We start from the raw sequence: 60,948 nt of genomic DNA, 5'->3' as shown, positions 1-60,948 counted from the left end.
ACGGACGGGTCCAGAGTGTCTGAGCCATGGTGACACATGGAAATGCACCAGGTGGGCCAGGGTCCCGCCCCAATTTGAAGGTGAAGTAGTGCTGCCCCAATACTTTGGCCACCCAATGCGAAGAGCCGACTCATTGGAAAAGACCCTGGTGCCGGGAAAGATTGAAGGCAAAAGGAGAAGAGAGTGGCAGAGCATGAGATGGTTAGATAGCATCACTGACTCAATGCACATGGATCTGAGCAAACCTGGGGAGATCAGGGAAGCCTGGAGTGCTGAAGTCCATGAGCTGGACACGACTCAGCCACTGAACAGTCAATTAATCAATAGTCCTACTCTTATACCCTTGGCCCCAGCCCCAGATTGTCGGCCTCTGTTCAGCTAGTCTCCCCAAACCCTTGTCCTCACGGTGTTCGTGCTTGGGATTTTCTGGGCTGATGCCTTTTGTCCACTGGTCACCGGAAAGATCCTTCCAAGATGAACACATTCTTAAATCTGTTCACAAAATACTCCCTTCATGTCTTTGCCTCATCAGAAACCTGGGTGGCTATTTTTATTTTTCTGGTCACATACACGAGGATTCCTTTTAATCCTTTTGATCTTAGAAACTGCTCTCTTCTGTATCTGTCTCCTATACTTCTGACCTATGGATCCTGCTGCTCATGGACTCTCCTCCCAGGATGTTCCAATGCAACTAACCTGAGCAAGCACATAGGCTTTACCCCTTCATCCTGTATCCTCTCCTGTGCCCACACTATAGCCTGGAAGTGAAACTTGATCCTTATCGCCCTACCCCCCACATCAAATCAGTCCCCAAGTTGTTATAATCTGTCCCCCTCCTCTACTATTGCCCCATCAATCCCATAACTGACTTAATGCGCAACTGCTGATTTTGCCTCACCATCTGTGTTATCTACTGCTATGTGACCAACTACCCGAAACTTAGTATTTGAGAACACAAATATATATTATCTCCCATAGTTTCTGAGGATTAGGAATCTGGGAGAAGCTTGGCTGGGTGGTTCTGAGGGTCATTTCCAAGGCTGCAGTAAAGCTGTCAGCTAGGGCTGTAGTCATCTCATGGCTTGATTAGGGCTGAAGGAGCTGCTTCCAGGCTCACCCATGTGGTTGTTGGGAGGCCTCCCTTCCCTTACGGCTGTTGGTTGGGGGCTTCAGTCACCCTCCCAATAGGTTGTCTGAGGGTCACAATTTGGCAACTGCCTTCCCCCAAAGGAAGTGGTGTGTGTGTGTGAGAGAGAGAGAGAGAGAGAGCATTCTAGATGGAAGTCACAGTCTTTTAAACAACATAATTAGAGAAAGATATAATTAGGGACTTCACTGGTGGTCCAGTGGTTAAGAATCCACCTGCCAATGCAGGCGACAGGGTTCAATCCTAGGTCCAGGAAGATCCTAACGCTGTGGAGCCACAGCTACTGGGCCTACACTCTAGAGCTGTGCTCTGAAACCAGAGAAGCCACTGCACCACGAGGTAGAGTGGGCCCTGCTCAGCACAATTAGAGAAAGCCTGAGTGCAGCAGTGAAGACCACTGCAGCCCCCCCAAATATATATTTATTATATTATGTATATAGATAAAATAAAATCTAAAAATTAAGTCCATTTCTTTTTTTAAATTGAAATATGGTTGATTTACAATACTGTGTTAGTTTCAGGTATACAGCAAAGTGATTCAGTTATATATATATATATATATATATATTCAGATTATTTTCTATTATGTATAGGTTACTACAAGATATTGAATATTGCTCCCTGTGTTACCTAGTAAATCTTTGTTGTGCTTTTATTTATTTTTTAAAATATTTTTTAAATTCAGTTTTTTTTTCACTGTGCTGAGTCTTCTTTGCTGAGGGGGTTTTCTCTGGTTATGGTGTTCAGGCTTCTCACTGTGGTGGTGTCTCTTGTTTTGGAGCATGGGCCCTAGGGTGGGTGGGGTTCAGTAGTTGGGGGTGTGGACACAGTAGTTGTGGTTCCCTGGCTTTAGAGCACAGGCTCAACAGTCGTGGCTCACGGGTTTAGTTGTTCTGTGGCATGTGGGATCTTCCATGACCAGGGATTGAACCTGTGTCTCTTGCACTGGCAAGTGGATTCTTTACCACTGAGCTACCAGGGAAGCCTGTGTTTTTATTTCTAATTAATGATTTTTTGCTTTTTTCCTTCCAGTTTTATTGAGGTATAATTCACATATAGCACTGAATAAGTTTAAGGTGTGCACCATAACAATTTGACTTACATGCATCATAAAATGATTATCATAGTTTAGTGAATATTCATCATCTCATACAGGTATAAAATTAAAGAAATATAAGAAACCCCATAATATTTTAGAACTGAATTTCCAGCATTTTCACTTTGGCCATATTCTATTGGTCATATAGACCAAACCTGGTATATGTAGGAGAGTGTGTGTGAACATCAAGACGTGAGGCCCAGGGGCCATCTTGGGAGCTGGCTACACAGCATCCATTTATCCTTTCTGTTGGGTAAAATGAACTCTTGCTTTTCCTTTGGGGAACCACCTCTCCCCCACAGTTAAGCTACAGTTTGAGTGGAGTTGCCTCACCCCCTTTTCTGGTGAGGGTCCCCATTTGTAGTGTTCAGTTCAGTTCAGTCGCTCAGTCATGTCTGACTCTTTGCGACCCCATGAATTGCAGCATGCCAGGCCTCCCTGTCCATCACCAACTCCCGGAGTTCACTCAGACTCACGTCCATCGAGTCCGTGATGCCATCCAGCCATCTCATCCTCGGTCGTCCCCTTCTCCCCCTGCCCTCAATCCCTCCCAGCATTAGAGTCTTTTCCAATGAGTCAACTCTTCTCATGAGGTGACCAACGTACTGGAGTTTCAGCTTTAGCATCATTCCTTCCAAAGAAATCCCAGGGCTGATCTCCTTCAGAATGGACTGGTTGGATCTCCTTGCAGTCCAAGGGACTCTCAAGAGTCTTCTCCAACACCACAGTTCAAAACCATCAATTCTTCGGCACTCAGCTTTCTTCACAGCCCAACTCTCACATCCATACATGACCACTGGAAAAACCATAGCCTTGACTAGACAGACTTTTGTTGGGAAAGTAATGTCTCTGCTTTTGAATATGCTATCTAGGTTGGTCATAACTTTTCTTCCAAGGAGTAAGTGGATCCTGTTTAATGAAGGTCTGTATCAGCATATTTGCTATGGACTGAATGTCTGCGTTCCTCTGAAATTCATATATCGAAACTCTAACCTCTGGTGCGATCATGGCGCTGTGCGCGGTATGGAGCGTGCGGGCCGTGGTCGGGAGCGTGCGGGCCGTGGTCGGCAGCCTGCGTGCCATCTCATGCCCTGCTCGCTGCAGCCCTGGGGACTGCGGGCGGATGCCGTCCAGGCGCTGTGCACCGGTCCTACTCTGCTGTCAGTGCAGAAATTCACAGAAAAACACGAATGGGTAACAACAGAAAATGGTGTCGGAACAGTGGGAATCAGCCATTTTGCACAGGAAGCTTTGGGAGATGTTGTCTACTGTAGTCTGCTTGAAGTTGGGACAAAGTTGAACAAACAAGAGGAGTTTGGTGCTTTGGAAAGTGTGAAAGCTGCTAGTGAACTCTATTCTCTTCTGTCAGAAGTAACTGAAATTAATAAAGCTCTAGCAGAAAATCCAGGACTTGTCAACAAGTCTTGTTATGAAGATGGTTGGCTGATCAAGGTGACATTCAGTAACCCTTCAGAGCTAGATGAACTGATGAGTGAAGAAGCATGAGAAATACATAAAACCTATTGAGGAGTGAAAATGGAACCGCTAAATAAACTACTCTGAAAAACTTAATCTAGCATAGTTGTTTTAAATTAGTGGTGGATAGATATTTAAAAAGCAACGTTTAGCAAAAGAAACTACTTGTAACAATGTTTCCTGAAGAAAATACCTCTTAACTTTCTAATGACTTCAGATAAACACTGCGCATCTTTTCCACAGCATCCTGTGATTTTTAGGCTAGGCTCCAGTTATAATAGTCAGAATTCCTGAAGTTATCTCTGGTAAAACTAATTACAAAAGATCAGGAAGAAGCTTCCCATTTCCTTCCACAACTCTTTATCTGAGAGTAAGCCATTTCTTTCGAACTGAACGACCTACTTCAGGGTACTTTGATTTATCACACAGACCAATGTCAAGCGTTCTTCACTGGATTGGTCCTGTGTGACTTGACTCTAATTATTGTACCAGGGGAGGAATCATTGCCAGGACTGGGACTGCTCTGGGGGACGGAGTCTCTCCCAGCCTGGGTCCTTTAACCTGGGGCTCTGCTGCAGTGCTTGCACGTGGACACACATCTCTTCCAGCAACAAAATACAAAGAAACTATAAGGGACTGAAAGTAATTGTGTGCATGGGCAGTTGGGGCAAATTATGGAAAACAAAATACAAGAAGAACAAAAAGACCAACTGCCACTTCTGAAGAGCCTGGAGCAAAAAACAGGATGTTGGGAGCAAGAGCACAGTACTTCCACGTGCCCCCTGCACTCAACACCACCGAAGGGGTGGGCCAACCACCTAAGCCGCCCCTTTGGTGGGACTCCTAGACCTGCCTCTACTCTCACCCCATAAGGAACAAGCTCACCCCACTCAGCAAGTGAGCAAGGGAACATGTTCATTCTTGCGCCCTCCTGCTGCAGCAGGGGCCCCAACAAAGCATGGCCTGAATTTCTATCAATTTCTATTGATTAAGAAGGCCAAGAACCTTAGTCGGTAACATGTGCGCCACACCACAATGGTTCATTAGGAATCTGTATTTGGAGAATTGGTATTCTGAGGCTTCCTTTTTTTATTTTTTTCCTGAGTGGTTAAACAACAAATATTTATTTTCTCACAGTTCCAGAGATTGGTCCCAGCAGTGGTCAGGTTCTGGTGAGAGCCCTCCTCCTGGCTTGCTAATGGGATTTCTTGCTATGTCCTCACATGGTGGAAAGAAAGCTGTGGTGTCCAGCCCTCTACTATAAAGGTACCATGTCTATAGGATCCCAGTGCTACCATTATGAGGTGGCTTTGCTCTGGATATCAGAGATGTAAAGAGCCCGCTACTTGGCCAGTCCCCAGTTCCTGACAGCTTGTTGGGTGGAGTAGGTGTAGAGGACAACCAACACTGGGAGGCAGCTCTTGGGAAGAAATGGCCCTTGTCCGGTTCTTTCTCCCTTTTATACATGCTATGGACTGTTTGACTTTGGGAGGTTCATCTTTTATATTTTACCTGCAAAGGATTTGGGGTCATGAAAAAGGACCTAAGCTTCTATCTTGCTGGGTTCCCTTGTTTCAGCTGTTTAAACTCCCCTGTGATTGTTGTCCCTTCTGACTTGAGAGGGCTGCCTGGATCACTCATTAGAGCTGAAAGGTGAGGAGTGCACCAGGCACTGGATTAAATACCTTACATGCGTTATCTCACCTAATCCTCATGATCATCTTATGAATTAACTACTATTATTGACCTATTTCTCACACATGAAAATTGAGGCTTAGAACGGCCCAGCACCATGCTGAAAGTCACGCATTCTCTCCTCTACAAATATGGTTGGAGGACCTGTGGTATGCCAGGCCCTATTTTATTCTCTGGAGCTTCCCATACTAAGTGTTGGGCCTGAAATTCCAACACTCATCTGATTCCAGCTCTGCACATTTCGCTGATGGACTCAACTGCTTCCCCTGTGGATGTCACCTGTAACACAGACCAGATGATTTGGTCCTTGATAGTAAGAGTTGATGCTGAATCCATTTACACCTTCTAGCTCACACCTTTGTAACACAGAGACAAAAATATAGCTGAAGTTAGTTGTCCATGATGTGAAATTTGCTCTCCTGATTTAAAAAAAAAATGCTATAGGTTTTTGAATTTCCCTTTGAGTGTGTCATTTAACTTTAGAAAGAAAATCCCTTAGATCCACAGACTTAGAAAAGGTGCCTGGGGCTGAATCAAGGTCCTACCATTTCCAGCGGTGTAATTTTGAGCTTTGGTTTCAACACATTAAAAAAAAAAAAAAAAGGATATGAACTGACATCAGAGAGTTGTACGAAGGCTGAATTGGCTGATCAATCCAAAGCCCCAAGCACTATGTGGTGCACAGTAAGGGAGAATGAATGGCAGCTTTCATTAAGGAGGCTGAAAATTGTAAAGAGGCTGCTGGATTTTGTAGCTGGATTGATGATGAACATTGAAAGCAGTTCAGTGGAAAGGTAGGGTGGAGGTCTGGCTGTAGGTGAATGAGAGCTTGAGAAAGTGGCATCTCAGAGTGTAAAAACTACCTGCTCTTGGACCTCTGCTGTTGGTCCAGTGATTAAGACTCCAAGCTTTCACTACAGGGGACATGGGTTTGATCCTTGGATGCAGAAATGACATTTCACAACCGAGATCCAGTATGCTTCAAGGTGTGGCCAAAAAACCAAACAGCAAGAAACTACTTGCGCTAAAGCTAAATATATTGGCTTAGGAGAGGTGAGATGGGGTAGCTTTAATGAGTGACACAGGTTGAGGTGGGTTTTTTTTGTAAATTGCCAGTTAGATAAAATCAGGGATGTAATGAAGGAAACATTCCAGTTATGCTGAAAGTCTCCCAAAGAGATGACTTTGATAGACTTTATTTTAATCGTATTTCTCTGCATCTTTTTTCCTTTACTATAGATTTGCTACTCGGCTATCTTAGGAAAAGGATTTCTTAGGAAAAGGAAAATTGCCAAGTCATTTTGTTGAAACATTACTATAGGAACAGGAACACTTGAGAAAAAAATGTTAATGTAAACCCAGTTCTACAAATATTGAGTCTTTTCTATGCTAGGCATTTCTGGAAAACAAAACATGAATAACACGTATCTTTTTTATGTCAGTGATGAAGGAATTATTGGGGTGTACACAGACTACCGCTGGATCACATAGAAGGGAGAGTAATTCTCATGAAATATGACTTTTTTTAATTGGAGAAGCTGGTCAGAAAATCTAGTAGGGAAACTTATTCAACAGTTTTCACAGAAAAAACTCACTGCAGAAGACAAATGGTTTAAAATATAGCAGATTAAGTCACTAGGCACTCAGTTCAGTTCAGTTGCTCAGTCGTGTCCAACTCTTTGCGACCCCATGAATCACAGCACGCCAGGCCTCCCTGTCCATCACCAACTCCCGGAGTTCACTCAGACTCACGTCCATCGAGTCAGTGATGCCATCCAGCCATCTCGTCCTCGGTCATCCCCTTCTCCTCCTGCCCCCAATCTCTCCCAGCATCAGGGTCTTTAACAATGAGTCAACTCTTCGCATGAGGTGGCCAAAGTACTGGAGTTTCAGCTTTAGCATCAGTCCTTCCAAAGAAATCCCAGGGCTGATCTCCTTCAGAATGGACTGGTTGGATCTCCTTGCAGTCCAAGGGACTCTCAAGAGTCTTCTCCAACACCACAGTTCAAAAGCATCAATTCTTCGGCATTCAGCTTTCTTCAGAGTCCAACTCTCACATCCATACATGACCACAGGAAAAACCATAGCCTTGACTAGATGGACCTTTGCTGGCAAAGTAATGTCTCTGCTTTTGAATATGCTATCTAGGTTGGTCATAACTTTCCTTCCAAGGAGTAAGCGTCTTTTAATTTCATGGCTGCAGTCACCATCTGCAGTGATTTTGGAGCCCAAAAAAATAAAGTCTGACATTGTTTCCACTGTTTCCCCATCTATTTCCCATGAAGTGATGGGACCAGATGCCATGATCTTCTACTCAAGACCAATTACCTTTGTAGAAGTCAGAAACTTTTTAACGTTAAATAAATCAAGATACTTTATTAAAAAATTAATCCTGAAGAAAATCACACCACTTCTGGGGGTGAGCAGCAACTTTTTAAATGGTGGATAGCACCATTATTTTTGTTTTTCACCCCAGAAAATATTTTCCAGATTACTCTTATTGCAGCAAAAATAATGTTTAGTGAGTGAAAACACAAGATGTTGCTTCCATATTTAACACAGAATGCAGAGAATAATTGCAGTTGAAAGACTGATTTCTTTTATAAAAAATATTACGCAGGAAGCTAAGGAGCAAGGGGTCAGAGATGGTCAGACATTTTTTGCCAAGCCCCAGTTTCTTTCACCCTGTACTCTTTCGGGTATTAAAAAAAAACTTCAGATGAAAAAGGTGACCATTTGCCTTAGGGTAGTTTTATGGGCGGGGTAATGATGAACCACAAGCTGGAATCAAGATTGCCAGGAGAAATATCAATAACCTCAGATATGCAGATGACACCACCCTTATTGCAGAAAGTGAAAGTTAAAGTGAAGTCGCTTAGTCGCACCGGACTCTTTGCGACCCCTTGGACTGTAGCCCACCAGGCTCCTGTGTCCATGGGATTCTCCAGGCAAGAATACTGGAGTGGGTTGCCATTTCCTTCTCCTGGGGATCTTCCCAACCCAGGGATCAAACCCAGGTCTCCTGCATTGCAGGCAGACGCTTTAACCTCTGAGCCACCAGGAAAGCCCAAAGTGAAGAGGAACTAAAAAGCCTGTTGATGAAAGTGAAAGTGGAGAGTGAAAAAGTTGGCTTAAAGCTCAACATTCAGAAAACGAAGATCATGGCATCCGGTCCCATCACTTCATGGGAAATAGATGGGGAAACAGTAGAAACAGTGTCAGACTTTATTTTTTTGGGCTCCAAAATCACTGCAGATGGTGACTGCAGCCATGAAATTAAAAGACGCTTACTCCTTGGAAGAAAAGCTATGACCCACCCAGATAGCATATTCAAAAGCAGAGACATTACTTTGCCAACAAAGGTCCATCTAGTCAAGACTATGGTTTTTCCAGTGGTCATGTATGGTTGCGAGAGTTGGACTCTGAAGAAAGCTGAGTGCCGAAGAACTGATGCTTTTGAACTGTGGTGTTGGAGAAGACTCTTGAGAGTCCCTTGGACTGCAAGGAGATCCAACCAGTCCATTCTGAAGGAGATCAGCCCTGGGATTTCTTTGGAAGGACTGATGCTAAAGCTGAAACTCCAGTACTTTGGCCACCTCATGCGAAGAGTTGACTCATTGTTAAAGACCCTGATGCTGGGAGAGATTGGGGGTAGGAGGAGAAGGGGACGACCGAGGATGAGATGGCTGGATGGCATCACTGACTCGATGGACGTGAGTCTGAGTGAACTCCGGGAGTTGGTGATGGACAGGGAGGCCTGGCGTGTTGCGATTCATGGGGTCGCAAAGAGTCGGACCCGACGGAGCTGGATGATGACCCGAACATCATTGCCTCGGAGGTGCGAACGTTGTGAGCCATAGCCTCCCAGCCCCGAGCACCTGACGGCCACACCCATACAATGTCCCGCCCATCAGCCCCGCCCACCTGGACTCAGGGTCACTTGGGCCAGCACGGTAAAGAGGCCCCGCCCTGTGGACACCTCTGTCCCCCGACCCAAGGGGTGTGGTCAAGGGCGGTCCCGGAAGTGACGCAGGGACGCGCCCTCCATTTTGTGGGACGCCAGAGCAGCTAAGTGCGTCAGTTGTGGAGAGACGTAGACGAGTTGTGTCCTGGTCTGCGGGGAGGCGGCCGGCTCTATCGCAGACTACGGACCTCTCTGGGTCTCAGCTGCCAAAGATCCTGTCCGGTAGGTGAGTGGCTCACTTTGAGGGAAAGGCTTCTCGGATCGAGGCTTCTTCATGGCCGCTCAGATCGCGAGTGGTCAGGGCTGCTCTCTGTGCGGAGGACGGCGTCCAATGAGCGCAGTTTATTCGAGGTGGGCGCTGGGGCACGTCTCCCTTTGGGTATTGTGTGAGGGGACCTGAAGGTGGAAGGGCGGTCCTGGGCAGGGTCGTTTTCACAGAGGGGTCGTGCGCCCCTCCCTGCCTTTTTATTTCACTGTCTGAACCCCGGGAGTAGTGGGCCGAGACCTTTGCTCGGGGTGTGGTCGGGGCTGTCCCAGGGTGGGTACAGTGATCCGGAGCGGTGGGGTCGGGAGAGCGGGAGGGAACGGGGGGTTTGGCACGCGCGGTTCTCCCCACCGTTGGCTCCGAGGCCGCCATTTTGTGGCTGCTCCGCGGCCACCCGCCGCCGTCTGCGCAGGCGCGGCCGTGGCGTCGCGAGATTCCGGCTTCCACCCGCTGTGACGCTCCCGGGACGCGCTTGCAGCCAGTCGCCATTGGGCTGGCCTTGCGGAGGGCGGGGTCGGCTCCGCCCGCACTTCTCGGCCTTTCCTAACTGCGGCAGATGGGAGGGGGCCAGAAGAGCCGGGGACAGTGTGCGGCTGCGCAGTTCCAGAGGCGGCAGTGGGCGTTGCGGTTGCTGCGGTCTGGGCCCAGGGAACGATCGTGTTGGGAGCCGAGTTTTAATTTTGTCTGCAAGGGACCCGGCCTAATAAGAGGCACTCTTGGCAATCTTGTTTATAACATCACCGGGTAAACATTTTATTTTATGCTGTTTATGTTTTTGGTCCCTTGACCAGGCATTCCTCTGACATTCATTGGTACTATCTCAATTGAATTTATTTCCTGACAGAAAGTACTAGCCGGACATGAGTGGCTGTCGAGTATTCATCGGGAGGCTAAATCCGGCGGCCAGGGAGAAAGACGTGGAAAGATTCTTCAAGGGGTATGGACGAATAAGAGATATTGATCTGAAAAGAGGCTTTGGTTTTGTGGTAAGTGTTTAGAACTGGTTGAATTTTCTATTGTTAGTGGGTAAAGATTGTTATAAGCAGTGCTTTTGAGTTTTTTGAGTCCCAATAGAGTATGTTTGGGAAATATGCATTCTTAAAGTAGTGAATTTTCTTAAAGGAGAAAAGAATTTCACTCCTGGCTGGAGAAATCATTTCCGGTCCCTTTTTGATTGGGCTTAATTTATATGCTGTTGTCATTAACATTCTCTTTCACAGGTATTTAGTGTTTTTAATGTGTTGTAGAATAGACTTTTAAAGCAGTGTTAAGCATTATATATATTTGTGTTTTAGGAATTTGAAGATCCCAGGGATGCGGATGATGCTGTATATGAACTTGATGGAAAAGAACTCTGCAGTGAAAGGTGATAATTTTATTTTTAGTTTTATGACTTAGCAGTCTAAAGATAAGCTAGGTATTGGGCTAGGTGTTTTTGTAAATAGATCTTTTATGTAGCTTAAAGTGGGTAATGAAGATTTTTCTTCCTTTCCTGTAGGGTTACAATTGAACATGCTAGGGCTCGATCTCGAGGTGGAAGAGGTAGAGGACGCTACTCAGACCGTTTTAGTAGTCGCAGACCCCGAAATGATAGACGGTATGTGATGAATGGTGGATGGCTGCTTTGCACAAGCATTACTGGAGGAGTCTTAATGTTCTAAAGTTGTTAGCAAAAGTGATTTTGCTGTATATGCATAATCAATTTTGTCATTCATGTGTTAGTCTACTGTTTCTAATAAGCGTGAGTCATAAAATAATGCAGAAACTGTTGGTGGAAGTCATTTGAATGACTTGTCATACCTGATTGCTTGAACTTGCCCACAACTGAACACAATAGGTGCACGTTGCTGCATTTCTTCCATTGTGAGTACTCATTTTCTTCCTCAGAAATGCTCCACCTGTAAGAACAGAAAATCGGCTTATAGTTGAGAATTTATCTTCAAGAGTCAGCTGGCAGGTTTGTTGAAACACAGTTTTGAGATATTTTGATGTGGTTTTTTAAATATTAGTGGGTAGTTAATGTTTTTATTAATGTTTTATTAAAAGTAGTTTTATCTTTAATGGACTTTTAATTGTAATTTTAAATTTTTAATTAAATGTAATTGGGGGATATTTCAAATTTTAATGCTAGTGATCAAATGTAAATGTTTTGAGGATATATTTTCTTGTTTTTAAAAATCAATTTTAACCAAATATTAAACCCTTTATTTGCCAGCCTATCTGTGTCGTTGGCCTTATGACGAGGAGTGCCTGTGGGTTATCCTAATCGTTGTCTTGGTCACTCTTGGTTGGGCCTGGTTGACTTTGCCAGTCAGCTCCTACAGTGATCAATTGGCCACCTCTAGATCTGTGTTTGCCGGTCTAGACGTAATCGGTGCACTTCTTGAAGTGCCAGGTTGCAGCGATCCCAGAGCGCTGATAACGTGATCTGATCCCTAAGTTGAGAGCTGTCTTCTGTAACGCTTCCGAATAAGAGGTCCTGGTCGAAAAGAGTTGAAAGATTCGAAATTAGGTGGTCGTTGGAATCCTGATCGCAGTAAAGTGGTCCTTGGTAACTACACAAGAGTAGAACCTGTCTGCATCCGCCAATAGTCTGCTAATAGGGAGGGCTGTGCGATTAAAGGCTTCCATCGATTGGGTAGTATCCTTCAAGTGGGTGGCGAAGAGCCAGTCGGGCATATGTCATGAAGGTTTCTCCGACCGATAAATGGTTTGCTGCTTGACTAGCCTAGGGAAATAATAATAAAGGTAAAGTAAACTTTTTTAATGACATATGGGGCACAAAATAACTGGTGTCTTGTAAATGTTCTGTTTTTAAATATAAAATTTCTACTTTAGTCTTTACTTTAAAAATATGTATTGTTTCTTTTGTTTTTTTTTGTTTGTTTTGTTTTTTCTTTTTGTATTGAGCTCAGTATAGACTAATACTACTTTAATGTTAAAATCTAAACTTCCTCTGGCATTTTGCTTAAAAGCAATATGCTATTTGCTTATTTCGTGCCCTGACATATATTATTTTAAAATTCTGATAGACTACAAGTGTGGTAAATACCATGTTTGTACTTTATCTAACATCTTCTCTTTCAGTAGTCTTGTTTTTATACATTGTGGTTGTTTGTGTGTCACGTTTCCTTTTCTCTGCTTAACTCGATCATCTTGTGTTAAGGATCTCAAAGATTTCATGAGACAAGCTGGGGAAGTAACCTTTGCGGATGCACATCGACCTAAATTAAATGAGGGGTGAGTATGTATTGGCATATGAGAGCCTTTTAAAATGTTCTGAAAGTTGTACTGTGAAGTTAGCTTTCTCAAAATTTGGACATCCTGAAATGCAGCAGTTCTCAATCAGGGTTGAATTTGCTTTTCAGGGTACATGTGGCAGTGTCTGGAGACATTTTGGTTGTCAGAATTGAGGTTACTGCTTGCATCTTGTGGGTAGAGGTCATGTTGTTCAGTCGCTAAGTCATGTCTGACTCTGCAACCCTAAGAACTGCAGCACACCAGATTTCCCTTCCCTTCGATGTCTTCCGCAGTTTGCTCATACTCATGTCCATTGAGTCCGTGATCTCATCCAACCATCTCATCCTCTATGATCTCCTCCTCTTGCCTCCAGTCTTTGCCAGCTTCAGGGTCTTTCCTAGTGAGTCAGCTCGTCGTATCAGGTGGCTAAAGTAGAGGTCAGAGATGTTATTGATCTTCCTGTAGTGGACAGGAAAGCTCCTCACTCCTATTGAATTATGTGGCTTAAGATGTCCACCGTTTGGAGGTTGAAGTTTCCTGTTCAATAATAGCGATAGTAAAATGAACGTTAAAAAGTAATTAAGCTAGACTGATAACGGTTTGTGAGATGATAAGAAGTATATGTAACTTTACAAATAGTGTATTTTTCCTTTGTAGGGTAGTTGAGTTTGCCTCTTATGGTGACTTAAAGAATGCTATTGAAAAACTTTCTGGAAAAGAAATAAATGGGAGAAAAATCAAATTAATTGAAGGCAGCAAAAGGCACAGGTATCTCTTAATATTTTTAAGTCATAGTTTTATTTAAGGGATTTGTGGGGGTCTGCTAGTTAGTTTATTTTTTTCTTTCCTTTCTAGTAGGTCACGAAGCAGGTCTCGTTCCCGTACTAGGAGTTCCTCGAGGTCTCGTAGCCGATCTCGTTCCCGGAGTCGCAAGTCTTACAGCCGGTCCAGGAGCCGGAGTCGGAGCCGGAGCAAGTCTCGTTCTGTTAGTAGGTCTCCTGTGCCTGAGAAGAGCCAGAAACGTGGTTCTTCAAGTAGATCTAAGTCTCCAGCATCTGTGGATCGCCAGAGGTCCCGGTCCCGGTCCCGGTCCCGGTCAAGGTCCAGATCAGTTGACAGTGGCAATTAAACTGTAAATAACTTGCCCTAGGGGCCTTTTTAAAAAAAAAAAAAAAATTCCCAAACCATACTTGCTAAAAATTCTGGTAAGTATGTGCTTTTCTGTGGGGTGGGATTTGGAGGGGGGTGGGTTGGGCTGGATATCTTTGTAGATGTGGACCACCAGGGGTTGTTGCAAACCAGTTGTATTAAATGTCTTTTGATAAGCCTTCTGCTCACATTTTTGTGAATGTCTGAAGTATATAGTTTGTGTATATTGACAGAGCTCTTTTATTACTAAAGCAAATTTAATTTTTTTGTACTAGAAAAATTTTGAACGTTTTAGTTCCTGGTTATTCAGATAGTTAATGCAAAATTAGTTTAATGTCTCAATTAAACTAATTAACAGCTTTGGACACTTAAAAGAGCTCTTAATTTGCTTGTACATAAAGGCTTAATATGAGTTTTCCTTGTTAGGGTTAAGGGTGTCCACCCACCCACCCTTTAACAGCTGTCTGGCAAAGACGTTAAGATAGCTGTTTGTTATTGATAATAAAAGGTTATAAAACTGCTTTTGTGTGTTTGTCTGAAGGAAGTATGGCTACCTACTTCTTCCCCATGCACTTTTGATGCATTTAAAATCCGTCATCAGGAATGCTGTAGCAGTGAGGTAGGTGTGTGTGTCCTAGACAAGTCCAACTCTTTGAGATTCCACGGACTGTAGCCTGCCAGTCTCCTCTCTCCATGGGATTTTCCAGTCAAGAATACTGGAGTGGGTAGCCACTCCCTCCTTCAGGGGAATCTTCTTGACCCAAGAATCCAGCCCACACATCTCTTATGTCTTCTACATTGTCATGTGGATTCTTTACCACTAAAGCCACCTGAGAAGCCACCTTAGTGAGGTATGGTGAGCTTTTTTTTTTTTAATTAGTACCTTTGACGTTTCCAGGCTAGTCAAAAGATTGATGGAGTGTGAAGTATTAAAAGCAAATGATGACTTAGTTTTTTATGACGGTTTTCCTTGTGTGTGACCCTACCTGATTTTGGCATCAGGTTACTTAGGTTTCCATAGCCAAGAGAGGGACAGTTTGGGAAGCAGATTGTAAAAGTTAATACTTCATGCCTAACTTAAAGGTTGTAAAACGATTTTGATGGTCTGAGATCATTCCATAAAACTTAAAAATAACTGCATGTAAATGCTTGAAGAGGCTTTCACATACATTTTATTAATAGTCCTGAGAAATGGGCGTGACAGTCTGTTGAAGGGAAAACAGTTGGTAGTCAAACTGCTTAAGGTTCTACATCCACCTCTATTAAATGTTAGAGTCCTATATCTAGGAAACTAGTTTTGTTGTTTCTTCTAGGAATATCTCAGACAAGTTTGATTGAATGCTAGTCAAGATAAATACTTGTTAAAATGAGTAACACGTAGTAGCTCTGTTAAGTTCCTTGCTGATGTAATGTCACTGAATCCTAAACCACTTAACTATTACATGTATTTGTATAGAAGTATTTATATATATGTATGTGTAATTTTATTTTTTAATACAAAATTTTCCAAGAGGAGAGCCAGGGCCTGGAACAACAAGTAAATGGTAGACTGGTATTAGAACCTTGGAAGTCTAGTTCCAGAACCCCAAAACTACACTTAACTGCCCCAGCCTTTCAGGGATTTTGAGGAAGGCAGAATTGGCAGCACTAGGAACAGGTTGGGCTTTCCCAGAGTGTGGCATTTGACAGTGGGAATCTGCATCAGCAGGCAGTGCATTTGAGAGTTCTTGGTAGGAAAGCTTTCCTGTGTTCAAGACTACAGAACTTAGGCCATGAAATTGTGAAGCTGATCACAATGCTTGGGAGAGTTTGTGTGGTGTACTTGTTGATTCACTTGAATGTGGGGCATTTTGTGGTTACCTCTGTGGGAAACCTAGGTTTTTTTTTTTTTATAGTGTATCTGAAGGGTGTACAGTTCAGCCAGAAGTTGCTGATGTCAGATGGAGAAGTGTGATTATTTTTCCCCTTAGACTGTTTAGATACAGTAACTGAGAAGGGCATGCTGTATGTACTTTGATGTTTTACCAGTGACTTCACCTCTGTCATTAAATACATAGTATCAGTGGCTTACCACTCTTAACAGGATAAAGCGCTGTCTTTAAACAATGGCAGAGATGACCAAGTTAATTTTGAAGTGATAAGTTGGCCTGAATTCCCAGATACAGAACATCAGAAATAATGAGTGTGGCTGTAATCCTAAGCAAAGTTTAGGACCAGGTTTTACAGTTAGTTGCTCAGTTGTGTCCAACTGCAGGTTTTGTGTGGTGTGATGTAACTTTTCTGCTGTGTGGTGAGGCATAAGGATCTTTGTTCTGGGACAGGGATTGAACCCCTGCCCCCTGCAGTGGAAGCGTGAAGTCCTACTAATCACTGGGCCACCAGGGGACTCCCTGTAATTATTTTTCTATATATAGTGGGTCCATGAACAATGCAGGTTTGATCTGTGTGGGTCTGCTTATATACAGACTTTGAATAAATACCTGTTGCTGTATTACATGGTCCATGGTTGGTTGAATCAGTTGATGTGGAATCTCAGATACAGAGAGCTGACTAAATTATACTCGAATTTTCAGCAACATGGAGATTGGCTATTTAGGGTTCAGCTTGGTCCTCTAAGGGAAATTTGAGTGTAATATATCTTAAGTTCAGCCATACTTTACTCAAAAAGCTGAACTTAATTGTTCTTCCTAACCAGGTCTCCTAGATGATGTCAGCCAGATATGAGAGAAAACAGTTTGAACAGATAAGTAAACATAGGTAAAATGTAAGGTTGATAGGTGGCAGATAACTTTACAATTTTTTTTTTTAAAACAAATTAGTGTTTTTAAGAGGTGGTTAATGACCCAAGTTGGTGTTCTGTTGGGAGTAGTGATAGTTGTGGACATTGCCAAATGAATGCCAAGATATTTACTTGCCTAGGTTTCCATTTGTACTTAATTAAGGGATATGAAATTCACAAGGAACTTAGGTATAGTCAGGTGTTTTCAAGTGTTTTTATTTGTTAATCTTTGACTTAATGTGTCTATGTGTGTGTATGTGTTTGCCTATGAGCAGTATGGAAAATGTGTAAATTTCATTGGGAAAAATTTGAAATTTAAGAATTTCAGTTACTCAGAAGTTAGCAATCACTAATTTTGGCAATACTTTACTGTCAATTTTAAATTTGAACATGACGTGAAAACTACTGATACCTAATGAACTGATGGGGTAGATTATTAGATTAGAGAAATTATTCTCTTGGTATTTATACTTCTCCTTGCTTTTTTGTTTTAAAGCTCTCTTCCAGAATTGTGTTCTCCAGAATGTCCTTTCATTTCAGTATGGTTGTGAGTTTGTCTTAGCCAGTTGGTGTCATGTTCTCAGTAGCTTTGTTGCCAGTGATGTCGAAAGGGAAAGAATGGGATCTAGATTTTTGTAAATCTTAAGGTTAGAAATGACTTCTGAAGTCTCTACTAATCCTACACTACTCTGAGCATCTTATTTCCCTTTTGGGTCACAAAACTGGGAATGGGATTTGGATATTTGATTTTAGGGTGAAAGCCCATTTATTGACCAACTCAGAAATTGCTTTTTTATGCCTATTAGGCACTGTTCTGGGGATGCAAAGGCAGTTTTGGTGCCTGCCTTTGTAGGGCTATCCTTGAATAAGTCTTTCATTTTTTAAAACAGATATCAAGTCCTGAGCTGAGGACAGGTTAGCCTTGTGGGGTAGACTCCCACTTGTTCTCCATGCAAGCCTTAATGATTCTGATAGTTTATGCTGGAAATGCTGGAGAAAGGCTAAGAACACCGCAGGTGGTTCCTCTTTCTGCTCTCTTCAGTTTGCCACGTTGAGTTGCTCAATTGCCTTCTGACCAGAATCCAACTCTTTGGGGAAGGCTGAAGTAAACCCAACATTACACTCCTCCCCTTTGTAAGTGCCATTTCCCAGAGCTGTTGGGAGGGTTTCTTCAGTTGCATCAACTTTGTAGGTCATTTTTGTGTTATCTGTAAAGTTGCAAAGGGTCATGGGTTAGGACGAACAAAAGAGTGATTAAAAAACTTCTGTCTGGGGGATAATATCAACTTACCCTTAGGGTATGCTATATTTTTTTCTCATCTCTTGACCACCTCTCTCCCCATGACTTAGTCAAACTGAGGAAAAATTAGGTTTCCCCTCAACAACTCTAATGATAATACTAGAAACAAAAGGTCTAATAAAGAGCGCTAAGGTCTAGAGAACACTGACTCTGCTTCACTCCATCTCTGTCATCTTAGTACAAGTGGTACAGTTGGGGAGTTGAGTTCATGTAAGCAGTGCTTGACTTGCATTTGGGGAGCCAGTAGGGGCAGGGAGCACAGCGCTGTAAGTGGGAAGTCTTCCCAGAGGGTTTCCATACGCCTGTTGTGGTGTTGGGTTTACTTCTGCGTACATGGTGGTAGCAAGGAGATATGCTTAGGGTTCACTCTTCCGTTTTCCCATCTTTCTAGAAGGGTGTGAGTCCAAAGCACAAAAACTGACAGATCCTTAAACTAGAACACCACTTGGGCCCAGACAGTATGTGAGATGAGTAATTTTCACTTGGTTTTCTCACAAGGATCTTCCTACATACATTGATGTCTAGAGCCAGAGGCTGTAGAAAATGGCCTCTTGGCATTTCAGCCGTTTCTGGTACTAAAACCGCAAGCCTGGGGATCTGGAATTTTTTTTTGTTAAGAGGGTGGAAATCTTGAATGGTAACAAATAGCTTGAGTTGCTCTTGGAGAAGTATCAGACTGCATACTTACCCATAGTTCTGTAGTTTTCAAGCAGAGCTGAGTATAAAAATGGTTCATAAGTAATGATCAGTTATTTATTGGTTCCTTTTTGGCTGCTTGATAACCAAGATTACATCTTTTAAGTTACTGTAAGTCTTCATTTGTTACTGTAAGATAAATTCTACCAGGGTAAGTTGTATCTTCTAGGGTGTGAATCAGTCTCTGGGTCTTGAGGAGGTCTTCAAGACATCCTCAAGTTCATGGGAAGTTGAGTCGGTTAAGAATGAGTGGTTAAGATGAATATTCTACTAATGTTTAGAGTTATAAAATACTGAAATATGTTGCCAGATGAGATTGAGTTTTCTGGGTTTGAAAAAAGATACTGAAGAAAAACGAATATTTGATGTTTACTTTGAGGAAAGGAGTCAGTGTGCTTTCTTGAAGTTTGTATCTTGAAGAGAATGAATACTCTTGAGCATCTTAAAAAAGATGCTGTAGGCTAGGAATTTGTGAATCCAGTAGTAATTAGATTAAATCTAGATTAATGTGAATCCAGTAGTAATGATTAAATCTAGATTAATAGTTGACTTTTTGTTACTGTGTAACCAGAGTTGAAATCCTCATTTTTTGATTTTGGTTTATTAGACTACATTGCTTTCATGTTTTCCCTCATAAAGCAATGCCAGTGGTGCTGGGGCTCTGACCTGGTTTCATGGCTTGAGAACCTACACTTAACACAGAATCTTACTGATGCCATAACCATGTAATGCTTAAGACAGTTCTGTCTGATTAATCCTAAATCCTGCATGGTCTTCCCCAGTTAAAGCAGCCCAAATCCCACCATGAGGCAAAGTCCACAGCTTACTCTCCCAGTGAAAATGAGATGTACTTATTATCGGTAGTTTGATTCTTTGGAATTCCTTCCTGCACATTGGTGCTGTGTGGTTCCTAATGACTTTATGGGTTACAGCCCCTCCTGAAAGGTCCTTGCCAGAGACAGTTGCTGGCGAAATCATGTCCCAGGTGAGAGTAGAGCTCAAAGGGGAATGATTCAGTACTTACCGCTGGAATGCTTGCATTTCTCATAGCACCTAAAGATGGCAACAAGGAGAAGCCCTTCTCCAACCTGGAAAATCATATAGAGGAGAGGAAAGAAGAAAAGTGGTCCGATGACTTCAGGGGGGAAGGTCACATTGAGGATGGTGGAGCAGAGTTGAATATTTTGGCATCCAGTCTCCATGCTGACAGTGCGTTTGGATCTGTGTTGATTAAAAAACAACCAAATGCCTTCAGAGAAGGGACGTAAGGGTGCAACTTCACTTGCTCATCTTTCTCCCAAATACTTTATAAGAGAGACTGACAGTCCAACACAGAAAGATGGAACTGAGCCATGTGCACAGGGTTTTGAGAAAAGTCAAATCGACGCATCTCTTAGGTCGCTCATCCAGCCTTGTGGAAGATGGTGACTAGTAGGTCCATGTTGGGGAGTTTTTAATGAGGGAATTTTTGATTAGCTTAGAAATCTACAGTTTGTCACTTGTGGGATTACCAAAATGAATTTTGGAGAAAATGTCTGCTTCCGGGGAGAAAAGATGTGAGCCAGTTTCATTCATTGGCACATGTTGGTTACATATAGGACAATTAGGATTTCAGTATAAAGTAAAAAATTGTCTAAATGTCTGGGAACCTTGTCCTGTGGTCCTATCTCTGGCTTGGATGTCTTCAAAACAACTGAAAGTTTGGTTCCATGATCTGCCTTTAGAACACATTCTCTTGCTTTACACTTACGGGCTAAAGAATGTACTGTTACATTTATTTATTTTGTACTGTTATATTTAATACAACATTTTATTTACTGAATTGCAGTTAGTGATTAAAATAGTTCTTTGCTAAAAAATTGTGAGCACTGTCTCTGCACATTTATTATAAAGTTGCCACCCCAGGGTGGTGTGTTACAACTAAAACCTAGACAGAAAAGGAGGCAGAGGGGAAGGGATCCGTTTCCTCATCCAGGCTTGTCATGAAGACATGGAGCTACTCCGCTGCCCTTTACTACCAGGGAGTTGGGCAGGTGGTGGCATCTAGGCTCTGCTAGGGAGCATTTCGCCATGAACTGTTCCTCTTTGCATGATTAGATACCTTTGGATTTTGTTTCTTTGTGTTATTCATCCAGTACCTTTCCTCCCCACTGTTCCTCAGTCCAAATTTCCTTGTTCCGTTTTTGCATTTGAATATATTGCTTAAAAATTATCTTCCCCAGGTTGTGGATCTTTATCCTGAGAGGTGTGGGACAGTGGGACCTAAAATAATACCTACCGTCCATTGAGGCAAAAAAGAGCAGAGAGAAGGTAGCCTAGCAGGAAGCCGATGAAAGGCATCAGGGAGGAGGTGGCCAGCAAGTGTGGTGTCATGACAAACAAGATGCTCTTGCCCACGTTGAGGGCCGAGAGCACTACAACAGCCACACTGCACAAAAGCAGGAGGATGATCCCTCCCTGCAAAGAAGGACGAGAAGAAAAGGCAGTTAGAAGGCTGTGGGGATACGGAGGAGCACAGAGGGCTAGGGAAACACTGGTGGATATGGAAGGTGGAAAACGTTTTAATAAACATATTTGAAGTGGAAGGGAATATGCAAGACCTTTATCATCATCTTGGATTTCTTATCTGTAGCTGGACAGCTTCCTGGAGGTCATAGATCTGATTACCATGTTACTGAAAGCTCAGCCAGGCATAGTTTCTGATAGACATCTCTGAGTAGTGGGTTTTCAGTGAAGTGCTGTGACTCTGAAGGATGAGACTATTCAGCCCTCTGGCAAAGTGGATATTGTAAATGAAAGTTCTCTTTACACATCCCAACAATACTTCGGATGCTCTGGATATTTTGAAACTGAGTAGAAGCTGTTCTTAGAACCTGTCATACTTGTTTCAAATATCTCTTTTATGGGTAGGGACTTCATCTATTTTAGGATGAATCTGATTTCTGGAAGTTGCCAAAAGTCATTTGAAGCAACGCTGGTTAAAGCAGGTAATGAAGTCAGATAATGTGGTTTTAGAGCTAAATGATGTATAGGGATGAGTGCTTTTCTTGAGTGACATGCAAATTGGGATGATAGGAAAGTTCCTAAAAGGAGTTTCAAATAGCTCAGGTAATAATGGCATCTTTAGAAACAGTGCAGGTCCACCCTACCCCAGGTAAGAGCTGTGAAAGCAGCTGTCATCAGGAACAATGGTATGTTTTTATTTTAAAATTATGATTTTATAGTTGGATCTTAACACACCACTTAGAATTTTCAGTAGGCAATTTATCATGAAATTAGAATGTTAAGAATTTTCTCTACTAACGAGGATTCAGGGTTTCAAAGTGTGTTATATGTCTGCATTTTAGAGAGTGACATCTAAACTGATGAAATACTTGCATAAACTTAAGCTCTCATCTTCTGAGTTGAGGTGTTTAGTCACTAACTTGTGTCCAACTCTTTGCAACCCCATGGACTGTAACCACCAGCCTCCTCTGTCCATGGGATTTCCCAGGCAAGAATACTGGAGTGGGTTGCCATTTCCTTCTCCGGGCGATCTTCCTGACCCAGGGATTGAACCCTCATCTCCTGCGCTGACAGGCGGATTCTTTACCACCAAGCCATCAGGGAAGCCTCGTCTTCTCAGTAAAAGTGTGTGCAGCAAACTTTGCTTGAACTTACTGTGTTCTGTAATGATTATGGTTCCATTTCCAGCTCATTTCACACCTGTGTTTGGTATTTCCTAAGGCTCAGACGGTAAAAGCGTCTGCCTACAATGGGGGAGGACCCAGGTTCGATCCCTGGGTCGGGAAGATCCGCTGGAGAAGGAAATGGCACCCCACCCCAGTACTCTTGCCTGGAATATCCCATGGACGGAGGTGCCTGGTAGGCTACAGTCCATAGGGTCGCAAAGAGTTGGACACGACTGAGTGACTTTGCTTTCACTTTAATGCGATTTTTTAAAAAAATGTAAAATATGTAGAACACAAAAGTTGCCATTTTAACCATTTTTGAGTATAATTCAGTGGCATTAATTACATTCACAGTGTTGTCCTAGTGACAGTTTAACATTTATTTACATTGCTCTAATTGCAACTGCGCAGTTCAGCCTGTGTTTCTAAACCATGTTGCAACTGATAATCATATAAAACAACACCTGTACTGTTGGTGGTCCTGTCCCAGGATAGGAAGGAATCTCACTAGTAACAGCGTGCTTTAAGTTTTATCGAGAGACTGACAGGGAAGCCTGGAGTGCTGCAGTCCATGGGGTTGCAAGAAGTCGAACACAACTGAGTGACTGAACAACAAAAGTTAACTGATTAACTGCTTAGTTCACCCTTGGGTTTTGAGTTAATTTCTCCTTTTGGATTTTTGCCTCTTGGGTTTGTCCTCTACCTGATGTCCAGATTTTGTTCTGAAGAGTGTAATGAAGAATGTACAAGGATTGTCTGTGAATCCGGAAGCCCTCTTTCTCTGCGTGAGCATTAAGCCCTCATTCTCATTCTCCCATTCTTGGGGCCTTTAGAGTGGCGGTGAGCATAGACATGGATGTGACCCAGGCGTGAAAACTGGCTTAGCCCTCCTCAGGTGTGTAAACTGGTGAGTCATTCAGCTTTTTGAATGAGGTTGACAGCACAGCACCTAGCATCTTAGAACGACTGACTGCGTTGTAGCTTGTAGGGAAGGGAGTGGAGCTTAACATCCCGGCTTCTTGTCACTCTCTGATCTGCCCATGACCTCTTGCTGAGAAGAGAGGCCGCAGTCATCGTCGTTTCATAGGTCACCATGTTTTCTGTCACCTGCATTGCCCTGTCAGTGCTGACTGAAGCTGTGATGAGTGTGTGTCCATTGATGGGCAGCCAGCTCAGCTTGCCAGTGATCCAGGAGATAACCTGGCCTAACTCTTCGCATGTAGGTGACCTGGTAGGTGAGTGACCCAGTGAGGAAGTCAGTCCTCTCATTTAGGGAGTTTGTAGAGTTACAGAGAGGGGGAGGCAAGAGCAGAGACAAGTGTGAAAATTTGGACACGGAGGCCTGCAGGCTGCAGAAGTCACAAGGTGGCATAAACTGAGACAAAGGAGAGTCAGGTCATTGATCAGTAGCAGCAGGTGTGGGGAAAGCGTAGGTAGCGTAGTTGAGCCAGTGTCAGGGTGGGATCCTTATTATAGTGAGAATAGTGAGGCTTATGTTAAGAGTGACACCTGGCCTGTGTCATGCTCAGGCTCACCAACTTTGTCACCACATAGGCTTGAATGAACTCCTGCATGGGTGAGTTACAGTATTACTTGAATCACCTTTCCAAATGGTGAAAGTGTTAGTTGCTCAGTTGTGTCTGACTCTTTGTGACCCCCTGTAGCCTGCCAGTCTCCTCTGTTCATGGAATCTCCAGGCAAGAATACTGGAGTGGGTTGCCAATTCCTTCTCCAGGGGGATCTTCCAGACCCAGGTCTCCCACATTGCAGGCAGATGCTTTACCATCTGAGCTACCAGGGAAGCCCAAATAGGACATCCTTAAAATTGTATCTTGGTGTGTCTGAATGTGACCTCTCACTAGGGAATGCAACTGGTTGAGCAGTTGATGTGATTTTTATGTGGTTCTTTGTTACTGGCTCCTGTCTTTCCAGTCCAGGCGTATCTCAGCCCTTTTAATGTTCTCTGGGGTCATTTGCTGTAGAATTGAGTCATGGATGTATAACAAAACAGGAATGAGAGACATTCCCTGGGCCTCTGTTATTCTGTATATAAAATGGGAATAAGGCAGGAGACTACTTCATCTTGAAGCCCTCTCTAGCTTTAAGATCTGAGATTCTTTTTTCCATCCTCAGAACACTTTTGTAAAAAAATTGAAGTGTACTTGATATACAATGTTGTGTTAATTTCTGCTGTACAGCAAAGTGACTCAGATATATTTCACATTCTTTTACATTTCATCACAGGATATTGAATATAGTTCACTGTGCTATGCAGTAGGCCCTTGTCCATCCATTACGTATATATTAGTTTACTAACCCCAAACCGCCATTCCATCCCTTCTCTGCTGCCCCTCTCCCTCTTGGCAACAAGTCTGTTCTCTATGTCTGTGAGTCTGTTTCTGTTTCACAGTTAAGTTCATTCATGTCATATTTTAGATTCCACGTATAAGTGATATTTTACAGTATTTGTTATTCTCAGAAGAATACTTAGATCAGGAGACATGTTCTTATATCAGTTGCTTTTGGGGTTCTAGTCTCTGGTTTCACCTATAAAGTGGAGGAGGGCAGAGTTGCTTTAAGTGATACCAGGGGTCATTTCACATTTTTATCTTCTGTGATATATATTTTCTTTTGTTCCTACATTCCACAAGCTCTTTAGTAAGTGAGATGATAGGTTCATGTTTCTGGTTTTCTGTTTTTCTACTAATGTGTAGGAGAGACAGGATTTGTCCTTTATTCCTTTGTTTATTCTCAGGCATTAGATGTGAGTGTTGAGAATTCAGTGTTAACACACAGCCTTGGGATCTTGCTTCTTGCAGGTGGGTGGGGAATAAAAATGAGTGGTATTTTTAATACAGTACGATCAGTGCTAGAAGGATGTTGGGTGATAAGGGAGCAAATAGGACACACATTCTCTCCAAGCTTGTGGGTTAAGAACAGCTTCCTAGAGGAGGTGCTAATTGTGTTGAGACTTGAAGGACGTGTCCAGTGAAAGGTGGTGGTGAAGGAGGTGGGATTTTGGAGAGAGGAGTATTCCACGCAGAGGGAAGGGCATGTGCAAAGAAAAGAGCTGACCCTGGAGAGGTTGGTTGAGACCAAATCAAGAAAGGACTGAGGAGCCTCATGACTCCTGGGGTAGAATAAGGAACCAATGAGGGGCTTTAAGAGTCTGAGTGACATGATAGTTTGTTCTTTCCAGACTCAGGTTAAAATTAGGTAAGGGAACCAGGTTAGAAGACTGAGTAGCTCAGTGAGCAAGGAGAGTGGCCTGAGTGAAGACAGTGGATGCAGGGATGGAGAGACATGGGCTCAAGCAAGAGACGGCAGAACTGGCAATCGGTGATCAGTGTGGGTGGGGAGGGAGGGAGGACGTGGAGAGTGACTTTCTGGTTTCTGGCTTAGGCAGTTGGGCACATTAAATGGTTCAGTGAGATGATCACATAGGAGGGAAGAGCAAGTTTGAGGAAATGGTTTAAATTTAAAACATACTGAGTTTTACATGCCTGAGACATATTCAGTAGAAAGATTTGGTAGTTAATACATGGATGCTGGAGTCAGGAGAGACGTGAGAGCTGAAGATACTGTTCTGGTGGTCATCAGCTTGTAGATGGCTGTTGAGTTGGGCCAGATCTCATGGTGGGAAGGTCCCGGGCTTAGGTAAGAAAAGCAGAAACCTTGGGCTGAATGCAGAGAAGTAACCTTTGCCAGAGGAACTCAAAAGGGAGTTTGAGAAGAAATGCCAGAGAGGTGGTAGGAAAGCAGGTGCCCTGTCACTGAAGCTGAGGAGAAAGATTTCTGAGGTGGAGGCAGTGATCAGCCATATCAAAAACTGCTAAAAGAGGAGTTGAGTCAAGTCTGTTGGATTTGGTGAAGGAAGTGGAGCAGGTGGTCATCAACATGTGAGTGGATGGGAGACCGAGGAGTAGACACTGATCGATGAGGGTGGTCACTGGAGAACAGCCCTGGGGGCTGGGTGGGCGTGGAAGGTAGGTGGGGGCAATGGGTGTCTCCTGGGACATGGCTAGGAAGGGGAGGAAAGACAGGTGTTGGCTGAAACAGGAAGTACAGTCCAGTGACTACTTACTAAAAAAAGGAGAGATGTAAACCAGAACCCATGTTGATTGGGAAGAATTAATATGGTGTCATTCTAGAAATGAGAGTGAGGAGGAGGCTGTGGGGATAGAGGATATGATGAATAAAAGGAGATTACTGAGAAGCAAGGGTGAAAGCAGAAGATGCCATCCAGAGCAGAGTGGGGTGATCAGCCATTTGGCAGGGGACTTCACATCTTCCAACAGGTCGGGAGGGGAACTGGCCGTGGTGTTAGGACTGCACCAGGGCAAGGGCAAAAATCTACCTTTGACGATGGTACTGTGAAAATTGAAAGACCCTGGAAACCCGACCAAACCTCTGTTCCAGGCCTAAAGCTGCTGCCAAGCCTTGCGCTTCCAAGTAGTGTACCTTGTAGACCGGCTCAAAAGGCCTATGAGCAGGAACAAAAACAGGCCTTCAGGAAGCAGAGTTTATACTGAGGACAAAGTTGGCACTTGTATCCCAGGGATGAGCAGTGAACCAGAGGAGAGACTGATGGGGACTGAGCTCCAAGGTCATAAGAGTTGGCAGAGGGAACTCTTAAGGGTCTGTTTTTTCCAAAGGCAAGACAGTGGCATGATGCCCTCATAGCATTCCCCCACACCCTTTGGGACCAACTCTCCACTTTCCTCCCATCCCATTCCCAAAGTGCTAGGAGTGTGCCTACCAGCTCTCTGGTCTCTTTCCTTCCACCTTCTCATCTAGTCAAGCCATGTCTGCCTTTGGTCTCCCTCTGAACTCCTCTATTCAGGCATTTCCTTAGGCTTACCCAAATCTGACCCTTTCTTCATGGTTTGGCTCAGGACTACCCCTCCTTCCATCCTCCAGAGAAACCTTTCTTGACTACCTGGCCCTGACTGACCTTACCTTCTTGCATTCTGCCAATGCCTGACTATACACTGCTGGGTCTTGTTTATCGTGTGTACTGATTTTCTGCGAGTAAACTCTTTGAGGACAGTGAATCCTTAGAGAGTAGCATAAAATTTAACATCTAGTAGGTACATGATAAAAGCTTAATTATCAAAATGATTGTATGTTGTGTGTAGTGTTTTCCTTTTTTTCCTGCCAACGCTTCAGAAATACTCTGATGTGCATTACCATCTGATGAAGTAGGTTGTATCAATAGCAGACTTTTTTTTTTAAACAAGGAAAGAAAACTGACACAGAAAAAGCCCAAATGACTTGGTTCAAGCCATTCACTGCTATGATGGTGGGGTTCTCACTCCCTGCCCAGACCCCCAGGTTCTTACCTTGGTGACGTAGGGTACGTATTGTGGCCGTTTGGATTTGAGGATGATGCCTATGGTGCAAGGGATGAGAATCAGGAACAGTGATATCACGATGCCGCCGTAGGGCACCTTGTCCTTCAGGGACCCGTCGTAGATGCCCCTGGAGTAAAGGTACAGGAGGAGGGGCATCATGCCCAGGGCAAAGAAGGTGGAGCAGGTGGTCATCACGATGCTGAGAGGGAGACAGGAAAAATGCAGAGAGAGAGCGTGCTCATTAATTCAGGCATACCTCATTTCATTGCAGTTCACAGTTGTGTTTTTACAAAATGAGCGTTCATGGCAATCCTGCATCAAGCAAGTCTGTTGGTGCTGTTTTTCCAACAGCATTTGCTCATTTAGTGTCTCGTCATGTTTTAGTAAGTCTCGCAGTATTTCACGCTTTTTCATTGTATTTGTTACAGTGATTTTTGATATTGTAATTGTTTAGGGGCACTGCGAGTCACGCTCATGTAAGATGTCGAACTTCAAGGATATAAATATTGTGTGTGTTTTGACTGCTCCCCCTTTTCTGTCTCCTCGAGCCTCCTTGTTCCTTGAGACACAATACTGAAATTAGGCCAATTACGAACCCTACACTGGTCTCTTAAGTGTTCACGTGAAAGGTAGAGTCAGATGTCTCTTATGTTGTTAAGTTAAAAGGTAGAAATGTTTACTCTTAGGAAATTCTGTGGAAATCCCAGGCAGGCTGAAGGCCAGGCCTCTTGCACCAAACAGCCACGTTGTAAGTGCAAGGGAAAAGTTCTTGAAGAAAATTATAAGTGCTACCCTAGTGAACTCACAAATGAGAAGAAAGCAAAACAGCCTTATGGAGAAAGTTGTAGTGATCTAAAGAGACAATCAAACCAGCCACAAAAGTCCCTTAAGCCAAAGCTTGATCCAGATCAAGGCCTGAACTCTCTTCAGTTCTAGGAAGGCTGAGAGAGGTGAGGAATCTGCAGGAGAAACATGCATGTTTCTTGACATATGCATGTATATGCAAGTGCAGGGTGAAGCAGCAAGTTCTCATGTAGAAGCTGCAAGTTATCCAGAAGGTCTTCCTAAGATCATCAATGAAGATGGCCATGCTAAACAGATTTTCAGTGCAGGTGAAACGAAAGAAGATGAATCTACAGCTCCCATAGATAGTAACTCCTCTGATGGATCTGTGCAAAGTTAACAGAAAATCTTCAGGAAAGGATTCACTATTCTAGATGGCCATTCATGATTCCTGAAAGAGGTCAAAATATCAATGTTACAGGAGTTTAAAAGAAGCTAATTGCAACCCTCGTGGATGACTTTGAGCAATTCAAGACTAGTGGAGGAAACAATTACAGATGTGACTGGTGAAAATAGCAAGAGAACTAGAAGTGGAGCCTGAAAATGTGACTGAATTGCTGCAACTCATGGTAAAACTTGAATGGATAAGGAGTTGCTTCTTACAGATGAGCAAAGAAAGTGGTTTCTTGGGGTGGAATCTACAACTTGTGAAGATGCAGTGAAGATTGTTGGAATGACAACAGAGCATTTAGAATTTTATGTAAACTTAGTTGATAAAGCAGTGGCAGGGTTTGAAATGATTGACTTCAATTTTGATAGAAGTCCTACTGTGCATAAAATGCCATCAAACAGCGAAATCATTCTTGAAGAAAGAGAAGGGAAGAGTCAATCAATGAGGCAAACTTCACTGTCTTATTTTAAGAAATTGCCACAGCCACCCTCACCTTCAGGAGCCACCATCCTGATCAGTCAGTAGCTGTCAACATTGAGGCAACACCCTCTACTGGCAGAAACATTACAACTTGCTGAAGGCTCAGATGATGGTTAGCATTTTTTAGCAATAAAGTATTTTAAAATTAAGGTATGTATATTTTTTTAGACACAATGCTATTGCACCTTTAATAAGTTACAGTATAGTTTAAACATAACATGTATATGCACCAGGAAACCGAAAAATCCACATGACTTACAATATTGTGATATCCTGCTTTATGGTGGTGGTCGGAAAATGGACTTGCAGTATCCCCAGGGCATGTCTGTACTATTTGTGGTGTGCCTGCTATGTGCCAGGCATGGCCTGAAGAATCTTACATGCGTTGCTTTGTTTCCTCTTCCCAGTAGTTGGAGGAGGTAAGCATATCATCTTTTTACTGATGAGGAGGAAGCTGGGGACTTGAAGGGTTGTGACTTGCCTAGGATCACAAAGGTGGGAAGGCTGAGGCAGGATTTGAACCCACGTGCCTGTACACTTCACTGTGAAAGGAGCCATTTTGATCTCCTCCATAATAGAACTCTTTGCTCTCTATACTTGTACATATGCACAGCCCATTTTGAAAAAAGCTGTGCGATCCCATCACTGACTGTAGCCCATTGGATCGTAGAATAACACCTGACCTACAGTGGCTAAGTGCCTGCCTTTAGAGCCTAGGGCATGGCTGGACATAGTGGTTCTGTGACTAAAATAACAAAGATCAAGCACATCAAGAACATTTTCTCTCAGGGAGTTTGAATGCGTGCACAATTATAGAGCACTTGGTCTTTGAGAGTGGGTGGCATGGGAGGGATTTCAGGCAAAAACCAAAAAACATGCAAAGAAAAAGCAGTAAACAGAGGTTATGATTAAGTGTGAAAGTCACTCAGTCTTATCTGACTCTTTGCAACCCATAGTCCATGGAATTCTCCAGGCCAGAATACTGGAGTGGGTAGCCTTCCTTCTCCAGGGGATCTTCCCAACCCAGAGATTGAACCCAGGTCTCCTGCATTGCAGGTGGATTCTTTACCAGCTGAGCCACAAGGGAAGCCCATATGATTAAGAGGACTGTGTAAAAAAAAAGAAAAAAGTTAATTGAAGGAGCGCAATAGTGGAGTATTAGAGAAGGCAGCAATAGTTACCCACTGTTAAGTGACAAGATAATCTGGTCATCAGACCTGTTTTATATCTTGAATAATATTCTAGTCCCCAACACTTGAGGACTTCTTAGGTGGTGCTAGTGGTAAAGAACCTGCCTGCCAATAAAGGAGATGTAAGAGATGTGGGTTTGATCCCTAGGTTGGGAAGATGCCCTGGAGGGTGTGGCAGCCCACTCCAGTATTCTTGCCTGGACATTCCCATGGAGCCTGGCAGGCTACATTCTGGTCTGAAGCAGCATGCACCCGTACACACACCCAGCATTGATAATCTCATGTCCTTTGTGTTTTGGCTTATCTTTAACATTATTTAAGATAAATTGAGTGTGAGTTTCAGATCTTGAATAATAATGTATCTTCCCAATTCTCATTTGTATCCTAACTGTCCTATTGCTCTCTGCATTTGGAATCTCATCCTTGTTAATCTCAGAACACTGTAAGAAGAGGCCCTTCAGGAAGACCAACAGAGAGAGGAAGCTGCTAGGAACATTCTTGGATTTGTAGACATTTACTCTACAATATATGTTTTGGCTTCCATTCTAGTGAGAAGGTTGGGGATGCGGGGTTGATAGGACCCCAGGAAAGCTGTATGAAGTGTGTGTTCCTCCTCTCCATAGCCCTATTCACTATTGACACTTATTCATTGTTTTTATAGAGATCAAATAAGACTCAAATGACCATCAACTACATCCTAGTCCAAAGGGTCTGGAGTATAGCCATCAAGAACATAACTGGTGGATGTATCACAAGGAGTCAGAAGCTGAGGAGAGACCCTCAAAAGATACTGTGGACTGAATAATGGGAACCTCCCCACAACATACTCATGAACACCTAGAACACTTAAGCACACACTCCAGCTTGTAAGAAACTGAGGGAGGTTTCCAGGCACTACAAACAAAGAATGTTGAGCAATTAGTAGGTAGGCTTGTGCTGAAGCTGCAGCATGTGGAGTAGGTGGTAGGGTGTTAGTCTTGGTAATCTGGTGTTTAGGTTTTAATACCCAAGGGAGGGGCCAGAATTGAGACTTTAAGCCTATGAAAAAAAGGAGAGGTGAAACAAATGTTTACTCAGTAATCAATACCCCAAAAGGACTATTGGAAAAATAGAATATCTAATTCTCTTATGGGTTGAAAATGAAATCATAATGGAAAAAATGAATAGAAGAATATAGTATTTTAAAATATGGGGAGATGACAGAGGATGAGATGGTTGGATGGCATCACCAACTTGGACATGAGTTTGAGCAAGCTCTGGGAGTTGGTGATGGACAGGAAAGGCTGATGTGCTGCAATCCATGGGGTCGCAAAGAGTTTGACATGACTGAGCAACTGAATTGACTTTGGATTAGACAATGATTTCTTAGATGTGATACCTAAATCACAGGAAACCAAAGGAAAAACAGGTAACTTTGACTTCAAAACTTAAAAACCTGCTTCAAAGGATACTCAAAATAAGTCTCCCACATAATGGGAGAAAATATTTGCAAATCATGTAAGTGTCCAGTGTCCAGAATATATAGAGAACTCTTATAATTCAACAGCTAAAAAACTCCAAATAACTCAATTTTAAAATGGGCAAAGGACTTGAATAGGCATTTCTCCAAAGATACACAGTTGGACAACAAGCACATGAAAAGATGCTCAACACCGTTAGTTATAAAAGAAATACAAATTAAAATTGATAATGAAATGATAAAGTGGTAATAAGATACCACTTCACGTCCCCTAGTAGAGCTAAACAATAAAAATGATGGATAAGTCTCGGTGAGAATGTGGAGAAACTGGAATCCTCTTAAGTTTTTGATGGGCATGTTAAAATGGTATAACTGCTCTGGAAAAGTTTTGACAGCTCTAAAAAAGTTAAACAGAGTTATCTACTGCTTCTTGGTATATACCCATAAGGAAAGCATATGTTTACACAAGTACATACAAGTGTTCATAGCAACATTAGTTACAGCTGAAAAGTGGAAAATAAAATATTGATGGATAAGCAAATTGTGGTATATTCATGTAATTGAATATTCTTCAGCCATAAAAAGCAATGAAGTACCACTATATATCAACTATCACATAGATGAATCTTGAAAACATGGCAAGAGAAGGAATCAAAAACAAAAGGATAGGTATTATATGATTCCATTTACATGAAATCTATAGGGACAGAAAATAGATCTGTGGTTGCTGGGGGCTGGAGAGAGAGAATGGGGAGTGACTGCTAATGTGTTTAAGTTTCTTTGGGGGATGATTAAAATGTCCTGGAATTAGTGGTGATAGTTGTACATTGTGAATATACTATAAACTACTGACTTGTACACTTTAAAAAGGTGAATTTTATGGTGTGTGAATTGTATCTTAAAAAAATTAAAAATCTAGAGGACAAATATATTCATCCTTAGGAAAATTTATAGCTTGAAATGTTTATAAAGGAAAAGAAGAAACATAATTAATATAATTATGTAAAATATAATTAATAATTTATATAATTAATGAGCTAAGCATTTTATTCAAGAGTTGGAAAGAGAAACTAAACCTAATGAAAGAAAGAGAAAATATTAAAGATGAGAGAATAAGCAATATAGTTTAATTGAGGATCAATTACACCAAGAGCAAGTTCTTTACAAAGTCCGATAATATAAATACTTGTGGCAAGACTAGCCAAGAAAGAGGAGAATGGGCACAAATTGATGTTAGCATGAATGCAAAAAGAAATATAATTTCTGATACAGTAGAGATTTTAGAGGACCATAGAAGAAAGCAAGGCTAGTCTTATATTTTCATTTTTGTATTCAGACTGAATGGACAATTTCCTGGGAAATATCTACAAAAACAAAATGAAGTTGAAAACCTGAATCAATTTAGACTCACTAAAGACATTTAATAAACACTTTGAAACCTATTATCCAAACCTCACATTAATGTATATGATTTTACAGTAGAGTTCTGCTAAACATTCAAAGTATAAATCGTCTCAGTCTCATACAGAGTAAAGAAAGGGGAAACATGCCCCAAATTATATATGATTAGTATGATTTTAAAACCAAAGGTAAAAAAGTCAACAATACGAGAAAGAAAAATTAGGGACCATTCTCATTTATGAACACAGAAGCAAAAGTCACAAATAAAATGTTACCTAGTGAATCTAGCCATGCCTTTATAAAATAATACAATGAACAAAATGGGTTTATCCCAGCATATAAAAATGGTTTAATATTAGGCAATCTACTGATATGTATCACTGCATTATTGGATTAAAGAAAAAAATGGTATCATAGATGTAGGAAAGTGTCATTCAACAAAATCCAGTGTTCATGCATGGCAAAAATCAGCACACTAGCAACAGAATGGATTCCCTTAAGCTGGAAAGGGTTATCTGTCAAAAAACCTACAGGAAATAGAAAACCTAATGGTGAAAAATTAGAGGAATAAAGGAAGGATACCTGTTCTCATCACATCACCTGCTATAAATTATAGTCTGTACGTCTTTGCTAGCATTGCAAAACAAGAGATAGGGAAACTATGTAGATGGGAAAGGAAGAAACTAAAATATGCCGATGATAGAACTGTCCACAGAGGAAATTCAAGTGAATTTCTATTATAACTAGTAGATAGAATCCATGAAATTCTGAATACATTAGCAATAAAAAATCAATTAAAAATTATACTATGAACAGTTATTAGTAAATGAATTTTTAATTATATGGAAGAACTTCCTAATATGAAATGATTGAATAAAAGGAAACCTGTACCAGTTTTGTGGATGGGAAGATTCAGTATTGATTTATAAATTTAATGCAAACTTAACCAAACTTTCAGAAATAACTTGTCGACTTGAGAGTTAGTCTCAGAATTCAAATGAATGAGTAAAGGGTCAAAAATAATTAACATAATTTCCAAGAATAACAAGGTAGGGCAACTTCTTTCAATTATCAAGATTTATCATGGAGTTGAAATTAAGAAAATGTGATACGGATGCAAGAGTAGCCACATAGAATAGAAGAGAGATCTCAGACATAAACCCATGCTTATTTGAGCATCTGATCATCAAGAGGTGGTGTTACAAGTTGCTGGAAAAAAATTAACTGATCCTAGGAATTTTTTCTGTTCATGTGGAAAAGATACAATTAGATCACAGAATACATATTAATAAATTAAAGATCTTCATGTGAGATGCAAAGCTTTAAAACTTCTCAAACAGGTGAATGTATATATGACCTTGAAGGCAGTTAAGTGTTTCTTAGGTAATCCCCCAAATATAAAATGTCAAGGAAAAATATTAATACAGTTGGTTAAATTATAATACGCACTGTTTTATATCATTATCAAAACGTAAGGATAAGCCCCAAACTGGAAGTAGACTGTTGAAATATGTAAAAACAACAAATGACTACCAATTAATAAGAAGGAAGCAACCCCATCCCATAGAAAAATAGGCAAAGGGCATTATTTTCAGAAAGGACACCCGAATGGCCAACGAGATTTGAATAGGTGCTAGACCTCCCGTGAAAGTGAAAGTTGCTCAGTTGTGTCCGATTCTGCGACTCCATGGACTTCCATGGAATTCTCCAGGCCAGATACTGGAGTGGGTAGCCTTTCCCTTCTCCAGGGAATTTTCCTGACTCAGGAATCGAACCCGGGTCTCCCGCATTGTAGGTGAATTCTTTACCAGCTGAGCTACCAGGGAAGCCTATGATGAATTAAATTTAAAACCACCATGACATTTCACTTTGACCAGATAGCAAAATTGAAAAATCTGACAATTCCGAATACAGATGACGACACGGAGAAACAGGGATCTTCATACACTGCCCTGGGAAGTGAGAAGTAGAACAACTACTCTGGATAGATGTTAGATGAAGACGTGCGAGCCTCAAGACCCAGCAGTCCTGCGCTTGTGTATGCTCTCACATGTGAGGATAGGGGCAGCAGGCAGAAGACTTGCTTAAACAGGAAATCCGCACGAATGTCTGACGACAGGACAATGCAAGCAAACTATGGTGGTTGCGGTTTAGACGCTAAGCCATGTCCGACTCTTGCAACCCCGCGGGCTGTAGCCTGCCAGGGTCCTCTGTCCATAGAATTTTCCAGGCAAGAATACTGGAGTGGGTTGCCATTTCCTTCTCCAGGGGATCTTCCTGACCGCGGATTGAACCCGGGTCTCCTGCACTCCAGGCAGATTCTTAACTGACTGAGCTACCAGGGAAGCCTGGTACAAACTATACTGCAGTTCAAATGCACAAAATCGCTCTTTTATTTTTAAACCTATCATCTCAAAGAAAGCAAGCTGTCAAATGATATGGGTAGTATGGTACAGTTCATATAAAGTATAAAAACATACAAATGCAGGAGTGTATCTTGCTGATGGATATATACATATATAGTAATAGCATAAAATATAAAAGGGTTTGTGGAAGTGCTGAAAGTCAAATCCTGGGAGGTGCTCCCGTGAACGTAGGGAGAGGGGAATGAGATTGGGAAGGGCAATCGGTGGACTACAGCGCTAGCTATTGATCTCTGCCTGGGAGAAAGGCCACACACGAAACTTGTGGGCTTGTTTTGATGACCTTGAACAGGGGTCATGCTTACTTTGGCTTGGCATGTCGGGAGCTTTGGAGTTTGCTCTGGGACTTGGTGTGCCTTATGTACTGGGGTGTGTGTGTGGGAGCCGTGCTCCCAGACCTCGTGATACCTCCTCCACACTTGCAAGGGCTGGGCTCTTGGCCTAAATTTCTGGTATCTGTAACGGTTGTGATCCTGTTACCCTGAAGGGCAGTGTTGGAAGGACAGTCCTGTTGTAGCTCTGAAACGAACCTGTCGTGTGGTAGCATTGTGAATCTGGGTTGCAGGCGGATTCTTGACCAGCTAAGCTGCCAGGGAAGCTGGCAACCCTTCTGCAACAGAATTAAGATATGGTCCAGGTTTCTCTCTACAGGACCCAGAGTCTGCTATGGACCTTGTTTAGGGGTCCAGGGACCAGGGGGAATGAGGACATTTCTTTTTTTTTTTTTAACCTTCCTGCTTAAATTCTCAGAGCACTCCACACAGCCTGCTTTGGGGCAACTGTATATACCCTGCTTGAGGGACAGGTTTTAAGCTCCTGTTAACAAAGGCATTGGCAGCAGAAGCTGAGGGAGCTGTGAGGGAACCGGTCAGCCTCTGGTGAAGTGGGAGACTTCGGGGAACCTGAGTAGCTTCTGTCTCCTCCTGCCTTGTCTTTCGTGGTGGGGAGAGCTGTGAGAATCCTTGGGTTCTCTCCACAGCCATTGGCTCTGCTGTAGGCTGGATGAGGGGTCGGGGGGGAGCAGGTGAAACTGAGGGGTGGCATAGGTGGTCGTCAAAGGGGCCCAGTTCTCCCTGGCCCTCTCTCCTCTGTCCCACAGGGAGGGAAATTTCTCTTGCCTGTGGGTCCACTGTCTTTTTTGAAGCATGACTCGGCATCCTGGAGGAAAGAGCTGCTGTGCCTGGCTGCCTTGAAGGTCCACCCGGTGGGGGGGCGCCCAGCCTTCTGGAATATGCCTTCTCCCCCTTCCACCCACGAGGGTCTCCCTCAGCCTCACTCCAACCCTGAAGCAGAATGACTGGCAAGAGAGACCCTGGGACTGGCTCCAGACACAGCTTGCCCACAGATTCTCAGGAAGCCTCTAGCAAGTCTCTGGACTTCAGCTTCCTCACGTGTAAAGTGGAATTGGTCTCAACATTCCTTTCTAGTCCAGATGGGAATAGCATGGTATTGTACACAGGCTTCAAACCCGTAGCCTCTGGGTGGCATCTGGGCCTCTGACATGTACAGTTTGGCTTGCACAGTGTTTTAAAAAATTTGAAATCATTGCCAACAATTAAAAATTTGGAGATTTCACCTTCAAAGGGAGATTCTGTCTTCTGAAAAGCAGGAAGCTATGCCAGCCATGAGTTCCTAATCCGACAACATCCACGGCAGAGATGGATGGCATATGCCCTGTGCAGGGAGGCCCACGCCTCAGAGGCTGGCGGTCACCCTCTGGCCACACCAGGCATTGAAGATATTTGAGTGAAAGCACAGGCTTTGGAGTCCCCAGACCTCAGATAAATGTATTAACCTCTCAGTTTCCTTGTCTCTAGAATGGAGCTCCTTATAGCACCTCCTCATGGAAGCCGTATCAGGATCCCATGTAGAGTCTTTGGCCCATTGTCAGGCTGTCTTTTATTATCAGCACCATTATTGTTACTATAATACCTGTAACAAGTTGTTCCAGGTGAACTCAATCTGGAATTTGAATTTTCTGGCAGCTTGTGATGGTGGAGGGTGAATGGGGTCAAAGGCCTGGTTTCATGTGTATGGGAGGTTGGTCTGTGGGAAGGGGCTTTATGGCAGAAGGTAGCTGTCCTGCAAAGTATTATCTCTTGAGGGGCCTAGGTGGAAGTGACAGCTCTCACCCAGGTGCCCAGACCAGGAGCCTGAGCAAGAGAGCATGAGTCACTGGAGGCGCCACTGGTGGAGGCCTAGAGCCTCTGAAAAGCAGGCATTGCCAAAGGGACCTGATTGGCACCCATTGGCTCAAGAGATTAGGACATCTGGTCACTCACACTTAGAGACTCCCCTACTATGCTTTACACTGCCTCCCACCTCCCCATGCAGCTCTGCTGATACAGAGCCATAAGGCCCTGAGTACCCTGCCAGGCTCCTCTGTCCATGGGGATTCTTCAGGCAAGAATACTGGAGTGGGTTGCCATGCTCTCCTCCAGGAGATCTTCCCAACCTAGGGATCAAACCCAGGTCTCCCGCATTGCAGGTGGATTCTTTACCAGCTGAGCCACCAGGCAAGCTTGCAACCCTTCTACATCAGAATTAAGATATGGCTCTACATCAGAATTAAGATATGGTTCAGGTTTCTCTGTACGGGACACAGAGGCTGCATTGGGCCTGGTCTAGATCAGGTCAGGGGCTTGTTTTGCTGCAGGAAGGACCTGGATCAGATAAGGAGAAGAACTTCCTCACAGTGAGGTGGCTGAATACTGGACATGTTCCCATGAGAGACTGTACAAGCCAGGCTCTCTCTCCATCAAACACCTCAGTGAGGGTTGAATTATATGGGTAGAGAGTCCAGAGCTTCTCAGGCGGCAGGTCCAGGTAACCCCCCATGATCACTATCATTTTTTCATTTGAGAATCGGCTCCAGCATCACTTGGCATCACCAGGAAGAGGATTCCCTACTTGGCTGGTTTCCTTAGTGCAGTTCAGTCAGGGGCAGGGTAGTGACAGGCACAAGCAGATGGGCTGTCTTGGATTTACTGCCCTGCCTGGCATGGAACAGCCTCTCCACTGAGGACTGAACCATAGGAGACAGGCTTGAGACGGGCAGTTAAGTAAGAACCAGAGCTCTTGTGCTGGTGAGTTTTCTTCAGCCAGCAGAAGCTGCTGCTGAAGCTGGAGCTGGTCTGACGTGGCCTTGCCCTGGGAAGCATTCCAGACGAGTCCCACCTCTTTGGAAGGACAGATATTCCGCCACCCCCTGCAGGATTCTGCCCTCACTGACTTCTGCTGTAATGATTTGGGTGTGGGGATGCTGCTGTTGCCTCCTCCCAGTTTGGCTGAGGTGAGGCTTGTCCTGACGTGGGACCCTGACCTGGTGCTGGGGGACTCCAGGATCTACCTGGCTGTGTCTTTGCATTGAAGGGTTCTTGCCTCTGATGGGTGGAGAGGGGAGGTTCAGAGAGGACAGCCCACTTGCACAGACAGTTAGTTGGGGGGATCTTTGGCAATTCCTTCCTGCTCTGCAGGAACTGGAGGTTCTGAGCCGCCTTGATCTCCTTGGAGATCTTTGGGACTAATCTGCACTCCCTTTCGTATCTCTGGCCTTGAAGCAGAATTCTGCCCACCCTGGCTGATGGGTGAAAGTTCACCAGAGGTCCCTTTGCTTTAAATTAGTACAGTATTCCTTCAAGACAGTCCTTGCGCCCCATTTGCGACAACCCTAGGAGTAGGGGCGGGATCTCTCCAGGATGTCCCTGGACCAGCTGAGCCCCGTTGGCTTGGAGCCTAAGCCAAGATATACCCCAGCCCTGCCCCCAGCCCAGTGTTAGCTTTTGACCATAAATGGCTGACACCCCCTGCCCTTGCAGCCTCCCAGCCCCCATTCACTCCCCTCCCGGCTCTTCGCCTTGACTGCAATCTCCCCAAGTCGCTCCCTCCTCACCCCCAGTCCTACCTCAGGTTCATGTCCCCCTTTATGGCCAAGGTGAAGATGTTGGAGAGGTTCCCCCCTGGCGAGCAGCCGCAGATCAGGATGGCTAGGGCCTCGACGTTGTTCAGCTGGAAGAACTTGCCCAGTCCAAAGGCAGTGAGGGGCATGATGCCAAACTGCGCCACCAGGGCGACGGCCAGCCCCTTGGGCCTCCAGAAGTGCGCCTTGATCTTGCTGAACTCCATGGTGCAGCCCAGCGAGAGCATGATGGTTAACAGCATGATCACCAGAATGATGCTCAGCGCCCGGTCGGTGGGCCGCTTGCCGAAGTTGTGCGGGAGGGAGAAGTTGAATGGGGAAGACTCATTGAAGGCCTCCATCCTCCTGGAAGGCAGCGGTGGAAGAAAGGCTGAAGACCCTGTGCACCCCTGGTTGGTCTACTGACTCCCTGCCCTGCCAACTCCCTGCCCTGCCCAGTCCTTGCTGGGTGCCTTCCTCAATCACTTCCCAGGGCAAAATGTAGATCTGAGCAAATAGAAGGATTATGCAACTGGCTGTTCTTTCTCTGGCTTTGGCCGCAAAAGAGAGAGAGTGTGCCCAGAGCCTTTTCTGTAGGGCTGTTCTTGCCCCTCCTGAATTCCTCAGCCTCTTCTGCCTTCCCGGATGCCACTCACACCTCTTCTCACCTCCTGGCTGCTTCTGGAACAAGAGGCCTTATATTTCTTCTCCACATCCCCCCACCGCTCCCCCACTCCCACCTCTGAGCACGCCCACAGGCACTGTGTCCTGAGGACCGATCTGGGTCCAGCCCCTCTTTCTCTGCTCCGTCCCAGAGGCCACAGTTTCTCATTCAGGGGAAGGTGCCTCCCCTTGTCCAGACCCAAGGAAGTAACAAGAGTTGAATTTTACCTTTCCTTCTTGGAAAGGAGGTTGTGGGACAGAGGACAGGTGAATTACTGGCTTCTAGATGTGTCCATGACCCTTCTCCTGGAAGAGGAGAAGTGCCTGTGTCCTTCCCACTCAGGCTGGGAAACTCTTGTCTTATCCCCAAACCTGGCCACACAAGTTCTGGGGGAGGAACATGCCCCCAAGCAGGCTTACCACCAGGGAGGAGCCTGATGGGATGACCCAGGGGCTCAAAGGAAGCCTGGGGGCACTTTGCCCAAAGGGCTGCTCTGAGGGAACCCTGGCTGGGGAGATGTATTGCAGTCAACAGCCCGAGGAGCCCTGCTGCTTGGGAGACCTGCCTAGAAGGAAGCAGGAATGCAGGTTTTTCCTGATTTCCTGACTGCTCTACTTTTGCTCTGTACCTATCCGGGAGCCAGGTTCTGGGTGATGGTGGCAGTGGACAGAGGCAGGCACACCTGCTGGTCTCTCTCCTCCCATCGCAGCCTTGGAAAGTCAAGCATCTTCAGCGAGGGACAAGGAGCAGCATCAAAAGAATTGCCTCTAGCTTGGGCTGGAATCCAAGGGGCCTATATGGGATCTCATGTCTTCATCTTTGCTGACACACAAGATAAGGAATTCAGTGTAAGGCTCCAGAGGATAGGACAGGGACCAGAATGTGAAGCACTCTGTAGGGAAGGTGGAGATAGATTTTGTCTTGATATGAGGAACCACCCAAAAATTCCAGCTCTCCACTAATGGCCCCAGGGCCTCCTGAATCCTGCATAGATAAGGGTTGAGGGATAGGATCTGCACATTGTGTGCTCAAGAAGGCTGCTCTCTGGAGTTTTGCAGGTCACAGAGCTACACACTATGACCTCAGTGACATGAAATCGAAGTTCTTTTCCCTCTGAGAGTCTCTGACACTAATGATTTCCTGGTGCTTGAGTTGGTCTGGCCTCAAGGAAAGGGACAGGACAAGTGGGAATGTTTAGATGCTCATTGGGTGGGTGGGGCGTGGACTGAATGTGCCTGGAGAGTCGGCGTAGGCCCAAAAAAGGCTGCTTTCGTTCTCTAAAGCTGGTCAGAAGAGACCCCTAACGGAATGCTAGGGGAGAATTACTGATCATCAACTGAGTGCTAGGCACTGTGGGAGCATTAAAAACTATATAATCCATGTTCCTGCCCTCAGGAGACTTGCCGTCCATATGACAATTCACAATGCAAAGCAAAGAGTAATCAAGGGCGGAGTCCAGGCTGTGCACTGCATGATGCTAGGGACGCCACACACTCGGACACCCTGTGCCACCACAGGTGTTTACACATCTGCCTTATGCCCGGGGAGGTGAGGAGTAATCAATCAGTATCTGTTAAAAGGGTTTCATGCTGTCTGGTTGACAGCATGGCGGCAGGGACGGCTGAGGTGGCGGCGGCCTTGGTGGATATAGGCTCAGCCGGGCAATTTGAGGAACTGCTGTGCTTCAGAGCCAAGTCCCTCCTTGTGGTCCATTTCTGGGCACCATGGACTCCACGGTGCATCAGATGACCGGTGTGATGGCAGAACTAGCAGAGAGAATTCCCAGGTTTCAATCATGAAGAAATATTTCCAAGGAGTTTTAGTGCAGTGAAGGTTTTCAGACTTCAGATGCCCTTGATATTCTGGGGAATGCTTTGGTTTTACTAGTATTCCTGGTCTGGCCTCAGGCAGTTTTGCCTGCCACCATTGCCTTTGTTTTATTAAGAGTTCATCTTCTGGGAGCTCTTTAGAGGGGAGGCACATGTAGTGATCCTCCTGGCTTCATCAGGAGTTTCAAGAACATCATTTACTTCCCAGAAGAGTTTTCAGTGAGGGACCCTACTGGAAACCAGCAGGAATATGAGACGAGATCGGCTTTTAGGAACAAAGAGGAATTTGATTTTGTGAGTCAGGATGCTACTTGTTTTGTTCTGGCTTAAGACTGTTATCTTGCTTCAACTTAGTACTGCCTGTTTTTTGATTTGTATTACTTGATGATTAGAATCCAGTAGTGCCAGGTTGGGGATCTTCACTGAGCCTGGCCCAGTGGCCAGTGTTCACCAGATGTTAGTCGAAAGAGTGACTGTGATGCGTGCCTTTGTCATCACCTTTCTGCTCTTGGTCTGAGTGTGGAATTGTACGAAAGAATATGGCACAGACGTTTCTTAGACTTTAGAAAGAGTCTCTTTTAAATACCTGTCTCTGAATGCTTTACCTTCTCTTTGTTCTTTTTTCATTTTTATTGGACAGTTGGGGCTTCTCAGGTGGTGCAGTGGTGAAGAATCTGGAGATTCTTCATCAAGAGGTGCAAGAGACACAGTTTCAGTCCCTGGGTTGGGAGGATCCCCTGGAGGAGGAAATGGCAACCCATTCCAGTATTCTTGCTGGTAAAATTCCATGAACAGAGAAGCCTGGTGGGCTAGTGTCCAGGGGTCACAAACAGTTGGACATGACTGAGCTACTGAGCATATACATTGGACAGTTGACACTGATTTTAAAATGTATATAGTTTTTCACATTAAAAAATGAAAAGAATTTAAAATATTGCTTCAAAAGAGCATCCTAAAGAAAGAAGAATTAAGGTAGTAAAAGAGCACCCCAAAATATATGAGATGAAAAGTATAAACGAAAGTCAGATAACCACCTCAAACTGTATTATTGTCGTTTATTTGGATAGAAACACCAGATTGGTTAAAGTTATAGATAAAGATAGTATTTCAAGCCCAGTGGAAATCTTTCACCCTTGGAAAAATACGTGCATGTATATTTAAAAACCCTTTAACAATGTAACTTTTCAATACATTTCCTGTAGGTAAAAATGTGAATTCCCCATCCTGGAATGTGAAGTCAAGTGGGCCTTAGAAAGCATCACTACGAACAAAGCTAGTGGAGGTGATGGAATTCCAGTTGAGCTACTTCAAATCCTGAAAGATGATGCTGTGAAAGTGCTGCACTCAATATGCCAGCAAATTTGGAAAACTCAGCAGTGGCCACAGGACTGGAAAGGGTCAGTTTTCATTCGAATCCCAAAGAAAGGAAATGCCAAAGAATGCTCAAACTACCACACAATTGCACTCATCTCACATGCTAGTAAAGTAATGCTCAAAATTCTCCAAGCCAGGCTTCAGCAATACGTGAACTGTGAACTTCCAGATGTTCAAGCTGGTTTTAGAAAAGGCAGAGGAACCAGAGATCAAATTGCCAACATCTGCTGGATCATCGAAAAAGCAAGAGAATTCCAGAAAAACATCTATTTCTGCTTTATTGACTATGCCAAAGCCTTTGACTGTGTGGATCACAATAAACTGTGGAAAATTCTGAAAGAGATAAGAATACCAGACCACCTGACCTGCCTCTCGAGAAACATGTATGCAGGTCAGGAAGCAACAGTTAGAACTGGACATGGAACAACAGATTGGTTCCAAATAGGAAAAGGAGTACATCAAGGCTGTATATTGTCACCCTGCTTATTTAACTTCTATGCAGAGTACATCATGAGAAACGCTGGGCTGAAAGAAGCACAAGCTGGAATCAAGATTGCCGGGAGAAATATCAATCACCTCAGATATGCAGATGACACCATCCTTATGGCAGAAAGTGAAGAGGCACTAAAAAGCCTCTTGATGAAAGTAAAAGAGGAGAGTGAAAATGTTGGCTTAAAGCTCAACATTCAGAAAACGAAGATAATGGCATCTGGTCCCATCACTTCATGGGAAATAGATGGGGAAACAGTGGAAGCAGTGTCAGACTTTATTTTTTGGGTTCCAAAATCACTGCAGATGGTGATTGCAGCCATGAAATTAAAAGATGCTTACTCCCTGGAAGGAAAGTTATGACCAACCTAGACAGCATATTAAAAAGCAGAGACATTACTTTGCCAACAAAGGTCCATCTAGTCAAGGCTATGGTTTTTCCAATAGTCATGTATGGATGTGAGAGTTGGACTATAAAGAAAGCTGAGTACCAAAGAATTGATGCTTTTGAACTGTGGTGTTGGAGAAGACTCTTGAGAGTCCCTTGGACTGTGATCCAACCAGTCCATCCTAAAGGAGATCAGTCCTGGGTGTTCACTGGAAGGGCTGATGTTGAGGCTGAAACTCCAGTACTCTGGCCACCTGATGCGAAGAGCTGACTTATTGGAAAAGACCCTGATTCTGGGAAAGATTGGGGGCAGGAGGAGAAGGGGATGACAGAGGATGAGATGGTTGGATTGCATCACCAACTCAATGGACATGGGTTTGGGTAGCCTCCGGGAATTGGTGATGGACAGGGAGGCCTGGAGTGCTGCAGTTCATGGGGTCACAAAGAATCGGACACGACTGAGAGACTGAACTGAACTGAAAGTGGATACTAAGCCATTTAATTTCTGTCGACTCTTTGTCCTTTCCCCTTTTCAGAAAACCAAAGTTCTACCTCCTACTGTGAATCTTTTCCTTTTGAAAACACATCTTCTTGCTCTCACCTCGCTTCCTTCCTGACTCTTCCCTTATCCATTTGGTTTGTTCCTTTGCAAAGAATGGAAAAATCTCTTCTAGGAAGCTGACAGTCTTCATCCTTTTCTCCTAATCTCCTCTGCACCTACTCTAATGCCATAAAATTTGGAAGGCAGGCAGGTGTATTTTGTGTTACATTAATGATAACTGGCAGCTATTAAGCACATGCTATGTGACAGACACGGTGGTTTCAGTTACATTTCTTACTCAGTCCTCACAAGAGCCTCACGACATAGGTACTATTACTATTATTTTACAGATTAGGAAAGTAAGGTTCAGAGAGGGTACGCAATCTGCCCAGTTTGCACTGCTATTGATTGGTGGAACTGATATTCACACGCAGGTCTGAGAGCCTGGGTATGGACACCCAGCCTGGCTCTGTGCCCCTGGCCGTGATGCTGAGTCGTTTTGTTATGTTCCTTCTTCTTCCCCATCCGACCTTCTACTCACCCTGCTTTTAAGACCTGGAAGCTTTGACTGGAAAAGTCCTTGTAATTACATGTTTCTTCCCAAATTGGACTGGACTGGTTTTTTTCATGGACTGGATATACCAAGCGACACCACATCCAAATGCTTTAATAAGGATAGTAGTAGTTGAGGGAATTTAATTAAAGGGCACTGCAGCTTCAGCTGTAGCAAAATGAATTGTTTTCCTGTATTCTGAAATGTCATAAAAAGTCTTCAATCAGCTATTGCCCTTAACTCCCAAATTCTACTTATAGAAAATGATCCTACAGGAATATTTGAGTGTGAGGTTATACATACAAGGATTTTCACTGCAGCACTGTTGGTAGCAGTGAAATGTTGGGAACAATCTTGTTGCAGTTGTTTCATCGTGAAGTTGTGTCCGACTCTTTTGTGACCCCATGGACTGTGGCCCTCCAAGCTCCTCTGTCCATGGGATTTCCCAGGCAGGAATACTGGGAATGGTTTGCTATTTCCTTGTCCAGAGAAACTTCCTGACTCAGGGATCAAACCCGTGTCTCCTGCATTGGCAGGCAGATTATTTATCACTGAGCCGCCAGGAAAGCCTGTTGCAGACAACCTTAATGTCTATTAATAGGTGACTGTTTATGGTGCATTTAAATGAATGTAGCCATTAAAAAAATATGCTGGTGATTTATGCTATGAAAGCGGCAGGAGAAATTAGAATTTTCCTTTCTTTTCTTGGAAATCATTCAATGATCATAAGAAAAATGGAGGGGAAAACTCACAGGAAAATCCTGCATGCCACAAGAGAGAGAGACCTGACACAGTAATAAATAAATAAAGGGGCATAGAGGAAAGAAATAAGAATGGCAAACAAAATAGAGAGGAAATAAAGATGTAAGGAAAGGGTAGAGAGAACATGATAGATATAGAATATAGGAAAAGGAAAATTTATTATATATATAATTGGAGTCTCTTTAGAAGAAAATCAAAATAGTGGAACATTTCACATAGGAACATATGTTTTTGAAATACAGAAGACTTTAATTTATACCCTGTATCATGGGAGATTATCCCAGAAGAGTTAACTTAGAGATACTATCCTGGTAAAGTTAGATTACAAAGATGATCCATCAAGGAAAATGACCAAGGGAAAAGTGTTACCCAGGGGCTTTATCAACAGCCAAATTTCCCTTCAGCTGTGAAGACATGGTCTCGAACCATGTGAAGAGAGGGTCTCAAACATGGAAGACTTCAGAGAATATCAATTCTATGAACCTTTCTTAAGGAAATAACCAGAGAGTGAATGTTAGCCGACTAAGAGATAATTGAGGAAATTATGGAAAAAAAGATTGACAGCAAGTTTTGAATACATTTATTGTGAACCCGCTCCAGTATTCTTGCCTGGAGAATCCCCTAGACAGAGGAGCCTGGCAGGCTACAGTCCACAGGGTCACACAGAGTCAGACACAACTGAGCGAATGAGTGTGAAAGCTAAAGTAATTCTACACATTAGGGTGATTGAAAGTATGTAAAAATGATATGTCCTGAGAATATATAAACAATGTCTCTAATGGATATTTGCAGAGGAAGTGAGAGAGTAAGTGAGAAGTAGAATAAGTTTACTGATTGCTATACCTTTAATAACTGGGAGTCAAAAAATATTCATCAAAGCTGACATACCAGGTGATAAAGTAAGCACTTTTAAATACAAAGGTAAATTCTGAGAAGTATATTACTGACTAAAACTGGCCAAGAGAGGAGACAAAAGAAAAGAAGAGGAAATATGCTGACTTTTTCTGCCATTGTTCACAGCAAGGAAGGAATAGATATTTGAAAACAGATAATAGGAAGCTGGAGGTATTAAAGTTTTTATTATAAAAGTAACTTCTAAAAGCTTTCAACAAGGCCACAGGCTACATGGTAAGAGATTATGAAAACCTATAAAATTGGAAAGTATAATATGGTATTAGTGTGATAGAACTAAGGTTCTATCACAATAAATGTCTATCACAATGTTCTATCACAATAAATGTTCTATCACAATAAATGTCTAAATAGGCTTAACTCACCTATTAAAAGAAAAAGAAATTCAGATTATATTTCTCAGCAAAACTGACCTTATGCTGTTGTCAAGCAAATGACTCATCTAAGATAAAGTGTTTCCCAGAAGGCTGAAAATACATGTATAATGATGCATGAGGCAAATGCAAAGAAAAGAAAGCACGAGTCGTAATCTCAATATCACATCAGGTGACGATGAAGAAAGGCACTTTGTAAAATTCAAAAATGCAATTCACAATGAGGATATAACAGTTATGAAAGCATGTCTACCAAGAAACAAGGAACAATGTTCATAAAGCTAAAATTACAGGAGATACGGAAAAAATAGACAAGCAAACAAATAGTGGGAGACTTCAATTCACCTCTTTTCAATCAATGACCTTGAATATGTAGAAAAAATAAATTGGATGTAGTAGACCAAAATATCCTATTTGGAGAAACAGATACAGGTTCACAATTCCTCATCCAAAACCCTCTGTAATTTTCCAAAGTTTGAAAAGGTGATATGGTACATGTCAGTTCAGTTCAGCCGTTCAGTCATGTCCGACTCTTTGCGACTCCATGAACTGTAGCACGCCAGGCTGCCCTGTCCATCACCAACTCCCGGAGTCCACCCAAACCCATGTCCATTGTGTCGGTGATGCCATCCAAGCATCTCATCCTCTGTCGTCCCCTTCTCCTCCTGGCCTCAATCTTTCTCAGCATCAGGGTCTTTTCAAATGAGTCAGCTCTCTGCATCAGGTGGCCAAAGTATTGGAGTTCCCTTTAGGATGGACTGGTTGGATCTCCTTGCAGTCCATGGGACTCTCAAGAGTCTTCTCCAACACCACAGTTCAAAAGCATCATAAACATATATTATATATCATCCCAATTGGTATTTGGGATGATATATAATATATATGAATTTGGGGCTTGGGGCAGTACCATAATCAAACACACTGATATTTCTGCTGTAAGTCATTATGATGGGATAAATAAGGACTACAGATAGCCTCATACCAGTTCATCACAGGGTTTGCTGTCAAAGGAACTACAGAAAAAAAGAAAAAAACTTTCAGATTTCAGAACATTTTGGTTTAGGAATTGAAGAGTTGGGAGGTGAATCTGTTTCTGATTCTGCAACAGAGAGCTTGAGGCTCAGAAAGCCAAAATCTGACAGCAGGTGTTGCAGCAAAGGAAGGACTTTTGTTTGCAGGGCCCCAAGCAATGAGAGGGAGATAAGTGTCAGATCCCTTCCATTTTTGTCTTTGAGTTAGGGATGATTTAAAGAGGAATAACAAAGAAACCGAGATTCATCATTGTTTTGCGACATTTCTCTGATTTTTTCTTGATTGTGGTTTAGGAAGTTAGAAAGTTTTTCGTTTACAATTCTCTGGGAAGGTAGTCCATGGCTTGGTGTGGAGGGGAGGTGGTGGTCTGTGAGCTCATCTTGTCCTGGAGAAACAACCTGAGTCTGTAAGTTAATGGTGATATCTATAATAGTAATTTTAGCACATTAACGATGTTATCAACCACACCAATCTCAGTCATCTGACTGCTTGCTTAGTGTCCAGCTACCAAAGGACTGAGGTCAGAAGGGACAAGAAAGGGATTGTGGTCAGACAAGAAAAGCAAGGGAATAAAGTCTGGGATGGAGAGAGTAAGTATGAATGCAGTAAGGGAAACTGGTTCTTCTGGGCTTGGTTTCAATTTCACATAGGGAAAACCTTTAACCTGTAACTCTAAAAAAGGATGAAGTACCTTGAAGTGCCTGTCACTGCTGGAGGTGGGGTGGGTGAGGTTCAGGCAAAGATGACCCTTTTTCATGAGACTCAATTTTTGTTATTCAGGCGCTAAGTCGTGTCTGACTCTTCATGATCCCATCAACTGTAGCACGCCAAGCTTCCCTGTCCTTCACTATCTCCCCGAGTTTACTCAAACTCATGTCCATTGAGTCGATGGTGCCATCCAACCATCTCATCCTCTGTCACCCCCTTCTCCTTCTGCCCTCAATCTTTCCCAGCATCAGAGTCTTTTCCAATGAGTCAGCTCTTCGCATCAGGTAGCCAAAGTATCAAAATAACTATCCAAACAGAGGTTCTAGGGTTACCCTGGTTGAAGGAGGGGATACGTTAGAAGGGGTTTTTTCCATCCTAAGCACCGCCTGTTAGTTGCAAGTCTCTTGTAGTTAAAGCAAAATGGCATCCTCTCTGTTGTAACACGTGGTTGGGAAATATGTATACAAGACAGCAAACATGGTCTTTCAAACACTCTCAGAGGATTGATCTCCTACAAAGTAAATATGAAAAGTGCTGAAAGGTCCATTTGGGGTGTGGAAAGAACAACTATCTGATCCTTGTGCTTTCTATGGCTAGACATAATGATACCACTCCTGGAGTATGTCTGGACTTTTTCTAGTCCACAAAACACATCAGTAATTGTCTGATTTGGGGGCTTCAGTTGCTGGGGCCACAGCCAACTTTCAGGTGGTCAGTGATACTGATTATCAAGAACCTGGCCCACCTCTGTGAACTCAGAGGCCTGGAGGATTCCCTGGAGCGAAGGCGGTGGTGGGTGGAGGGCATTAGGCCTTTGACAGACCAGGATTGACCTGACATTTATGAACTTGAACTGGGGGATGCGGAAGACAGTTCTTCACTTTTAGTGAAGAAGTTCTTCGATGGTTCTCCCAGTATCGCTTGGGCTGTGATGACTGCCACGCTCACTGTGGTTCCTACTCCACTCAGCCTGGAAAATGCTGAGGCTGGTGGAGCGGAGTTTAGCTTCCCCTCCTGCAGCAACTTCTTACCCACGTGTAAGCAAATATCCCATGGTCAGGAGAGACCAAAGGGCACAGGAGACTAGAGTCCCTGGGGACAGAGAGCTGTAAGCCCAGAGGGTCAGCAGTCCTTTTTAACATTGATTTCTGTTCAGCTTAAACAACATTACACAAGGGAAACAGGTAGAGTAGGCAGAAAGGGAAGATAAGCACAAAGAAGAAAACAAAAGTCTCACCACCAGCAGCGAGCATGGTTAATATTTCAGCCTGGTGGTTTCCAACTGGGTTCTTGGAGGAGCTGGAAGGTGCTTTTAGGATTCCAAAAATGAGAGTTAGAATTTAATTAAAGAAGTAGGGAAAAACCATGTAAAAGCTGCAGTAAACAAACATACAGGTGAGCTCGACTGAGCAGTAACCTGTGGGGACCTCCAACACAGGAGGATGTGTGTCTCTGCTGGCTCTGGGCGTTCGCATGCACGGGTCAAGACGTGTCTTGGTCGGCAGGCTGCACCTCACGGGAAGGTGCACTTGTGAGAAACAGCAAGGGTCCCAGGCGGCTCACGGTGCAGGTCTGGATTCGAGGCTCCCAGGCTTAGGGCCTTCCCTTTTGCACGTGGACATTTACCTTACAGGGGAGTCACAGCTTGCGCAGCAAGAGGTGAATTTGTAACACACTGTGGTGCTGTTCTTCTCTCTTCATGATCACATGATGGATCATTTTAGCATCTGTCTTTTGTGTTTATTACTGAAGCATGGTAAATATCTTTGAAAAGAAATAACTTTTAATAAGTGGCAGTATGATAACGGTGAATATTAACCTTTCCCGTCCCTAAACCCACACGAACCTTCATCCTGAGGTCCCTCCGCTGAATGTCTGGTGAGTTCTCTGGCCTTCAGAGGAGGATTTCAGAAATGCAGAGAGAAAGAAGCAGGGGAATACGCAGGTTTTTTATTTAAAACTTAAAACAGAGAGGAGTCTTGATCGCTTTCAAGACCAAGGTCTGAACAACAGTCTCAGAGGATTCGGGAGTGGGAGGAAAGAGAATCAGAGAGGAAGCCAGAGAGAAATGAAGCCCATTGGAAAGGTGTTGCACTCTGTCCCCGCATCCCACTCAGGGTCATGACTCCAGCCTGGGGATGGTCACCTGAATAAATCTGGGGGCTCTGTGAGCAAAGAGGACCTGTGATCTTTCCTGGGTGGAGCCTGAAGGAACCACTGAGATCTAGCCAGCCCTCTACCTGCTATGGACACAGGATCCAGGTTTAGAAAAGAAACTGTGAAGAAAGGATGCAGAGGGGCCCTGTACCCTTTTTGAGGGTGGCAGGCCAGCCCTAAACCCTGCTGCTTCTTGTCTATTTCTAGTCTGATCTGACCTTCCAACCTCCTATGAATTCTGTGAAAACCCGTTTTTCTTTTAACATCCCTCCTTTTGTTTAAGACCATTAAAGTTGTTTTTCCCTGTGGTTTTCAATCAGGCACTCTGGCCCACACGAGATGCGAAAACATTATTATATTGGATTCCCCTTGCCATGGTGGGGGCTGGGGCATAGAGATACAGCATACAGGGCCTTCGAAGTCATTGTCAGGTTTTATTTCTTGGTCTGGGGAATCCATACTGAAGTCTATATTTTATTATTCATTATATATATGCACTATTTGGACATAGAGAATATTTTGTAATAAATATGAACATTTGAAAAATCATTGGTATGAATGGGAATCTCATGCCTGTTTACTCAGGTTTCCATATGACACTCTGTTTGAATCAGGGAAAAAGTAAACTGGTCCTGTTTTCATTGATTTTGTGCTCTAAATTAGGAATAAGAAAGTCCTTAAAAAAAAAAGTCCTTTGTGGCTCCAAACTGGATCTAGTAGGTATTTTTGTGTCCTGGCAATGCAACCTCTTCAGTGCAATGCTAGGGTGCACTGCCAGCTCTGACTGCCATTTGAAATCGGCTAAAATTCTGAAATCAAATAATCATGACATAGTGTTATCCAATGGGGTAATTTATTATCTCCACTTTAAATCTTTAAATTTGCCTCTCAGAATGTTGCCCAATTAGGCAAATTGCAAAAGAAAGCAGAAGAGAGAAGAAATACAAGAAAGTTGGAAATATGTTGTTTACAAAGTCAGAAGGAAAATTTTCAAGCACTTTTGGATATTCTTTTATATCTGTGTGCTTGTAAATGATCTCTTTCTTTGGTTAAGTGTGAATGATTAGAACTTTATATGAGTTCTTACGTGAGCACAAGGAATGATATAATTTCTGTTTCTATTAAATAGAGAATCCGTACTCCAGCTAAACATATGTTAAAACAGGTTGAAGGGGTGGCAAGTTATCATCAGCTGCCAGGAGCCCAAATGCCTCCATCTGATGCTGGGAGGAGCGTGGGCATGTTGGTCCATCTTTACATTCCCCGCAGCTCCTAGAGCACTGTGAGATAAACGTTTGCTGCAGTGGCGATCATATTGCAATGTATAAATGTATCAACTCAACATGAGCATGTTAAACTTCCAGAATGTTACATGTCAATCATATCTGAATTTAGAAAAAAATGCTTTGTGTGTGCTAGATCTCCTTCTGTTATTTTTACCAGAAAAAATAAAAATGAATACAAAATTTTAGCTGCCCTTGCCAATTCTACCACCGGATGGCAGCAAGTCACCTCTGGTGGGATTGCCCTACACCCAGGCCAGCTGGGGCTTGGGGACCAGAGAGAAAACAGGGGTGTGTGGAAAGGCCACGAAAAGGGTAGGAATGGCATGTTTGTTTGTTTTTTGTTTGCTTTTGGTTTTGGCCATGCCACATGACTTGCGGGATCTGTTTTGGAAATTTTTTTGGAAAATTTTTAATTGATGTACAGTTGATTTACAAGCTGGGTTAGTGCCTGCTGTACAGCGACGTGATTCAGTTATATACGTGTGTGCATGCATGCTCAGTCGTGCTTGACTCTTGTGACCCCCATGGACCTTAGCCCGCCAAGCTCCTCTGTCCATGGAATTTTCCAGACAAGAATAACAGGAGTGGGTTGCCATTTCCTACTCCAGAGGATCTTCCTGACCCAGGGATCAAATCCATGCCTCTTGCATCTCCTTCATTGGTAGGTGGATTCTTTACCACTGTGCCACCTGGAAAGCCATATATATATATATGAATATATATATATTTTATGTATGTATGAGAATATATATAACACATATTCTTATATATATTGGGCTTCCCTGGTGGCTCAGACAGTAAAGAATCAGCCTGCAATGCAGGAGACCCTGGTCCAATCTCTGGGTAGGGAAGATCCCCTGGAGAAGGGAATGGCAACCCACTCCAGTATTCTTGTCAGGAGAATCGTTATATATATGTGTGTGTGTGTGTGTGTGTGTGAGCGCGCGCGCGTGCATGTGTGTGCTAAGTCCCTTCAGTTTTGTCTGACTCCTGTGACCCCATGGACTGTAGCCTGCCAGCCTCCTGTGTCCATGGGATTCTCCAGGTAAGAATACTGGAGTGGATGGCCATGCTATCCTCCAGCCAGTCTTCCCAACCCAGGGGTCGAACCTAGGTCTCCCACACTGCAGGCAGATTCTTTACCATCTGAGCCACAAGGGAAGCCCAAACAAAAGTGAAAGTCGCTCAGTCGTGTCCAACTCTTTGTGACCCCATGGACTACAGAGTCCATGGAATTCTCCAGGCCAGAATACTGGAGTGGGTAGCCTTTCCCTTCTCCAGGCGATCTTCCCAATCCAAGAATCAAACCCAGGTCTCCCGCATTGCGGGTGGATTCTTAACGAGCTGAACTACAAGGGAAACCCAAGACTACTGGAATGGGCAGCCTATTCCTTCTTCAGGAGCTCTTCCCAACCCAGGAATTGAACCAGGTCTTCTGCATTGCAGGTGGATTCTTTACCAACTGAGCTATCAGGGAAGCCCATATAAAAAAATATATATACTCTTTTTTAATATTGTTTTCCATTATGGTTTATCACAGAATACTGACTACAGTTCCCTGCGCTATACTGGCGGACCATTCTATATATACTAGTTTGCATCTGCTAACCAGTCCCAAGCTCTCAGTTCATCCATCCCTCACCCATTCTCCCCCTGGGCAACCACAATCTGTTCTCTATGTCTGGGAGTCTGTTTCTGTTTTGCTGATATGTTCATTTGCATCTTATTGTAGATTCCTCACACAAGTGATGTTATACGGTGTTTGTCTTTCTCTTTCTGAATTCACTTCATAAGATAATCTCAAGAGGCATTTTTAAAGTCATAGCTTTAATGTGTGACATTCCTACAGTTATTGGCTACCAGTTTCTTGAGACACATTGGAAACTCCCCGAGCTCTCATGAAGCTCATCCACTCAGGTGTCACTGGTTCTGAGCCATGTCTCCACGTGGCCCCTAATTTCTGCCCAGGGAAAGCTCCATTTCAGGAAGAGCCTTGATTTCCTTTATATCAAGAAAATTTCTGGTTGTAGAAGGTTAACCCCTGCTTTTTGCTTCTGGGCTTATGTTGTCTTGGGGATCTTCGAAGCAAACAGGTGATGCTTGTGGGATCTTAGTTTCCTGACCAGGGATCAAATCCCGGCCCTCAGCAATGAGAGTGCTGAGTCCTAACCACTGGACCTCCAGGGAATTCCTGGGATGGCGTTTTGATTTAGAAAATTCTCAGTGGAAAAGGGGAAAAACCTGTTAGAAGTATAACTAAGCTTTACACAATTCACTGTGTCTTACAGTACTGTGTATAAACAACTTTTTTTTGTTGATTAGCCTAATTTAAGACTATTTTTCTATACATTCATATTTCCTCTTCATCTTTTATACAGTAGTTGTGAAATGTAAACTTCTCTTGCTTTCATGGTTTAAATGTTCTCTTTCAAACTCCAACACCTCTAATTGATTCATAAAAAGACCTTTAAGAATTAAAAACTGGCTTCCTTTAGGAGCACCTGTGACCTTTATTGAAGACCTATGTTGTGTGAGGCATTTTATGTATCAAATCCCTTTCATTTCTCACAACCATGCCGTGAAATATTTACCATTAACCTCATGATACAAATGAGAAAACTGAGGCCCAGGGAGACTTAGAAAACTGGTCCCATAACAAGTCAGTGGCAGAGTCAGGTCTGAAGCCCCTCCGCACTCATGCATGTCTTACAAGGTTTTTCAGTGTTATCACTGTTAACACTTTGGGCTGGATAATTCTCTGTTGGCGGGGTGGGCAGTGGGGAGAGGGGGAGGTGCAGGTGTTATCCTGGTTACGGCAGGATGTTTAACAGCATCGCTGGCCTCGGCCCACGAGATGCCAGCAACATCTCCCGACTTGTGCCAACCAAAAGTCTCTGCCGACATTGCCAGATGACCTCTGGGAGGCAAAACCATGACCAGTTGAGAACCACTGATGTATTGGAAGCTTTGCCTGGGCTTCTGGGTGCCGCCTTAGATCAGAGAGACAGGGCTCTGCGAGGTGCTGGCTGTTTGAAAGTCCTGCTCCAGCTGCCTTCCAGCTGCTGCTCTCCCCACAGGCCAAGGAGTCCGTGGAACCGAGGAGACGTGCCCACCTAGAACAACCCCACCCTCTGGACCACATTCTGTTTTCCAGGGCCTGCGAGGACTCACTGCCAGTTCTCCTGGCTGTTGGAGCGCCTGCACGTCTGCTCCGGAGGGGTGGCTCAGTGTGTCTGCTGAGTGGGGAGGGAGGCATGCTAAACATGCGAACTATGCGTTTTGGACGCAAACACGCAGGCAGGGCTCCCCCTATGAAGGATGGTGGTGGAGGTGGGAAGAAAAGGATGGTAGGCTATCGGCAGGGGCCTCCCTGGAATCTTGACTCAGCCTGCAGATATGCGGGTGGCCTCTCCAGACCCTGGCTGCTGGTGTGGTTGTAGCTCACACATTTTTGACCCATCCATGTGAAGACCTCAGAATCACCATATTTGCCAACAGAAAAAGCCTCTTAGGGCTCCAGGTTTTCTCCTGAAATCCACATTTTTTCTAGAGAAATTGTCACTGTGTTTCTCACTTGGTGGTCATTTCTCACCAAGAAACAGCATTTTTTTTTTCTTCTTCTGGAAAAGCTGAAAGGAGTCAAGGAATTAAAGACACACTGAGAGGTGGGGCTCAGCCAGGCTCTGTCACCAGCCGGGGGGGTCCTCACCTGCAGCAGCCTTCTGGAGGGGGTACAATCAGCTTTGCAGAAGAGAGATAATGGCCCCCCCAACCTCATCCCCCACAAATGGAGCTATCTTTACCATTTTTACTTGAGGGAATCACATTGAGATGACCTCTGGATATACTTGATCACAACCAGTATGGGGTGGGACTGTTTTAACGCATTTAGAATCACTCAAAGCAAAAGTCTACCCATAATCCTCATTAATGGATCATTATAATGTTTTTCCCAGTTAAATTTTTTTATTGTGGTAGAATTGAGATACATTATAGTTTCAGGCATAAAACACGATATTTATATATATTGTGAAAAGTTCACCACAATAAGTCTAGCTAACATCTGTCACCATATATATAGAATTTTTTTTCTTGTGATGAGAGCTTTTAAGATTGCTTTTATCAACAAGTTTCAAACATGCAATACAGGGTCATTACTATGATCACCATGCTGTATATTACATCCCCACAACTTATTTATTTTATAACTAGAAGCTTCTACCCTTTGACCTCTTCCACCAATTTTTCCCACCTCCAACCTCCTCAGCTCTGGCAAGCAGCAGACTGTTCTCTATATCTATGAGCTGTTTTCAGTTTTTTGAACATTATAAATAATACATGTCTGTCAGGAGAGGACTGATTATTCATTCATAGTACATCCACATGCTGGAACCCAACACAACCGTTACAACCAGCAGCAAACTTAAAAAGACGAGCTAAGATTAGTTTCTCCTTTCACTCATGTAACAGATATATTCTGGGCACATAGCATGTGTAGGTGGCAGGTTAAGTGCTGACTAATAAAGAAATACATGTTTTGACTTGCAAAGATGTCCATAATACATTACTAAATTAAAAAATTCCAGCTCACAGTGTGTAATAAAATCACATATATGCTATCATGTATTGGTATAATGGTAATAATAACCATTTACTGAATGCTGGGACCCATTATGCCTGAATTAGGCTAAGCACTCAGACATGATAATCACACATAATGCTCATATCTACAAGGAGTGTATATCCTATCTATTTTGCAAAAGAGATAGTTGAGGCCTTAGAAGTTTAGGTAACATAGTTAAGTTCATCCATATAATCTTAAACTGCAGAGCTGGGATCAACTCTGACTAAAGAGCCTAAAATATCTGCAACTGTGCTGTGTATCTTTTCCAAAAATGTACACATGTAAGGCAATCCAGTAAAACTGTCAAAAGAAGTAATCTGTGCTGTTAGGATTATGGGTAAATTGCAGATTATACTACTTTCTATATATTTAACTGAATTATATAATAAATTTGTCAAGTTCCAGAAAGAAATTTGAGATTTTGATTAAAATTTCATTTAACTTAGAGAATACTGTGGGTAGAATTAACATATGTAATAGTCAGAATTCCTATCTAGTATTTTGGCTGATTTTCCCATACAGATTCAAGTTATTTCTGCCTTACCCTTAAATTAAGTGTGATAATTTAAAATGCATAGACCTCACATCTTTCCTGTTCAGTTGAATCCCAGGTACTTCATGGTTTCTGTCACTGCTTTAAAATGAACTTTTCCTCCAGTTTCCTTTTCTAACTGGGTATTTCTGTTCTATGTCAAGGTAACTGATTCTTGGGTGTTAATTTTCTATTCAACCGCTGTATTAAACCATCTTATGTTTAAATTTGAGGTGAAATTCACGTAACATAAAATTAGCCATTTTAAAGTGAGCAATTCAGTGACAGTTAGCACATTTACAGTGTTACGCAACCCTTGCTTCTGTTTAGTTCCAAAACATTTAATCATCCTGAAATCAACCCCCTTGCCCATTAAGCTGTTATTTTCCAAGAACCATATTATTATTTTTTAATTGATTATCAGGAACTGGGGTTATGAAACCCTCCCATGGAAGTCATCAGGCCATGTGGCAGTGCCACCTGATGGAGGTGGTTGTGATGGTGTTGTGATGAGCTAGGCTGTGGATTTTCTTGTCTCTTAAATTGTGGGAAGCCCCACAGATGTGGAATTTTTTTTTCCATTACAGAATCTCACTGGGATTCCAATCTTCCCTCCTTGCAGCTGGCCCTCCCCACTTCCAAGATAAAGCTGAGGCCCTGCTGACCTGCTTCCTCTCCTCTTATGACTAGTGCCTCAAATTCCTGGGAGTTTCCAAGGAAAGCCTGGGACAGGACACATGTTTTAGGATGAGCTGTGTCGGAAAATGAAATGGGTCTAAGGTTTCTCCAAGTCTTAGACACATCTCTACACCCATTCTAAGCCTGCTTGAAAATAAACCGTTCAAGAGATTCACACTGGAATGGCCCTCAGACTTCCTTTGGTCAGTCACAAGCCTAAGTCTTGCTGCCAAGGATAATTGGTGCTTCCGCCCGGCTGGAGCCAAGTCACGTGCTGCCAGGCTGGTCAAGAAACCCTGGGGATTTGGTGGAAGTTGAGGGCTGGGAGTGAGGGCAAACGCCTGGGAAGCCTGTTCATCTGTGATTGTCAAGACTCAGGGATATTTGCACGGTGTCTCACATTATTTGTATAAGCTGAAATTTATTCTTAAATTTCTCATTCTTTAGAAAGTTTATAATGATGCAAATAAAACAGGAAAAGCTTTCCAGTGATTTTACTGTCATTGTGAGTCTGTTTTCTATTCCATTTTCCATTCATCACTGAGCCAGTGTTGGGGGGTAGTGTGTGTGTGTGTGTGTTGACCTGGGTGCCACTTCCTGTGCTAGGCTGAAGATATTAAGACAATGTATTTTATTGAGTTTCTGTTGAGAGGACTAGAAACCCAACTCCATTGGCCTCCACCTTCATCTTATGTTGCTCTCTTCACATGCAGCCACAACTGGGATTGTGGGACTGAGTTAGTTACATGTAGCAGAAATGAGGTATGTGGTGAAGTCGGCTCACATGTGAAGAGTCAGCTCCCAGTGGATCCCTGTAGTGCCAGGAAATTTGTGACCTTTAGTGAGTGTGTGGAAACCCTGCATGCTCTGAGCCCCTGCCTTGGGGTTTGGTATCTGTTACAGACTGAATGTCCATGTTGCTCCCAAATTCCTGTGCTGAAACCCTACCCTCAAAAGTGATGGTATTAGGAAGTGGTTAGAATTAGATGCAGTCATGAGGATGGAGCCTTATAAATGGGGATTAGTGCCCTTTAAGAGTCGTGAGAGAGATGCTTCCTGTCTCTGCCTTCCTCCGTGTGAAGATGCAACAAGAAGACAGCAGTCTGCAAGCCAGCTGAACTCAACCATGATCTCAGACATCCAGCCTCCAGAACTGTGAGAAATACATTTCTGTTGCTTATAAGCTTCTAGTCGTAGCCCAAATGGACCAAGACAGTATCTGATGCTGATGTTCCAGTGGTACTGGGGGCCTGAATCTGGGCAGGAGACTGATCCTGGAAGACACTCTCGATTATGCTTGGACAGGCTGGTTCAGTTTTCCTTGTCATCCTCCTCCTGGAGCAGCCTCAGAGTATGTGCCGATGGCTCCTCCACCTGCTGGTCTCACAAATCCTTCCTTATCTCTCCTGTCCCCTCATTTGCTCTCTTTTTCAGTTGTGTCTTTTCTTTATTAATAATTTAACTTAAAGTTTCTGATAGATAGAGTGTGCTAATTAAGTTAAGCATGCAGTAAGTTGCCAATGATCTCACTGTACTGTGGAAATAAATAACGACAGCAAAACTTCTGGTCATAGAAAATAGAGTGAAAAGTTTCAAGTGGAATCAAGCAACAGAGAGCTGCCACAGAGGCAAAATGATCCACAAGGGTGAGGACTGGAACCCAGGACTCAGGTCATGAGGTCTCAGTTATACCTGTTGCCTCATCTTCACATGTTGTATCTAGAGTTCTATCTACACATAAGTCAACAGAAGAATTCTGTGCAGTGGCCTTTGTAACTACCACAGCGAGCGGAGTATGGTGGAAATGATACTATATGCCATCTGAGGCTGGTTCATAAAAATGCCATGAACTTTTATCAGTGTTTCTTTATATTTTTTCTTGCAATTGCTATAGTGTCTTCTTTATGAACACGGTTGTTGTATATTAATAATTTTATATCTTCATGGTGAATCACAGGCTTTATCATTATAAAATGCTCTTCCTGGTCTCTTTTAATGTCACTCCTCTTGTTGATTCTTATATTTACATATTCCCAGCATACCTTTTGGAAGAAAAGTTATGACCAACCTAGATAGCATATTCAAAAGCAGAGACATTACTTTGCTACTAAGGTCCGTCTAGTCA

The 60,948-nt window shown here is 43.4% G+C and overlaps 3 protein-coding genes across 5 annotated transcripts; 2 read left to right on the top strand and 1 right to left on the bottom strand.

Annotated features, from left to right (window-relative positions):
* The first annotated feature begins 3,269 nt into the window (after positions 1-3,269).
* On the top strand, positions 3,270-3,752 carry LOC138072091 (glycine cleavage system H protein, mitochondrial-like). The gene has a single exon (XM_068963390.1). It carries the CDS (start codon positions 3,270-3,272, stop codon positions 3,750-3,752), a length of 483 nt encoding a protein of 160 aa, XP_068819491.1.
* A 5,732-nt stretch (positions 3,753-9,484) lies between these two features.
* On the top strand, positions 9,485-14,659 carry SRSF5 (serine and arginine rich splicing factor 5). 3 transcript variants are annotated; one of them, XM_068964238.1, is made up of 8 exons: positions 9,485-9,607; positions 10,491-10,632; positions 10,942-11,012; positions 11,145-11,243; positions 11,534-11,603; positions 12,813-12,886; positions 13,544-13,654; positions 13,745-14,659. In XM_068964238.1, the coding sequence occupies exons 2-8, from the start codon at positions 10,507-10,509 to the stop codon at positions 14,013-14,015; spliced, it is 822 nt and encodes a 273-aa protein (XP_068820339.1). In that variant the 5' UTR covers positions 9,485-9,607; positions 10,491-10,506; the 3' UTR covers positions 14,016-14,659. The 3 variants fall into 3 exon arrangements, 2 of the variants coding, with proteins under 2 accessions (XP_068820339.1, XP_068820338.1); XM_068964237.1 differs by having other exon boundaries at positions 13,742-14,653; XR_011144417.1 differs by lacking the exon at positions 13,745-14,659 and having other exon boundaries at positions 11,862-12,886; positions 13,544-13,609.
* Positions 14,660-15,208: 549 nt separating this feature from the next.
* Positions 15,209-40,389, bottom strand: SLC10A1 (solute carrier family 10 member 1). Its single transcript, XM_068963757.1, has 5 exons — positions 39,927-40,389; positions 27,824-28,034; positions 21,089-21,267; positions 19,835-20,031; positions 15,209-18,022 (listed from the first exon to the last, which is right to left on the bottom strand). The coding sequence occupies exons 1-5, from the start codon at positions 40,280-40,282 to the stop codon at positions 17,853-17,855; spliced, it is 1,113 nt and encodes a 370-aa protein (XP_068819858.1). The 5' UTR covers positions 40,283-40,389; the 3' UTR covers positions 15,209-17,852.
* Between the last annotated feature and the right edge of the window lie 20,559 nt (positions 40,390-60,948).

Source organism: Capricornis sumatraensis, chromosome 2 (assembly GCF_032405125.1).
Source record: "Capricornis sumatraensis isolate serow.1 chromosome 2, serow.2, whole genome shotgun sequence".
NCBI classification, from domain to species: domain Eukaryota; kingdom Metazoa; phylum Chordata; class Mammalia; order Artiodactyla; family Bovidae; genus Capricornis; species Capricornis sumatraensis.
The sequence above is the reverse complement of the archived record's forward strand: the minus strand, read 5'-3'. Positions and strand labels throughout refer to the sequence as shown.

Coding starts and splice junctions, on each gene's coding strand:
- LOC138072091 (XM_068963390.1), top strand. CDS start 3,270: ATGGAGCGTGCGGGCCGTGGTCGGGAGCGTGCGGGCCGTGGTCGGCAG.
- SRSF5 (XM_068964237.1), top strand. CDS start 10,507: ATGAGTGGCTGTCGAGTATTCATCGGGAGGCTAAATCCGGCGGCCAGG. Junction 10,633..10,941: donor AAAGAGGCTTTGGTTTTGTG/GTAAGTGTTTAG, acceptor TTTGTGTTTTAG/GAATTTGAAGATCCCAGGGA. Junction 11,604..12,812: donor CTTCAAGAGTCAGCTGGCAG/GTTTGTTGAAAC, acceptor TCTTGTGTTAAG/GATCTCAAAGATTTCATGAG.
- SLC10A1 (XM_068963757.1), bottom strand. CDS start 40,282: ATGGAGGCCTTCAATGAGTCTTCCCCATTCAACTTCTCCCTCCCGCAC. Junction 20,032..21,088: donor CTTTTTTGCCTCAATGGACG/GTAGGTATTATT, acceptor TAATCAACACAG/ATCCAAACGCACTGTCAGCA. Junction 18,023..19,834: donor GAAATGCAAGCATTCCAGCG/GTAAGTACTGAA, acceptor GCAACTTTACAG/ATAACACAAAAATGACCTAC.